Source organism: Thamnophis elegans, chromosome Z (assembly GCF_009769535.1).
Source record: "Thamnophis elegans isolate rThaEle1 chromosome Z, rThaEle1.pri, whole genome shotgun sequence".
NCBI lineage: Eukaryota > Metazoa > Chordata > Lepidosauria > Squamata > Colubridae > Thamnophis > Thamnophis elegans.
Genome location: NC_045558.1, coordinates 114,865,440 through 114,926,387, shown reverse-complemented (window position 1 = coordinate 114,926,387; position 60,948 = coordinate 114,865,440). Strand labels below are relative to the sequence as shown.

General features: G+C 39.1%; 3 protein-coding genes across 3 annotated transcripts; 2 read left to right on the top strand and 1 right to left on the bottom strand.

Annotated features, from left to right (window-relative positions):
* Window positions 1–2,820: 2,820 nt before the first annotated feature.
* LOC116521578 (vomeronasal type-2 receptor 26-like) lies at window positions 2,821–14,906 on the bottom strand. Its single transcript, XM_032236237.1, has 8 exons — window positions 14,840–14,906; window positions 14,346–14,528; window positions 11,981–12,164; window positions 10,972–11,263; window positions 7,765–8,622; window positions 6,666–6,893; window positions 6,074–6,200; window positions 2,821–3,722 (listed from the first exon to the last, which is right to left on the bottom strand). Exons 1-8 carry the CDS (start codon window positions 14,904–14,906, stop codon window positions 2,821–2,823), a joined length of 2,841 nt encoding a protein of 946 aa, XP_032092128.1.
* A 16,088-nt stretch (window positions 14,907–30,994) lies between these two features.
* Window positions 30,995–39,119, top strand: LOC116521577 (vomeronasal type-2 receptor 26-like). The gene is made up of 5 exons (XM_032236236.1): window positions 30,995–31,273; window positions 31,797–32,366; window positions 33,442–33,669; window positions 35,128–35,269; window positions 38,218–39,119. Exons 1-5 carry the CDS (start codon window positions 30,995–30,997, stop codon window positions 39,117–39,119), a joined length of 2,121 nt encoding a protein of 706 aa, XP_032092127.1.
* Window positions 39,120–48,235: 9,116 nt separating this feature from the next.
* On the top strand, window positions 48,236–55,693 carry LOC116521576 (vomeronasal type-2 receptor 26-like). Its single transcript, XM_032236235.1, has 5 exons — window positions 48,236–48,514; window positions 49,031–49,888; window positions 50,809–51,036; window positions 53,842–53,983; window positions 54,792–55,693. The coding sequence occupies exons 1-5, from the start codon at window positions 48,236–48,238 to the stop codon at window positions 55,691–55,693; spliced, it is 2,409 nt and encodes an 802-aa protein (XP_032092126.1).
* Window positions 55,694–60,948: the final 5,255 nt, after the last annotated feature.

Sequence of the window (60,948 nt, the reverse complement as noted above, 5' to 3'; positions counted from 1 at the left end):
AATCCTGGACCAATCCAATCCACTCACCAATGGAAAGTTGAATTTTTCCAATTTAATAAAATGGTGGAATATCACCAGCAGCCAGCAAATTGGCAGGAAAGTATAGTAATGATATAGAAGTAGCAAAATGAGCAGCCCCCTTTGACTTCAAAAGTAGCCCCTTTTGACTTAGCTATACAATGAAAGTCTGTATCTTTTTGCCTGTGGACTAGCAGCGCAGGTGATGCCAACAATATGGATGAGAGAGAAAGAATTACAAAATAAATTCCTTAATCCAGGGAGTAGGAAAGATGAGAAAGAGGCTGAGCCTACTTTTTTGCCCTTGCTTTTAGACAATATTCTTAATATTATGAGTGTTCATCAGAGCAAAGGAAGTATGAAATTCTCAAGAGCAACTTGCAAAAGCTACCTGTGCATGACGTGGAATATCTTGCCTCAGTTACAATGCTGGAGAGTGTTCTCTATATTTGTCAAGTTGAAATGTAATCTCTTTTATAACTGCAAGCTAGCTTTAACAAAATATAAGTGAGATTCCTTTAATCATTGAATAGGCAGCAACTAGCCTACCTCTGCCTAGAACACTGCTAGAGCTGATGCCAAACTTTTGCATTTCTTTAGATGTGAGCCAAGAGACATGAATGTCTTTCCTTCAGAGCTCCTTTTTCTTGCTGATGGTGACTTTGACCCAATATATTGCTGATTTGTGACATATATGGAGATCCTCATTTGTGGAAGAGGGAATATCGCTTTAATGCTGGTCCCTTGTTGTATTAAACAGTGTTTCCAGGCCATTTTCTTTGTTTTTTGACAATTTTCTTAGGCCTAACTTATATGCACCTGCAATGAGCTTGACTTTCTAGCCTGAAGAGAGCAATCATTGTAAGCCCCAGGATTCAGACTTCCTCATTTATTTCCCCAGTTTGGACTTGAAACAAAGAATAGCCATGAAGGACCTGGGAACCTCTAAGACTCATGAGTATGATAAGAGCTTCTCATCACACTCCAGTCCTTGCTATTCTTGTCTATATTTAATTTTCCTGTTAGGAAACTGAAACAGAGACTCTCTCATTCATTCACTCGCTTCCCTTCCACTGCAAATGTTCATTAAAAAAGGTAAAGTGATATTTCAATGGAGTGTTTCGGTGGTGGGTTACTATTTGTTTTACTACCGGTTTGCTCATGCATGTGTACATGCACGCTCACATGCAACACATGTGCAGAAGCTTACTGGTGAGTGGGTGAAGCCTCACACCACTGTCACTACCAGTTCGTCTGATCCAGGCCGAACCAGCAGCAACCTACCTCTGGAGTGTTGCCTTTTCTTATTCTATATGCCAATTTCAACAAAAACATCTTTACGTTAGGTTACATTTTGTATAGAATACATTTATTTATTGGTCCAATGTCTAAGGTTACCTACAAACAAGCAGCTTTTCAGTTATTGTAGGATAATACTCCCCTTAACCTTTCTTGCAGCTCTAGAACTACTTAGCAACTCTTGTCTGCCAATTCCCAACTTCAAGAATGAATGGACACACATATTGCAACCAAATGTATTGTGTCCATTGCCATCAACTAAGGACTTTAGAGTGACAGTACAAATAGCATCAAATGCTATGGAATTTTAAGAAGACATCCTTTTGGAGAGTCCAAAATGAAACTTTAATCAACATTCAATCAATAGAATTTATTAAATAAACACTGAGGTTGCTGATATAAATGACAACCAAATAAGCTTTTGCTGTTCAATACCTACAATGAGTTTACAAGCTAATGTGGATGTCTTAAGCAATTAACAATCTAAATGTTAACAGAGAGTTCATAGGCTACAGTGGCTAATGTTCCAGATTATGGCTACTATGCTTTCATATAAAGCTTGTTCTCCTACTGAGAGCATGGGGAGGCAGGAGTGGAACTGTGTAGGTAAATGACTCTGTTTTATTGGTACAGCTAGGTGATATGCAGTTTAAGGCAAGAAATACATCTGAATTTGTGTTTATTTCTGAAGGGTGAACTCAGATGAGAAGAAAACACAACTAGATAAACTAATTCTATTTTATTATAAGACTACATTAACAGAACTTTGCAAGTCTGAAAATGCAATTCTTCCACCATCATTTAAGGAAGGTCCCTTCCGAGCCTCTTGCTCTGCCCACTGTGCAACTATGAGCTATGCTGTCTCTTATTTGATCATCTTTAGGCAGCATGTCTTGGCCACATCTGTCTTTCCACATTCCAATAAAGCAGTAATTAAGTAACTAATAATAATTGGTAGCCTCTTTGAAACTGAGATCAAGATGTTAAGTCCTTCCAACTACTACATACAGAGGGAAGAAACTGTTGTTGCTGAGAAATTATCCAGCTGTCCGGCTGTTACTGATACAGAGAGAATCTTGAATTGATTATACTCTAGGCAATAGGCATGTTGCTGTACTTCATAGTTGATAGTTACAGAGTTAGTAAAAATGATATGTTAGACTTTTGATCAGAATTTAAACTATTTGTAACTCCTAGAAAGGTGATACATAATTCTATACTAGCAATACAATCACTGAAATTCCTTATCATCAGTAAATAATTAATAATGGGACAAAAAGTTATTGTTCTTCAGAAAAAATATTGAAAAGAAATAAAGTATCAAAAACAGATAAAAACATTGGATGCATCATTCTTCTTTAAGTAAATATTAGAATATTTAGAAAATGCAGAAAAAATATATAAATCACTATCTGATAGCCACAGTTTATGAATATTTTAATTGTATAAGAATGAAGCATTTATATTAAAATTTGAAAGAGAATAAAATTGTGATTATATTAATCAGTCCTTTTTTCTCATTAGTTGCTCCCTGTTGTTCAGGTCAGGTCGAAACACAATGATATAACATTTGGGGAAAAAGATGCAACCCAAAAGCCCAGCACTAGAAGTCAAGATGGAAAAGATCTCCACAGCTACCATGTATTTCCCTTTGGAGCTCAGGTATGCTGGGACAAAGGACAGCCAAACACTACAAAAGACCAACATGCTGAAGGTGATGAATTTGGCTTCATTGAAACTATCTGGTAACTTCCTGGCAAGAAAAGCTGTAGTGAAGCTGACAAGAGCCAAGAAACCCATATAGCCAAGGACACAATAAAACATGGTCGCAGAGCCTTCATTACACTGCAGGATAATTTCTTCAGTCATTGAGGTCCTATCAACATCTGGGAATGGGGGGTTCATTGACAACCACAGAGTACAAATGCCTGCTTGGATCAGGGAGCAGGAAACAATAATGCAATTAGTTAATTTTTTCCCCACCCATTTTCTCATCCTGGATCCTGGTTTGGTGGCCATAAAAGCCAGAACCACTGTGATGGTTTTTGCCAAAACAGAAGAAACAGCCACTGAGAAGACCATTCCAAAAGTTGTTTGTCTTAGGAGACAGGTAAACTTTCCTGGTTTGCCAATGAATAGCAGCGCTGAAAGGAAGCAGAGCAGGAGGGCGATGAGCAGAGTGTAAGTCAGGTCCCGGTTGTTGGCTACCACAATGGGAGTCTCATGGTGCCTTATAAATGCTCCAAGCACAAGAACAGTAGTCAAAGATAAAGACTGTGCAAGACACGCTAAACTGATTCCCAATGGTTCTTTGTAGGTTAAGAAACTAATACTTTTGGGAATACAATAACTGTGTTTCTTGTTTGGATAGAAGTTGTCTTCACATCTTGAACATTCATTTCTGTCTGAAAAAGAAAAAATATGTGATTTTTTTCTCATACATATTCTGTATCCAAGATTGCATAATAATAAAGTTAATTTATAACTATAATTATAATTATATAATCTTTATGTTCAGTAATCTACATAATATTAAGATGCTCAAAATATCCTTTAAATGTAATTCTCATGCTAGTTTTGTCGTATTCTCATAAAATAGTGATTCTAATCATTCTGGTTCAATGTCTGGGGAGAAGCCAGATCTTTACCACTTTCTTGAAGGCCTGTAGTATCCTGTGTCTCATATACTGTAGAAAATGATTCCAAAGTTCCATCTGAAATTTTCTTTAACTGCCCCTTGCCTTGCCAGATTTTGATCACCAGGGAGAACAGGTCACTTCATTTACTGCCATATCCTTCTTTTAAGTTGCTGTTTCAGAGTCAGGTTGAACAGTTTCTTCTCTTGCAGATTTTCAGCTGTCCTTAAGAACATACATCCACATCTCCCCTGTGTTGTGGCAATGTAGGGATCATAAAATTCATAATGGAAATAGAGACTGAGTCTAACGAGAGAAGTAGTATGGAAAAATGTCTAACAGACCTGGAGTACAAAAGGAGGAGGGGTAACAGTCCATTAAATAAAAGATTTCAGTTTATACTTAATTAGGCAAAGGAAAAGTTTCCCCTTGCACATGTGTGTTAGTTGTTCCCAACTTTAGGGGGCAATGCACATTTTTGTTTCAAAACCAAAGAGCCAGGGCTGTCTGAAGATGTCTCCATGGTCATGTGGCTGGCATGACTAAATGCCAAAGGTGCATAGAATGCTGTTACCTTCCCACCAAAGGTGGTCCCTATTTTTCTATTGCAATTTTACATGCTTTTGAACTGCTTGGTTGGCAGAAGCTGGGACAAATAATGGGAGGTCACTCCAGTACGTAGAGGTAGGATTCGAACTGCTGAACTGCTGACATTTCTGATGAACAAACTCAGCATCTTAGCCGCTGAGCCACCGCATCCCTTATACATAATTACAGTAGTTATAAATTAATATGGAGAATCATGACGTTAGGCTTTCAAGATTTTATTCCTTTAATCTATTAGTGATAAACATCAATCAGAAGTTCAAGTGGTTTTAGTCTTCTGATACTTTTAACTTCTAAGGGTTTGACAGTATGTGAACAAGAGGGTTTATCGTAACTTTGTTGATAAAAAAGAAGTACCATATTTTTCGGAGTATAAGACGCACCTTTTTCCCCTCAAAAAAGAGGCTGAAAATCTGGCTGCGTCTTATACACTGAATACAGCATTTAGTTTTGCTAAAACCCCACCCCTTTGCAAAAATGGCTGTGCAGAGCCTTTAGAAGACTTTCAGGGTGCTCCTGGGGACTGGGGAGGGCAAAAATGAGTGAGAAATGGGCCATTTCTTTGCGTGTTTTTGCCCCCACTCAGCCTCCAGGAGCACTCTACAAGCCTCCTAAAGGCTATGCATGCCCTTTTCTTTTTGAAAAAAAGGTCCGTTTTTGCAAAAAAGAGGCCTTTTTGGGAGGTCTGCAGAGTGCAATTATTTTTTTTAATTTGCCTCTTCAAAATCCTGGTGCGTATTATACACCGGTGCATCTTATACTCTGAAAAATACAGTACATAATAAAAAAGGTTGAATAATGGAACATTTATAAAAATTTGGACTTAAAGTTTGGTTGCTAAATGTGAGTACAATAGTGTATGATTGAATACCCCCCCCAAATGAGCAAAAACGGCAATTTTTTTGCAAAATAGGCCCATTTTTTGTCAAAAAAATTGCATACATAGCCTAATGGAGGTTTATAGAGCGCTGCTGGGGTCTGGATGGGTGGGGGCCAAAAAATGGCTTGTTTTCTGCTTATTTCTGCCCTACCCAGCACCCAGGAGCTCTTTGAAAGCCTCCACAAGGCTATGCACAGCCATTTTGGTGAATGGGTGGGGGTTCGGGAAGCAAAAAATGCTATATTCGATGTATAAGATGCACCCAGATTTTCAGCCTCTTTTTTGAAGAAAAAAGGTGCATCTTGTACTCTGAAAAATACGATATGTCTATAATTATAGTCCAGGAGACCAGGGCTGTAGAAGATGTGGAAAAATGATCTAAAATGGGTTCACAATTGCAGTGATGTTTCATAATGTGTAAATGAAAATCTGGTAACCTAATTTAGCCATGATTATCATCATCCTTAATGATCATTTTTTTAATTGAATATTCCTAAGAACTGAAATAATGAACCCACAGATTTAGAAAATATCTTGTGTGTACTATAGAGGCTCATGCCATGTTCAATTTTATCAAAATGTATTCCTTTCTTTCTTTAGGAAATAAAATCAGGAGATGATGAATATTTCTTACCATTCTCAATTGAAACCCTCCCATCTGGGCATGGCTGACAGTCATAACAGCAAAATGCCTCTCCTTCCTTCACCTTTTTGCTGGAACCAGGATAACAGCTCTCACTGCAAACAGAGATGGGTATTACCTGGAAATTAAAGAGGAAATGTATATGTCTTGAGGCTTTTTATTCCAATGTCCACATTTGAAATGATGAAATCATGTCATGGGCATCATGGATAGGAGTAATCATTTGGAACACATTTTTACATTGTACAAGCTCAATGATGTATACTTATTTCTAGATTAAATAAGTGCAACCGTGAGTTGGGCAAAGACAAAAAACCCTGGATTCCTACCCTATGGCAAAAATGGGCTGGGAATGAAATATTATTGTCTTATTATTACTTATTATTACATAAAGAAATAGGAAAATGAAAACTTAAACTATTAAATCTTTATTTAACAGATATTCACATATGATAATGAGACCTAGAAGTTGCTTTTCTGAAAGATTTATTTAAGAATTTCCTTTTGTGCAATAATATGAATTTACATATCAAAGTAAAAAAAGCATGTTTATTCAGAATCAAATACAATAATTAAATCCTACCTGGTTAAACCAGCTGTGCCATGTAATCATATCATCATTGATGGTTAATATTTTATCTGGAGATGCTGAATGATCGACATTTCCAACTTTCATGTGAAGAAATGAATTATTTGGGAAAGCTATCAAGTTTAGAATATTAAATCCAGTTGCTACAATCCCATTCTGATCAAAGGATATTGGTTCCCCAGCACCATTGTTAAAAGCAACATTTCTCAAAAAATAGTGGAACTAAATTAAAAGGAAAAAGGCAAATAAAAGTCTAGCTGGCACAGAGGGCAGTACTGGAGAAGGGCGGCATACAAATAAACCAAACCAAATACAATACTGCAGGGTACTTCAGCTGACTGCTAGCTGCAGTTTGGCAGTTCAAATCTCAATGGCTCAAGGTTAACTCATCCTTCCATCCTTCCAAGGTGGGTAAAATGAGGACCCAGATTGTTGGGGACAATATGCTGACTCTGTAAACTGCCTAGAGAGGGCTATAAAAGCACTATGGAGTGGTATGTAAGTCTAAGTGCTATTGCTATTTGGAAAGACTAAATTATCTTACTAGTCTCCATGTTGATACTTTTCACAATAGAATAGATTTAATAGTATTCCTTTCCCCCATTTCATTACATTGAAATTGAAGACAAAATAGAATTCAGGATATTAATTAAAAGGATCAACAGGAGAGCCCAAATTATTTTTTTATTAAAAAATGAGACAGATCTAAGGATTATGATTAATGTCTCCCTGATTTTCCCCTAATATTTTGCTTAACAGAAAAAAAATGTTTACCACATTAGAGTGATTCTTATTTCTAGATCAGAGAATTAAAAAGACACATAGAAAAACAGATATAAGAATCATGGGAGTTGGAAAATAAGCTTTCTAAAATCTGATAGAATTATGAGATATATAAAAGAAGAATAATCCCAAAATAATTCAGTCTAAAATAGTCATATAGTAATCAACACTAAAGATAGAGGAAATAAATAAAGTTCAGCATGATGAAGGAAGCATAATTTTATTTTATTTTTTAATTGTAAAACATGGGAAAAATAATCAAAAGAGAATTTCCCATCAATCATAGTATTTTTCCTAATGAGGCTATTACCTTCCAGAAGTCTTGACTATGAATCTTCCTTCCTACTTTACCAATCATTGATCTCTCAGTATTTCTAAAGGAGGACAGAGCATGTAAAGCATGAGCTATTGCATGAACAGCATTGTAGATGCTGTAGCTGTGGCCAGTCATCTCCATTTCAAAAAGAGTCCCAGGAAGGCTCTCCAAATTCTCTTTACCATTGCAAATATTCTCCTCTATATAACTCATAGTTGTATCTGGGAATACACAGTCAAAGGCTTCTTGCCAGAACTGTTTAATAAACGTATCTTTATTTGCACTGAAGGGGTTTTGTTTCTTAGCAAACGATTTGAAGTCTGGTAGAGCAGTGGAATGCATGGTAAAGGAAAGGGCACCATCAATTATTTTGAGATCCCAAGAACGTTGAAAAGGGATTAAACTGAACTCCATCTGTGCTGTCATAATCCAAACAATACCTTTTGGTTTACTTTTCACCTCTTCTATATTTGAAATATACTGAAGCCATAACAAGTTAACCATTGCAAAAGATTCTCCATTATACACCACTGCATTCGCCTTACTATCCATGATAACATCATAGATTTTGGCTGCCTTTTGAAGCAAACCATCAATTCTGAAATCAGTTAATTTGGGGATTCGGCAAATGAAAGGAACACAAACCCCATTTTTGGAAAAAAGAGGAATAATTGTTTCTATAAATTTTTCTCCCTGGTCATTCTCCATGATAAAAATCCCAATCCATGTCCAGTTAAAATGCAGCAGCAGAGAGACAATCCCGTTATATTGAAGTTCTTCTGGAGGAACCATCTGATAAAAGGAAAGGCCTGGAGTTTTATCATTCATTATTGGAGCAGAGCCATAAATGAACTAGAGAGAAACAGGACAAGGAGATAAGAGCAGCACTTACAGATCGTTTTCAATATCATTTTCAAAACAATCAACATATAATATATTGAATTAACAATCCTCATACCAACCCTTTTAAAGAACTTTGCCTGCCTCATTGAGATGAAAATTCCCTGAATTTTTATTCCTGGAATTTGTAGGTGTGGAAGGCATAACTGCATGGAAGATGTTGGAAGTCTGTTGATTGCCATTCAGTGATGCTCCAGATCTGGAGGAATTACTGATCTGAGTATATCTAAAACCAAGCAGTAGATTTGTAGGTGATGGATAATTGTTGTTCCACATTTTCAAAATGTCAAAAGAAGATATACTGTCATAATACTCGTTTATACACATGCACAGGTATTTCTGGTAGTTTTTTCTACATGCAGATGGACAAAGGGATTTGTATATTGATGTACATTTTTAAAAAGTATAAATTTCTATAGTTGATGGTGAATCAAAGCAGTTCAAGTTAGAGAAGGGTTTTTAAAATATATTTTGCTATATGAGAATTTAAAAAATCATAAGGAAATGTCTAGCCACAACCAATAAGAGTACAGTAACTACAATCCACAGGGGGGTGGGGAAAGCTCTGTCATACATTATAAACATTTAAGAAACCATCAAATATTTACTAAAACCTTCTGGCATCTCTGTAGCACACAAAATAACAGTATATTTTCAAAGCCTCCTAGGCATTCCCAAAGATTCTTTAGCTGAGAAGGCAAAACATCTTTTCACATCATGTAATGTAAGGACTAGCCTATTAATATATGTAATAAAGATTTTATCTGATTTATTTGACTTGACCATGTTTGACAAAGTATAATATTTATAGAACATATTCATGATTTGCAGCTGGCAGTCAAAAGACATGAAATTCTTTTAATTTCACAACAGAGATAGCTTCATCTGGGAAGTAGTATACATTTTATATTATGCCAAGTGTAAGAAAGCAAGAAAGCTTCTAGAAGAATGAGTGATAAACAAACATGAAAAATAAATTCTACTTAAATATCATTCAAAAACAACAATGGAAAGTTAAAGACAGAAAATCAGCTTTAAGAATATCTTCTCTTCTCTTGTTCCTATTAATCAACATCCAGATAAGCAATAAAGATGAGCAAGGACAATCTATACCAAAAACTGATATGTCAAACTGCTATATATAAATATCCACTAACTCTCCCTTCATATCAATACACTGATTGTTCTCTCTGCAAGTTAATGTATGTGCATGCTTGAATTACTGAAATGGGGATGTCGGCTCTTACTGCACATAGGAACAGGCATCATCCAGAAATTAGAGGAAAATGTTTTTTTTTTCAAAAGTGTTTTTAAAAACTCTTTGGTCCAAGAACCACATTTGAAAGGATGAGAGCATATTATAGGATTTTTCAAATTTAGGAATAAGAATAATAGTTTAGAAAAAGCTTTCACATTGTAACATCTTATCTAAATATAATAGATTGTAGATTAAACAATGCAATCATCAGTTGAGAAAATACAAAAATGTCTGAACTGAATCATGGCAGATGTGTTATCCTCCCTTAATTGTCACATAATGGATATTTCGGATTGGGAATCATATCCACCAACAAAAACTTTGACCTTTTTTTGGATATTTTGTAGTTAATTGGAGACAATAATCATTTATTAGTAGGCATTTAAATTTTACAGACAATGAAAACATTGATAGTTTTCCAAACTATCCATATTAACCATATTAATTACAAAAATATTAGTGAACATGACAAAAATATTTCTATATGCAGAGCTTGATTCAACTTGTTTGAAAGAAATTTCTCTTCAAATTATCACTGAAAACATTGCATGTTATATTAATCACTTGAATGTTGGTCCCTATGGTAACAATAGATCTTAATTTATTAGATATTAATTTCTGAGATTTATTTTGATTGAATCTTATTGAAACTTAAAGCCTTAACACTAAAACCAGGCTAAAAAGATTGTTATACTGTTTGTGAAATATAGGGCATCAAAATAAATAAGTCAACTATTTATGGTATGATTCATCCACTTTGCTAAGAAAATGAATCACAAAAAATTGCATATAATTGTAGTCTAAATATCCATGAGGTTATTTAGAAAAAGAAAAGCCAACCTTTTTTCAATAATTAGAAATAAATGAAATAATTGAACAATGTAAGCCCAAACCTAGAACAAAAACAAATCTGGTTTTAAGTCAAATTTTCCAACTCCTGAACTATTTACTTGAAAATACCTAATGCTGCAAAACAAAATTACATTGTGAAAGTAGATCACTATAAGTAGCATGACATTTGCATGCAAGGTTGTCCAGCCTACCTGTGGAATCTTATACATATCCAAGAGAGTTGCCACATAGAGAGAGATTTCAGCATCCAGTCCTCCAATAACTGCTATGACTTTATTATGGATGTTACATAGGTAGTTGGGGACCAGTCTCTCAGTTGCTGATAGAAGTAACATGGTGGCCTGATAGGCCATTTGAGCATTGTCATAGCTATCATAAATATAGAAGCCCAGGGTGAGATTGGGTAAGATTTGCGGGTTTTCATTGATCTCCTTTATTGCATAAGCCAAAGCCAGGATGTGTTGGTAATTCTTTGGAATGCCACTACAATTAGAGTAGTATTGCACATCAGAAGGATATTGTGTTCTTATATTTTCATCAGTATTTATACTATAGCAGCCAAAGCCCATCAAGTAATTTTGTCTTTTTGATATAGTATATTAATAGCAATCAGGATATAGAATTAATATATGTACAAGTGTACATTGAAAAAGGAGCCAACATTTATTGACTTCAGATAATTTATTCAGATAATTCTGCAGAAAAAATATGCAAATGATTTCAGACAAAAACACAGGGAATGTCTGGAATCCGCATATATAATGTCACTTTGTAAAAAAAAATAATACATCAAGTCCTCTTGCAGACACTTTTGTATTGTTGGCTGAAGATCTTGCAGTGTGTTTGAAGGAGTTATTTGGTACAAGACTAATTGATGTACATATTTTAAGAGGATTATATAGAAAAATGCAAAAGAGCCTCAAATCATCCTCTCACAAGCTGTCTGTCCCACAATATTGCCCAGAAGGTGTACCAATGGCTGAGGATTATATGTGTGGAAGCTCACCTATTTTGAGGTATTCATTTTTGGAAGTTTGCTTTAAACATCTGATTATATTCCATACTCTATTTTGTCTGGTTGAGGAAAGAATGCTCAACTAAATCAATTAATTATTATTTTGTGATAGCAATGCTATAGTCTATTGTTTCAGCAAATACAAATGTAGTAAAATAGAAACAAATAACAATAACTTTCCTTACATAAACTGTCCAGGCAATACTGATGAGGGATGATCTTTAAAGGTTATGTCTTCAGAGACTGGACCAACTTGAGATGAAATTCCACCTACCATAAGGTCTCCTGGATAATGGTACTTGTGATATGGACTATATGGATGAAAGATGCTGCACCTATAGGTCAGGCACACCACATGGGCACTCAACACTAGCATTAAGATAAATAAAATTTCCATCCCCATTACAAGGGCAAAGCTCAAAAAATCCCTCTTATTCCAAGAACAAAGCCATTAACATTTCTGCAACTTACACATCTTGACACCTTAAGTCTGAATCTCGATCTATCTAGGATCAAACCTGGGAGTCCAGAAGTCAGCCTTGTTTCTCTTGATCTCTAAATAGTATGACTATTTTAAGAGAAAGAAAGAGAAGCAAAATTTTACATTAGTCTTTTTTTGTTGATGTTGGGCACTGAATTTCCATGGGATTTTGATAGATAGTAATTTAGATGCACAAACAAGAAGGTAATTTTTAAGTCAGGGTTCAGTTCCTTTGGGAAGACCTGAAGAAATCATGCTTTTTTAGAGTTCAATTATTGTTTTCACTTGAATTCTTAAAAGAACTAGGACATTTAGCAAGGATGAATGATGAGGAATTTTTGAATGATTTTATAACTCAGACTTTTAGCCGTTAAAATTGTTAAAAAACAAAAGAAATTCCCACCTACTTCAATCTTTCTTGTTTTTAAAATGAGAAATGGTGCATCTATTGTTTCTTTTAAAATATCAGGTATCTGCATTAGTATAAATGCAATATACAGGTAGTCTCCAAATATAATAGTTCATCTAATGTCCATTCAAAGTTGCAAAGGTACTGAAACATGTGACATGACCATGTTTTGCACTGATGACTTTTGCAGCATTCCCATGGTCATGTGACCATAATTCTTGGCAATATACTCACAGTGTCCACGAATCATATTATCATCTTTGTCAACCTTATGACAAGCAAAATCAATGGGGAAGGCAGATTCACTTAACAACCATGTTACTAGCCCAACAACTGCAATAATTCACTTAACAAATATGGCAAGAAAGGTTGTAAAATGGAGCAAAATTCATTTAACAACTATCTTGCTTAGAAAAAGTCGAGGACTACTTATATAGAAAAAATATTTAAAAAGCTACTCAAAGTTATCTATTAGCATTTAAATACAAAATCAGGTGCTTTACATGTGAAAAATTATCATATATAAGAAGTATGCCAGATTATAATTTATTGTTATTAAAATAAATCACAAAATCCACCATGTTTGATCAAACTGTGGTTCCTGTTTCTGAAATTCTTTAACTTTTTCTGCATTTTTTTCCTGATGTGCCAATTGTGGAGGCTTTGCTAATTCCCAATTTAGCTGTTGTATTATCTAAGTTTTCCAGAGTTGCACAATTATTATTTTGGCTGCTATAATTAAATAAATAATCATTTTTTATTTTTAAGCTTAAGAAAGCCATATCTCTTTTAAGCATTCATAGATATGTGCATATATAGCATTAGTAAGCCTTATATGAATCCTGTAGTGCACATAAACAGAAACAAAAGAGCAGACTAAGACAAGCATTAGCCAGGAGTTCTGTTATGCCCCTAAATTCCTTAACCTTAAACAAGATTTGTAAGATGTTTGTTTTGCTTTACAGACAAAGCTAATTAAAATTATGTTTGAGATGTTAATAAATTTTCCATGTCTTTATTTCTACCTAAAACCTATGAGATAATGCTGCTTTGAATAGAATCTTTGAATTTAATCTGAGAAATCAGAAGTAGGAGGGAACTGAATCTCTTTTAAAATATCTTGGAGATTTGAAAGAATTGCAGATTTAGGTGGAATTTATCGCTTTGAAGGGAATGAAATGTGTTTGCAATTTTCCTGCATGCATCAGAAACCAAAAAGAAATGTGTCTCTGCTTCTTAAAGCTTGTCTTCTGAATTCTACTTAGACAGGTTTATTTCAAATAGCTGTCTGTTTCTCTCTTTCTTATCTGATAATTTCACTTCTGATATTTTCATATCACTCTCATCTTTTTTTAAACCATGTATTGTTCACAGTTGTTTTCATTTTTTGTGTTGTCCCATTACAAGTAAAACCCTAATTTGGTTGTGATATTGCGATATTGTCTCTTAATGATTTGTCTTAGCCTAGTTAAGTCTAAAGTTTACAATGCAGTACAAAATCAAGGGGAAGGAAGAAATTGAAAGTAGTGTTTTGTATGTCAATAGATAAAGGATAATCTTATCTGCAAAATCTTATAAATGTCCAAAATAGTTGCTACATGGAAAGAAATTTTAGAATCTAGTCCATCAACAACAGCTACTGTGTTATTGTGGGTATTGCATTGGTAATTAAAAATCAATTTCTCCATTGATGATAAAAGTAACATGGTGGCTTGAAAAGTCCTCTGGGCATTGTCAAAGCTGTGATAGATGTGGAAATCCAAGATAAGATTAGGTAAGGTTTTTGAGTTTTCATTTATCTCCTTTACTGCTAAAGCCAGGATGTGCTGGTATTTCTTAGATACTAGACAACAACAAAAATGACATTCTGTATTAAACAATATTCCACATTTAATGCTCTTGTTTTAATCAGGAATAATAGAAATAAGTAAATTCAGCAGGCTAGCTATAGTAGACATGCCCATATTTTTATTAAATTGACAGCCAATCTTATAGTACATTTCGCATGCATATATGTCCATGTGACAATGAGATACTGCAACCAGTTATAAATGCAAACTGGTTGCCGAATGCCTATGGTAAAATGAAATCACATAGCCTAGGGTCAACGTGGAACTTCAAGGAGAGGTTATAGCAGGGGTGAAATCTACTTACCTTCGCTACCAGCTTGTAAATGTTCGCAGGACCTTCTGTGCATGCACAGAGGGTCAAAAATGGACATCTGGGCAGGTGAGCAGAGCCTACTATTGAGTGTGCCTGCAAAGGTAAGTAGAACAGCAAGGGGAAAATCTGCTGTGCCACATAATTTAGATTAGCTAGAAAGCAGGAAATCCTGCTTTCTAGCTAATATAAATCATGCATCACAGCAGATCATCAGAAATACTAGTTCACTTGAACTGGTAGCATTTTTTTTTTGCTATGGTTTCTGGTGAACCAGTAGCTTTTTTTTTACTACCAGTTCATGCGACTGGTAGCATTTCACCCCTGGACTATAGGTAGCTTTTTTGAAGTACATGGTAAATTTGAATAGTCATTAAATGAGGTTTACCTCACTTTATACCATGTTGGACCCAGAATGGAGAAAAAAAACAAAGTTCCAGTTTACACTACAGGATATTTCTATTGGTTTTGTTGTTTTGTTGTTGTTTTAAATGTGCTTCGGAAAAAAGATTCTGGGAAAAAAAAAGGACTAGTTTCAAGAAATGATCAGAAGAGATGAGATGCATGCAGTTTCATTTCACTTTGTCAAAATTGGATAACTTTCCATAAATATTCAACATTGCATACAGAGAAAAAAGTCTAAATTAAAAACATTGAGAAAAGAGGGAAAGGGTTATTTTTGTCTTATTAATTGTCCTCTGATGTTTAGGTCAGGCCTGAATACTATGATATAACATTTGGGGGAGAAGATGCAACCCAAAAGCCCAGCACCAGAGGCTAAGATGGAAAAGATCTCCACAGCCACCATGTATTTCCCTTTGGAGCTCAGGTATGCTGGGACAAAGGACAACCAAACACTGCAAAAGACCAACATGCTGAAGGTGATGAACTTGGCTTCATTGAAACTGTCAGGTAATTTCCTGGCAAGAAAAGCTGTGATTAAGCTGACAAGAGCCAAGAAACCCATATATCCAAGGAGACAATAAAACAAGGCCACAGAACCTTCATTACATTGCAGGATAATGTCAGCCTCTGCTTTGCTGTTGCTTCGGCTGCCATGAAACGGGGAGGGAGGGCATGGTATTTGGGTGGGGTTACTTTTTGTGCTGGAGGAAGGTTCTGGAGTTCACCGGCTGATTGGACTACGCATGCATGGGAGTTTCCCGCCAGGATTAACGGCACCGACATTCCATCTTCGTGATGCCTTTTGAAGTTATCTCGCACCTGACACTTGGGAGAATTATGATTGGACTCTATCTGTGATGCCAAGGGGTGGGGAATGGGCTATTCTATATATCAATTGCTTTCGCGCCTAAATATTCAGATTTCGCTTCACTATGCCTTTAATCATTTTTAATTAGTAAAAGTACACTTGATTTCCACACATGGAGACTCGTGGTCATTCTTTCCTAATTAGTAAATGAAGAGGAGCTGACAGTAAGCGAAATCTCACTAACACCCCACCAGGAGAATACAATCTTCCGTGGGGGGTGAAACTACAAGAAGAAACGGAGAAAATGTCTTTGCACGCAAGCAATGAAGAAATTGAAAAGGAGACTGCTGATCCATTATTACCTGAGAGGATGGCTGAGCTGGAAATAGCGGGCCCTGCGATCCCCCCCCCCGTTGGTCCTTGTCCGTGGGACAAAAGGAAGACGGTGCCAGCTGGGATGCTGGAGTTACCAGAAGAAAACATCAGGAGAGGCCGCTTGAAGTGGGGGCTGAGCGGAGGCCCCGAGAAAGAATTCAGCCGGAGGACTTGGAACAAAGGTACTCTGGGCAAAGATTTGGGGAGGGTGAAGAGGCCGAGGGGGAATGGGAGCAAGCTAACCCAGAGACAGCTTCACCCCCCCAGCCAGGGGGGCTGCCAGAGCAGGGGTTCTCCCCCCAGAAGGCACAGAATGGCTAAAGTCCCTCCCTTAACTGTAAGATTTGACGGAAATCCCAAGAAGCTGGGCCTCTTCATCATGCAAGTTTATAACTTCATGGAAATTTATGGACCCAATTTAGAATCGGATGCCATGAAAGTTCGTATGGTGTTACTGGCTTTGGAGGAGGAAGCTGCGGACTGGATGATGGGTCTGCACCAAAGCAATTCCCCCCTCCTGAAGGATTTTGATGCTTTCATGACTGCGTTCAAGCGACGATTTGATGACCCCCTAACTGAGAAACAGGGAAAACTGAAATTTATGACCCTCACATAGGGAGATAGGCCTGTGACGCAGTACATTCAGGAGTTTCAACACCTTTGTAATTATATGAGAGGATGGGGTGAAGAAGCCCTTTTGGATAAGTTCGCTTTGGGCTTGAATGAGGACATTTCTCAACAATGTGTTAATCGCCACCTTCCTAAGCGCGTTACTGCTTGGTATGAAAATGCAGCAGATATTGAGCTTGATTTAATTAGACTCCAATGGGCGAAGGAGGAGAGAGAAAAAGAGAGAGAAAGAGCAGCAAGATCTCCTCCCCCACCACACAAGCCCCCTTTCCGAGTGAGGAGCGAAGGAAAAGGAGGCCCCACGGGAAAAATCAAGCCGTTCACATGCTTTCGTTGCGGAAGGGGAGGCCACCACGTGCCGGAGTGCCGTGCTAAGCTACCCGCGACCCCCCCACCCCCTGCCAAGAGGGAAGGGAAATCAAACAAGGCCCCAGACAAAAAGAAGAAGGAATCTGCTTTCGCTGCGGATGCTGCCCCCCCGCGTTTCATGCAGGACGTGGAGGGAGAAGCTGACGCCTCTACCGGCTCGTCTGATGAGTCCGATGACGACGCTTCGCCTCGCTGGGTGAGTTCAAACAAAGGCCCCATGCTAATCCCAATAGAGTTAAAGATTCCGCCCAATGGGGTGTCAGAACACCTTCCCGCCCTTCTTGACTCAGGATGTTCCTGCTGTATGATCAATCCTGCTATGGTGGAGAAATTGGGCCTCAAGTTGAAAACTTTAAAAACCCCTATTGTCTTTTGTTAGATAGATGGGTCCATAGCAGGGGGTGGCCCAGCCCATTTTTATACCGAACCTCTAGAGATGAGAATGGGCTCCCACACCGAATTGATCTCTTTTATTGTGGCTCCTGGAATGGACAGGCCCCTCATTTTAGGCCTCCCTTGGCTTCGAAAATGGAACCCTCGCATAAATTGGAGGGAGGGATGGTTACGCATTCGTACGAGCACACCTCCTGAGGGGAAAGGCGTTTCCCCAGAGCCTGCTGGCTGCAGTTCTGCTTTGGCCGCCAGAGGGCAGGAGAGGATTGAAGGAGAGGAAAAGATTCCAAAAGTGTATTGGGAGCTGAGAGGAGTTTTTAGTGAAAAATCTTCAGATAAGCTTCCGCCCCACAGGCCTACTGATTGCTCCATTGACATTTTGCCCGGGGTAAAGCTTCCAAAGCCCCAAATATATTCCATGTCTCCTAGGGAGATGGAGGAAATGAGGAAATTCATTGATAAAAATTTGGAAAGAGGTTTCATTGAGCCAGCACGCCCGAAAGTCGCTGCCCCAGTGTTATTCAGAGAGAAGAAAGATGGCTCCCTGAGATTATGTGTTAACTTCAAAAATTTGAATGGGATCGCGGCCCAAAACGTCTACCCATTGCCGTTAATGAAGGACATGCTTGCCCAGTTGGGGAAGGGCCGTATTTTCACTAAACTGGACCTCAGAGAGGTGTATTATAGAGTCCGCATAAAAGAGGGGGATGAGTGGAAGACTGCTTTCAACTGCCCCATTGGCTGTTTCCAGTTCCGGGTGATGCCTTTTGGCCTGCAGGGGGCGCCTGCAGTTTTCATGCAATTGATTAATGAGATCTTGCATGACCACCTTTACAAGGGCGTTATCGTATATTTGGACGATATCCTTATCTATACTCAGACTTATGACGAACAGGTCGCTTTGGTCCGAACTGTTTTGAAAAAACTCAGGGCCGCTGAACTTTATGCGAAGTTGTCCAAATGTGAATTTCACCAGGCAAAGATTGACTACCTAGGGTATCGTATCTCCCCCACCGGCATTGAGATGGACCCTGGGAAGGTAAAGGCGGTCACTGAGTGGGAGGTGCCCCGAACACGCAGGCAATTGCAAAAAATTTTGGGTTTTGCTAATTTCTACCGTCAGTTCATTCCTTCTTTTGCCAAAATTGCGCTTCCTATCACTAATTTGTTGAAGTCCAAAGGTGGACCTAAGCCTAAGCCTAGCAAACCACTAGATTGGACCATGGAGTGTCAAGCTGCTTTCGAGAAGTTGAAGCGCCTCTTTGCTGCGGAACCGGTTCTGAAGCATCCCGACATGGACAAGCCTTTCGTCGTCCAAGCCGATGCCAGTGACGTCACTGTTGGGGCCGTCTTGCTTCAGACCAACGACCAAGGTAATTTGCAACCTTGTGCTTACACCTCCCGCAAGCTCACAGACACTGAAAGACGTTGGGCCATTTGGGAAAAGGAAGCATTTGCAGTGCGGTGGGCCCTGGCCCCATGGCGCCATTTTCTAGAGGGTGCTAAACACCCGTTTGAGGTGTGGACTGACCACAAAAATTTGGAGGCTTTGCGGACCCCGCGCCGCCTATCACCTAAACAGGTGCGCTGGGCCCAACATTTCAACCGTTTCAACTTCACACTCAAATACATCCCTGGAGGGAAGAATTTCATGGCTGATGCTTTGTCCAGACTCCCTCAATACAACTGCTCTAAACTAAGTATTGTTCAGCCTGTCGTTCCAATGTCCAGCCTTGCGGCTCCGGTGGTCACTCGCCAGCAGGCACGCTCAAAAGTGGAGGTGCCTCAAGATTTTCTTTCTGACCTCAAACGCGCCCTTCCCCAAGATGACTGGTTTCAGCAGCATCAGGATGAGTGCACAATGAGGGACGATTTACCGTGGATCGGAGCCAAGCTTTACGTCCCCGCCTCTCTTCGTCTCGTTGTCCTCCAACGAGCTCACGATTCTAAGTTGGCGGGTCACTTTGGTTTCGTAAAGACATTGCACCTGGTGAAAAGACAATTTTGGTGGCCCTCTTTGAAAAAGGACATTGAACTTTATGTTGCCAGTTGTCCGGTCTGTGCAGCTGCTAAACGGCCACCTGGAAAGCCACAAGGACTGCTTCAATCTGTGGCCCGCCCTGTCGTCCCTTGGAAGGAAATTTCAATGGACTTCATTGTCGAACTTCCTGAGAGCCAGGGGCACACCGTCATCTGGGTCGTTACGGACTTATTTTCAAAACAAGTTCATTTTGTTCCGTGCCACAAGATTCCTTCTGCTAAGGCATTGGCTAAGCTCTTTATTTCCCACATTTACCGTTTGCATGGAGTACCTGATCGCATTATTTCCGATAGGGGTATCCAGTTCACTTCGGCCTTCTGGAAGGAATTTCTTAAACGCATTGGCTCCGCCCAGGGCCTAAGCTCCGCCCACCATCCTCAGACTAATGGGGCTTGTGAGAGGACTAATTCTGTTTTAGAACAATATTTACGTTGTTTCATCAATTATCAGCAAGATGATTGGGTGGACTTGCTACCGCACGCTGAGGTAGCCTACAATAATTCTGTCCATAGCAGCACTGGTTTCACTCCTTTCCGTGTTGTTTTTGGTCAAGATTTTGTTCCTATTCCCGAGCTACCTCGTGACCAACCGCAAGTTTCCTCCATCGCTGAGTGGAGCGAACGTCTGAGCCATGTTTGGCCCTTGACTCTTGCTACTTTAGATGCTGCACATCGTGCTCATAAGAAACAAGCTGATAAGAAACGTACGCAGTCTTATCAGTACAGGGAGGGTGACCTGGTTTACTTATCCACAAAATTCCTTCAAACTACGTAAAAGTCGAAGAAATTGGGGCCTAAGTATGTTGGTCCGTTTCCCATCATCAAACTCATCAATCCTGTTTCTGTTCGCTTGCAGCTGCCCAAGCATCTCAACCGTGTTCACCCCGTGTTCCACATTAACCTCATTAAGCCTGTTCGTGTTTCTACTTTGCGTCCACCTCTCGACCCTCCTCCTGCACCCCTATTGGTTGATGGTGAACGTCATTTTGAAGTTCGCGAGATACTGGACTCTCGACGGCGACGTAATCAGATCCAATACTTAGTGGCTTGGAAGCATTTTCCTCCTTCTCATACGGAATGGGTTGACAAGTCCCATGTTCGTGCCCCCCGACTGCTTCGACAATTTTATTCTGCTTATCCTGACAAGCCTTGATTCCCCCCCTCTTCTCTCTTCTATGTTTTGTTGTTCATCTGTTTGTTTGTGTTTTCTCGTTTTCCAGGCCTGACCGCCTTTTTCCGGGGGACGGCCGGATGTCAGCCTCTGCTTTGCTGTTGCTTCAGCTGCCATGAAACGGGGAGGGAGGGCATGGTATTTGGGTGGGGTTACTCTTTGTGCTGGAGGAAGGTTCTGGAGTTCACCGGCTGATCGGACTACGCATGCATGGGAGTTTCCCGCCAGGATTAACGGCACCGACATTCCATCTTCGTGATGCCTTTTGAAGTTATCTCGCACCTGACACTTGGGAGAATTATGATTGGACTCTATCTGTGATGCCAAGGGGTGGGGAATGGGCTATTCTATATATAAATCGCTTTCGCGCCTAAATATTCAGATTTCGCTTCGCTATGCCTTTAATCATTTTTAATTAGTAAAAGTACACTTGATTTCCACACATGGAGACTTGTAGTCATTCTTTCCTAATTAGTAAATGAAGAGGAGCTGACAAATAATTTCTTCAGTCACTGATAACATATCAACATCTGGGAATGGGGGAGCCATTGCTAGCCACAAAATACAGATGCTTCCTTGGATCAGAGAACAAGAGGCAACAACGGAATTGGTTAACCTTTTTCCCACTCACTTCCTCATTCTGGATCCTGGTTTGGTGACCATAAAAGCAAGAACAACTGTGATAGTTTTTGCCAAGACAGAAGAAACAGCAACTGAAAAGATGACGCCACAAGTTGTTTGTCAGAGAAGACAGGCCACTTTCCCTGGTTTACCAATGAATAGCAATGCTGAAATGAAGCAGAGCAGGAGGGAGATAAGGAGTGTGTAGGTCAGGCTCTCGTTGTTAGCTTTGACAATGGGAGTGTTATGGTTCCTCATAAATGTTCCTAATATAAGGATTGTAGTTAAAGAAAAGGTAAGTGCAAGAGATGCTAAACTGATCCCTAAAGGTTCTTCATAAGACAAGAAACTTATAACCTTGGGAATACAGAAATCCTTTTTCTTGTTTGGATAGTATTTGTCTTGGCACCTCAAACATTCATTTTTGTCTGAAATAGAAGAAGTTGTGTAACATTAGTATTTCATGCATATCATAAATCTGACCAGTATGTGATCATATTATTGCCTATACTATTAGGCAGCTACTTTTATTAATGGATATATAGGAAGGCCTGCAGATGTCAAGTAGTCATGCTTTGTCTGATATTCAATATAACCTTCTAACTTTTGCAGATTGTATTTAATATTAAGATTAGAACCTTGGTATATGAGAGACAAAAGGTATGATAAAGATAACTGCTTTAATCATTTTGTCACTTTAAAACAATTAACAGTATTTGGATTTTTGAAGTTACACTTATAAAGCCCTTCATGCATTTGTATGGAATTCATTCATATGCCAAGGCAACACCACTTTTAAATGAATTGAATAATCTGGCCCTGTTTTATCCTTCCACTGTTGAAGAATAAATGTTTCTAAGCAATAAGAAAAGCATGTGGAATTGATTTTCAGTGATCAGCTATAAGTTTCCATTTAATGGGTAGTTCAAAAATATGTATAATCAAAAATGTTAAATTCTATTTCATGGTCAAAACAATATGAAGAACAAATTATTACATAAGATGGGGGAAAAGTATAATTCACTGAAGCATTCGTCTCTTTACATCTGGAATTACATGGGAATTCAGTCTTTTCCAGTAAAAATACAGTTCTATATAATTACTGGTATAAAAATATAAAAGTAGTCTATGATCTATTAAAACTTGGGTGTTCTGATTGTTTTGATAATTTAGATAAAATAGGGTTCTCCAATTTTTTCTCCCATCCATTACTTAAAATACCATATGAAATTGATTTATTAATATAAAGTATTTCTACAAAATTGTAATCAGCTTAGTTTACAAATGAACAACTAAGCGTTCAACATATCATCTGTGCATAACACAGGATCTCTGATTTAATTTATGTTATGAGAATAATGTATGCCATGGCATTAAAAAAATAACCAAAACCCTAACTCTAATGCTATAATCTGTCAATTGTACAGTACTTATTTTATACTGGTAGAAACTTTGTTATATTGGAAAAATATCTCATTTTCTCTTTCTCTCTTTTTCCAGATATGGATTTCTGCGTGAAATGTACAGAAAAGGAATATCCCAACAATATTAAAAATCAATGTATTCCCAAAGTGTTGACCTATCTCTCTTATAATGAACCTTTTGGAATCATCTTTGTTACATTGGCTATTGTTTTCTCTTTGATTACGGTCTTCATACTTGGAATATTTTGGAGGCATCAAGAGATTCCAATCATCAAAGCCAACAACTTGAACCTCACTTCCTTTCCCTTCTTCTCTGCTTCCTCTATTCCTTCCTCTTTATGGGAAGACCTGAAAAGTTGACTTGTCTTCTCCAACAAACAACTTTCACCATTATCTTCTCACTGCGTCTTTCATCTGTATTGGCAAAAAACATGACTGTGATTCTGGCATTTATGGCATTTATGGCAACTAAACTAGGATCTGGATTGAGGAAATGGGTAGGAAAAGGACTGTCCAATTCTATTGTCCTTTCAGGTTCTTTGATCCAGGTGGGGATTTGCACTGTTTGGCTGAGTACCTCTCCTCCTTTTCCAGATACAGATCTGCACTCACTGAAGGGAGAAATCATAATGGAATGCAATGAAGGCTCGGTGATCATGTTTTACTGTGTCCTGGGTTACATGGGCTTCCTGGCTAGTGTCAGCTTTAATATTGCTTTCCTAGCCAGAAAGCTTCCCAGCAGTTTCAATGAGGTCAAGTTCATCACTTTCAGCATGTTGGTCTTTTGCAGCGTTTGGTTGACGTTTGTTCCAACCTACTTGAGCACCAAAGGGAAATACATAGTAGCTGTGGAGATCTTCTCTATCTTATCCTCCAGTGCTGGCTTACTGGGGTGTATATTTTTTCCTAAATGCTACATCATTTTACTGAGATGAACAAGGAGGAATATTTAATAAGGAAAGAAATGTAATTTTTTTTTTTTTTTTTTTTTTTGCATTTGGGTTCAATGAAACATCTAGATTTTTTGTAAAGTGCTTTTTGGTGGGTTTTTTTGCATTAATTTATTTTTAAGGAATCTGGGAAGATCCCTCAACCTTGATTTACCTTTATTCATATACAAAACTTGATATGGAGAAAAATAAGTCTTTAAAAAGAGATTCGTTTCAAGATCAAAGAATGGATGTGCCCTATCCAATTTGATATGAATGATGATTAAATTTTGATTAACGTATGTGCACACATTGCCCAAATCTGAAAGAGTTGTCATATACAAATGCGGAATTTTTCTAGGTTTTGGATGGCCCATTGGATATTGAAGAAAAAGTTCAATTTGAAATATATTGGAGTTTTATATGATTTTCATAGGGATTCACTATGGGATAGTTTATGGGCCAGGTTCCTTCTTGGGCTACATATTAATGGGAATATCCATGCCCTGATTGCTGTGTAATATTCAAATTTTCAAATAAATTCTCAGTACAGATACAGATATTAATTTTAATTAAATCATATGGTGCTACTTCTGTGCATGCTTTGAGGTTTAAAGCAATTATGAATTTAAAAAAAACTTATTTTACTGTTCAAAATAAACAGGTATTTTTTTCAAATGCATTTCAGTTGGAATTAAATTAGAGAAAGAAGACAGACCTTCATTGGAATATGCTTTAATACACCATTAAAACAAAAACAGAATTTTCATTCTTTGAAAAATAAATAAATAAAATGACACTTGCAACAAAGATATCAACCTGTTTATCAGACACGTTGCTTTTGTCTGATGAGCAGATCAATATGTGGTCATGGAATTCTGATTAAATCTAGTATTTTTGCTCTTGATGTGCGTACATGTTGAAAAGGGTAGGGTTTTTCCCCCCATCCATTAAATGGACCAACTTTATTCATTTTCCTATTAAAATTTGTCTATGTTGTGGTATTAGAATGATATAATAATCCCCTCAGATAGATCTTCAGACAAATAAATTAAACCTAATCAGGAAAAACTTTCAAATTTACAGATTTTTTGGGGGAAAATGCTGTGCAAGAGAATATATATTTTATGTGAAAGATATAAACTGCTTTCAATTTTCGATATTTGAGAAGACTTCCAGAGGTACGCCAAGTATTGATTAATTGCTCTTACAGTCAGGAAATTTCTCCTTCATTCTAAACTGGATCTCTCTTTAATGATCTTCTACCCATAACTTCTTTCCTGCCCTCAGGTACTTTGGAGAATAAGCTGACTCCCTCTTCTCTGTGGCAGCCTCTCAAATACTAGTCATTAGTGCATTATATGGTTTATTCCAAATCAATTATCATCTTTATTAATTTTCACTGCACTCTTTCTTAGTTCACAATATCTATTTTATACAGTGGTATCCAGAAACTGGACATAGTAATCCAAGTTATTTGTGCAAAGTACCATATTTTTTAGAGTATAAGACACATCTTTTCCCTCCCTAAAAGAGGGTGAAAATTTGGGTGCATGTTATACACTGAATGTACCCCATTCGCCCACTGGCCCCAACTCTTTGGCCTCTGCCCCCCAGCAATTTACCTCTTTGCAACAAATAGGCTATAGCAATCCCTGCAGCCTAAAACAGCTGATGATTGGCAGAAATTGAAAGTGAAACTTGCTGTTTGCTCCACAAGGCAAATTGCTGGGGGGCAGAGGCAGATTTTTTTTCTTCTGCTAATCAGGCTGTTTGCTGCAAGAATGTAAGTCAACAACTATAAATGCCTATAGAATGTTCAAATTATTAAACCTATTTTTTAAAGACTCCTTTATTATTCCAGACAAATTAACAAAATGAAGAAGCTTTTTAAAATAACTGCTTAATCTGAAGAGGCTCGGTGCTATTGTTTTAAAAAGTACTATTGTTTTAAATATTCAGAGAATAACTATACTTCCAGAAAGCACATCAATTTTAGCAGCATCTGTACAGGTGTAGTCTGAAATATAACACTACAAACAGTGCATTTTGTGGTATGGTAGTACTATCCCTGTGTTGATCAGTGACATGCGGTGAGATTTATGGTTGGTGAGGCACTGATGTCACACACACACACACACACACACACAGACAGACAGACAGAGGCAGATGTTTTCTGTAGATTTGATAAGAGTCCCATTTAGATAATTTATGAAGATGTTGAAGTGTACTGGGCCTAAGACAGAATCTTGACATATCTATGGTATGATGTTATGAGAAATATGAATTGTATGTTATTTCAAAATAACAATATTAAAATATGGAATGAAATTACAGATATGTTAAGTTGGAGGAATCTACAAGTATCTTTGATTTTCATGGGGAACCTAGGATAATTAATGTATGCATGAAAATGAATTCAGTATACTAGATTTACTTTTTAGTTTTAATCACTGTTATCAATTTATTGTATATGAAGTTTGCCTTGTGTATCTGTTTGGAAATTTGATTAAAAAGACTCATAGCACTTTAACGTAAAAAAAATCAAAGCGAATTACAGCAATACACACTTTGAACCTTTTTCTCAAGAGAGATTACAAAATATAGATAATTTGAGAGGACTTGATTATTTCCCAATGGTTCAAATTATTAAGTTCCTTATAATTTCATTTTATTGCAAGTGCTTTTACCTATCTTCAAAATATATTTTGCTGAACAGGGTATAGAAGCTATAACTTGAAGAATCTCTATTCAAATCTTTATTTAATGTTCCAAGCTATTTTATTGCTATTATATACTTAATAGTTTCTTTTTTTCCTGTTTTTTTCTTCTCCTCTCTCCTATTTTTTTGTAATACTGTGGCAACTGTCTTAGAGACCATATATGTAAATATAATGAAAAAGCAATGGCATGTGGTAAGAGATAGGATATTTTTCTGTATAGGGACATCTATCTTTTTCAGGATGGAAAATGTTAACAGTGGGATGGAGTTGATGGAAATGATGCTTCCTGTACTCCTGTTCTGTATTACATGCAAAACATATGCGATAAATTGTAGCATACCAGATGACCCTCTTCCTATAGCACATCAATTTGCTCAGCCAGGAAATGTTATCTTTGGGGCAATTGTTCCTCAAGCCTTCTTCTTTCATAACAGTCCTTCCTTCATAGAAGATCCCTCTCGGATATTGTTCAATGAAGTGATGTAAGAAATTGTACTTTTTTTCCTCTTCAAACTAGCAAGTGCAAAATAATTGAGGGGGGGGGTGTTAAGCAGCAGGATTATAGTGATAAGTCTTTGAAAAACTTTCACATCAATAATGTCATTGGGAATTTTCTATTAATTGTTTAATTGGATTTTTCTGTAAATTGGTACAAAGTTGGCTAATGAGGAGAAAACTCAATGTGCCTTCATACACTGCATCAAATTTATATATGATTCTATTTATGTTCCTTTTATGATTAATAAAACATTTGTAATAGTTTATGAAAATTTGTCAGAAAGTCAGCCTAATAATAGCAGTTCTACCTATCTTCAAAATATCCTTTGTTGAATAGTGTACAGAGAAGTGTCATTTGAAGCCTTTCTATTCTAACCCTTATATAATATTCTGTTATTATTCTTATAGGAATAAGTAATAAACAGTCATATTCTCTGTATTTGCTAATTAGATCACTTTAGATAAAGGAATTTATCTCTACCATGTGGAGAGATCACATAAAGGAAAGGAAAGTGTATAGAGTGAATAGTGTATTTCTATTCTAACCTTCATAATATTTTGGTATTACTCTAATAGGGGTATGATACGAAAAGTCATACTCTGTACATTTGTTGATTAGTTAATTTTTGGGTAAGGCAATTTATCTTTACCAAGTGGTGAGATTATGGAAGGGAAAATAAACACATGGAAGCTCTATTAACTGTTAGATATGGTAACACATGCAGAATCTTATTTTGTTTAAAGTCAGTGAGGAAAATCATCCCACTTGAAAATCACAAAGTAGCTTCTGAAATACACCCCCCCGGGCATTAGTTCAAAGGGCATTAACATTAAAGTATTGAAAGAAGATGGAAGTAAACAGAAACCACATATTCACTGCATGCAGAAAGTGAAACAAAATGAAATATGTTTGAATAAAATATTCCAGTACTGTGGTAACTTTCTTAAAGACCATATATATGAATAGTGAAAAAAATGATATCATAGAGTTTAATCTTGTAGAGATAGGAAATTGTATGTATAGGAAAATCTAACAGAAGAACAGAGTTGGAAGGGGCCTTGACAAATAGTTGTCAAATCTCTTTTAAAAAAGCTCCAACATTGGAGCATCACAACATCTGGAGTAAGTTGTTTCACTGATTAATTGTTCTAGCTATCAAGAAATTTCTCCTTTACTCCAGGTTTGTTCTTTCCTTGTTTAGTTTCAATCTATTCATTTATTCTTGTCCTGCTTTGGAGAATAGGTTGACCCCCTCTTCTTTTTTTGCAGCCTGTTGAATAGATAGCATGATGATATTATCCATTCAGTCAAAGTGGCAAGAAGGTGAAAAGCAACAGGGAGAAAGCAGAACTATTTAACTCATTCATTTTTACACAAAGTGAAAAAACAGTCCAACCTATCAAAAACAGTACCTTAAAAACAGATTAGAAACAAAAGTTCAAATAGACAAGAAAATGGTATGTGAACACCTGTCCACCCTAGACGAGTTTAAATCACCAGGACCAGATAGACACCCCCAAGTTTCTGAAGGAACTGGCAGATGTGATCTCAGAACCACTGAACTACATCTTCCAAAGATCATGGAGTACTGGGGACGTAACCCCACTGGAAAAGAACTGATGTTTCCCATCTTCAAAAAAAAGAAAAGAAAAAAGAAAGAAAGATCCAGGACACTACAGACCAATCAGCCTGACCTCAATGGGAAAATTCTGGAAAAGATTATCAAGCAACTAATCAGTGAACATGTAGAGGCAAGCAAAGTCATAATCAAAAGGCAACATGGTTTGTCAAAAACAGAGCATGCCAGAGAAATCTTATTGCATTCTTTGACAAGATGACAACATTAGTGGATAAGAGGAATGCTGTGGATATAATTTACTTGGATTTCAGAAAGGCATTTGACAAAGTAGACTCCAATCTACTACTTGATAAGATAAAAAATATGGGTTAGACAACCACCAGATGGATTCGTACCTGGCTGACCAACCAAACTCAATGAATAGTTCCTCAATGGAACTGCATCCACATGGAGAGAAGTATGCAGTCGGATACCCGCAAGGCTCTGTTTTAGGCATAGTACTTTTTGACATCTTATCACTGATTTGGATGAGGGGATAGATGTGGAACTCATTAAACTTTCAGACAACACCAAGCTGTCTGGAATAGCCAACACTCCAGAAGATAGCAGTGGTGGGTTTCAAATTTTTTTGGAACCTCTTCTGTAGGTGTAGCCTGCTTTCCGGGTCCACTCGTGGAATCTCTTCTAACTGGTTTGGTAGATTTGACAAACCGGTTCTACCAAATAGGTGCGAACTGGTAGGAACCCACCTCTGGAAGATAGGCTTAAGATTCAGAAGGATCTTGACAAACCTGTTCCTAGCTAACAACATGAAATTCAATGGTGCCTATATTTGCCTGTATTTAGGTAAGAAAAATTAAATGCACAAGTACAGTATAGGTGGTACCTTGCTCAATAATACTAACTGTGAGAGAGATCTTGGAGTCCTAGTGAACAATCATTTAAATATGAGCCTATTCTATGCTGCATTAACAGAGGGAAAGAATCAAGATCATGTGTTAATACCACTTTATAATGCCTCGGTAAGGCCACATTTGGAATACTGCATCCAGTTTTTGCCACAAAACACAAAAAGATGTTGAGACTCTGGAAAGAGTGCAGAGAAGAACAACAAGGATGATTAGGGGACTGGGAGCTAAAACATATAAAGAACAGTTGCTGGAATTGGGTATGTCTACTTTAATGAAAAGAATGACTAGGGGTTATATGATAGCAGTGTTCAGAGGTTGCCGCAAAGAAGAGAGAGTCAAGTTATTCTCCAAAACATGTGAGGCAGAACAAGAAACAATGAATCAAGGAAAGAAGCAGAATTAAGAGGAAATTTCCTGACAGTTAGAACAATTAACTAGTGGAACAACTTATCTCTAGAACTTGTGAATTCTCCAACACTGGAAGTTTTTAAGAAGGGATTGGACAACCATTTGTATCCTCCCTGAACAGAGGTTGGACTAGAAGATCTCCAAGGTTATTCTATCCTATCCCATCCCATCCCATCCCATCCCACCCTACCCTACCCTACCCTACTCCACTCTACCCTATTCTCTCTTGGTGATTCTATGGGCCAGTCTCCCTCAACTGCTGATCTTGAACCACTTCTTTGAATTTTTCTATGATTGACTGGTATTGCCAACAACAGGATGGGATGATAGCAGTGATGCTGTAAGTGTTCCTGTAGTATATTATGCACAAAACACCTGGCATTAATTGTACTATACCTGATGGTAAAGGAGATTTGTTAATAAAGCTACTTATTAGACCAGAAAGGTAACATTTAGAAAAAAAATACAAAGCTGTTCCTTTCCAAAGACAAATTATTTCAGGAGATTAAATAAAAAATGACTTTTCTTTTATTTGAAAAGGTACAAATTACTTTGTCACCCAAAGGCACCTCAATGCAGAACAAGCATTGCTTTCTCCTAGTCCCTTCAGACACACATCCGAGGTGACATTGAGTTTTTCCTTGAACACCTGAAATGAGACAAAGCATAGGAACTGCATCTCTTCCTATTATTATACTTTCAGAAACTGTAGCTTGAAGTGACTGCCTTTCAGTTAATTGTAGGACTGGTTCTATGAATGATTTTGAATTCATTGCATTCAGTTGTATAATTTTGAGTGCACAAGTGCAATGGAAGGATCAGACACTTTAAATTGATAGTTTTTGTTGCAGTTCTGTGCCAAAGATGTATCAGCATATCCTTGCTTTGGTGTTTACTATCAAAGAGATCAACAGGAACTCTGAGCTCCTACCAAACATTTCATTGGGTTTCCACATTGTGAACAATTATTTCCCGGCGAGGATAACCTATAAGGCAATGTTGAGTTTACTTTCTACACAGCAGAAGTTTGTCCCCAACTTTACCTGTGATTTAAAGAAAACATTTATTGCTGTTATTGGAGGACGTTTGACAGAGACCTCATTCAACATGGCCATAGTCCTTGCCAACTACAAGATTCCACAGGTAGATCCTTGAGATGGCTCCCTAGAAATCCCAATTTCTTTCATTCTTATAGCACATTTATGCTCCATTCCAGAGTAGACTTCAACAGGGGAAAATCTAGGAGAACACTGTATTGTACTTAGAGTTAATATAAGTATGAATAAACTATAGAGCTGATTAAATATTTAGAAACACTTCATAGTTTCACCCTGATATTGAAGATTAGCAAACACCTTTTGGCATTGAATTTCAAAGTGGTTGGGCCACTCCAGAACTTACAAATCCAGGGAGTCAAACTCGAAGACTTTTGTAGATTATAAATGCCCGGCTTTTGATATTGTGCAGTTTTAAGGGTTTTTACATTCAGTTAATATTTTCTCGGAAACAGATAGACAACGTTTTTAACTGATATAATGCTGTCTATGTACTGACTGCATAATTTCCATTTCAGTACTGATTTTTTTGCTTTAGCTGTGATGAAAATGAATCACATTTCATATTTTTATGTAATGGCCCTGATTATTTGCTATATATTGTCTTTCAGCTTGCCTATGGAACATTTTCTTCAGTACATGGAGAAAAAGTTGTATTTCCATTCTTGTACCAGATGGTCCCAAATGAAATGCATCAATACAATGGTATTATTCAATTACTTCAGCATTTTGGATGGAATTGGATTGGAATCTTGGCTATGGATGATGACTATGGGGATATGTTTTTGCAGAAAATTGAACCGTTGCTTTCCCAAAACAACATTTGTTTTGCTTTCATATTTAGAATGCCACAAAAAGCATATATAGATGAATATATACACTTGATTTCAATACAGTTAAGATATGATCAACTCTTTATGGATGATAAAGTCAAAGTGTGTTTAATCTACGCCCTAGCACCAGCCATGGAAAGCCTGAGAATTATCATCTTGGTAGCATCTTTTACTTCATTGCCATCTTTGGGTAAAGTGTGGATTATTACTTCCCATTGGAATTTTGAATCCCTGTCCATTGAGAAGCTTTGGGACATACAGAGTTTCCATGGTGCCCTATCATTCACAGTTCGCTCAAAAGAGCCCTCTGGATTCCAAGAATTTCTTCATAGTGTAAGACCATATTGGGTAAAAGAAGACAATTTCATTCAGAACTTTTGGGAGCAGGCATTTGACTGCCAATTACACACTTCTAGTTTAAATGAAAATAGCAACCTATTATGCACCGGGAATGAGAATTTAGAGAATCTGCCAAGTATATTATTTGAAATGAGCATGAGTGGTCACAGTTACAATATTTATAATGCAGTGTTTGCTATGGTACATTCTTTCCATGCATTACTCAAGTCCATGTCCAGATGCAGAAATGCAATAGGAACAGAACAATTAATAGTTCAGAATTTAAAACCTTGGCAGGTATTTTATTTTGTTTGTAACACAAATACAAAAATTGTTTGTTTAATTGCAGCGTTTAGTGATCCTACCAGTATGATGTTACATAGTACTCTTATACCAATGAATTCTGGTCCACGGTTTGAGGGTTTGGGACCCTGATATAGACGATCCATCTGTGTCAATGAAGACTGGCCACTGTGTCATATAATTTGAGATATTCTATTTAAGTGTCCTTTCTGGAATGGATTCATATTTTATGCAGCCCAAAAATTTCATGTTTTTTAATTAATTCAATAATTGTAAGTTAATTTCCCTCATGTTCCTGCATATTCTATTTATTGTAACACTTATTTTGTATAGCATAAATCTCTGCTTTAAACAAACGCTATGTTTAAAATTTTGAAAAAAATGAGGTTAATCTAACAATGGTTGAAAGGAGTTAATAGTTAACAGTTAGTCTGAAAGAGAGACACTGTTTGTCTTCATACATGTTCCATTTTGTAAAATATGTTGGAAAGCTCGGAAGACAAAATTTCTGGTCCTGGTAATTGACCCAAATTAGATCTTGCAACATTATCCTGGGACATGTAAATTCTCTTTCATTCTACTCATTTTAAGGCACAAAGCCTTCTGGTGACCTTAGGCCAGCTACTCATCTGGTCCAGACAGGAGTCAATGTTGACTTGAAGATGCCCCCAATCCTCGTTTGTGTTTTTCAAGGTAGAAGTGTTCAGCTTGAAATAATTTTATATAGTTATGATTTCAAAGACTTGTTGTTAATTTCTTTCATTTTTTTAAAAAAATGCAGCTTCATTCTTACTTGCAAAGCATCATATTCAATAACAGTATGGGAGACACTATTACATTTGATGAAAACAGAGAACTGATTACAGGTTTTGATGTTGCAAACTGGATTACCTTCCCCAATAATTCATTTTCTCGAGTCAAAGTTGGAACATTGGAACCTCGGGCTCCAGCAGGGAAAGAATTAGCCCTTAATGAAAATCAAATTGTATGGCACAGAAGCTTTAATCAGGTGAGAATTCTCAACTAATAACAAAAATAAAGCAATTGTCAAATACATGGCAGTAATTAAACAAAATGATTTTTCTAACTTTTGGAATTTATCAAGATGATGAGGTGTAACATTTTCTATTTACAAATTTCAGTATTAATATGCTCATAGGAAGTTTATGTCAAATGGCTCTGATTGTGCTTGGGGCAAAAATTGCCAATGTAACTGCTAATAATCCTAGAAATATAACTGTTCATTTAACCACCTCTTGGGGAAAAAAGCCTGTTATACTATGAGCTGTCATTGAAGCAGAGATTGCTGACTTGCTTATTGTCATGTGATTACATTTCAGGCACATGCAACGTGCTCAGATTTATGAACAGTTGCAGTGATCCATGGTTACATAACTATGATTTGCAGACTTTTAGTTAGTTTTCAGCAAAAAACCATTTGGCAGAATTGATTTCTTTATTGAATACACAATTGAATTAATCATGTGATTCACTAGAAAAAGTTGAAAAGCTCATGTACATTAGTTCAAATATGCATGAAAGCTGGGACATGACAAAATGAAAAAGGTCTTTGGTAGTCACGACATAAGCATAAGATTAAAAATCAGACTTGTCTGTCTCTCTCTATGGAGTAGAGTTGGTGTCTGACAGAAAGCCATTTGAAGAGACTAGAAGTATTTGAAATGTGGATTTAAAGATGGCTGAGTTGGCAAAATCAGAAATGAGGAGGTGATAAGCCACCTGGGAAAGTCAAGGGAAATCATCAGAACCATAAAAACGTGAAAGTTAAAATATTTTGGACATCTGATACACAACCCGGAAAAATACAGCAAATTTCACTTAATCCTCCAGGAAAAAATTGAAAGTGATGAAGTCCAGGCAGAAGAAGAACATTATGGCTTCAAAATCTAAGGAACTGGTTTCGACAAAACTCAGTAGAACTTTTTTTTGTGGCTGTTGACCATAATAGGATTGCCAAGATGATCGCCAATATCTGATGATGCATAAGGCACAACAACAAGAAGCAGATTCACTTTGCCACCAGTTTAAATATGGCTGCAAATTTGAATTTTTCACCTAGTATCCTGACTTCCAAGTGTAACATCTTATGACTGAAATCCAGCACCCCATTGTGATTGTATGCCTGTGTCTATTTGTGCTGCCATTTTCTTGTTTTAAACATTCCGGCTACAAAGACCCTTTATTGCATTTGCTCATCTTCAGAAAAAAAAAACTAATGAATCCATTAGGAGTAATCCAAACACATGTCCTATGAAAACATAATTTTCTGCCATTCCAGGTCTTCTTCTAGAACATCCAAAGAAGTCAACGCCAATTCCTTCTTTTTAACTCAAGTTTCTGCATTTCCATTTTCTTCTGCTTCTTCAGCCTGGATAGGGGTTCCTGGGGAAATTGTATTAATGCAGATATTTTAACCTCTGATTCTCTCATACCTGTTATTGTTCAGGTGCTTCCTCTGTCTGTGTGCAATGACCACTGCTATCCAGGCTCCTGCAGAAAGAAGAAGGAAGGAGAGAAATTTTGTTGCTATGATTGTGTGTCATGTTCAGAAGGGGAGATCTCTGATGAAATAGGTAGGACAAAAAGGTGTGGGGACGTTGGCTAGTTGAACAGCAAAAATCATTCTGATGTATCTATGTATGTATGTATATATGTACAGTATGTATGTATTATTTATGTATATAAGTTAGGGGAACACTTTGGGAAAAATTGACATTTGTGGGGATATTCAATTCAGCAATTACTTTCTATTTATTGGAGATGTAGTTAAAATATGTAAATATGTAATTATTTAAAAATATTAAATTCTGCCCTTTGGTCAATTAAAAAGACAAATTAATATATACAATGTCAGAAAAATATAACTTTGTGAAGCATTACTCTCTTCACATCTGCAATAACAGTAACAGCCTTTCCCAGTAAAAATACAGTTTAATCCGGTATGGTTGGAACAGCCCCGGAGTTATCCACATGTATGTGTGCATTGTGTGCATGTTTTCTAGCATCAAATGATGCTTCTGCAAGCCTCCGCGATGCTCCGGCTGCTCCGTGGAGTGTCGCCCAGATGCCATAAACGCCATGTGCATGCACAGTAATGATAACAGCATAAAGACCGGTAAGCAACGTGGGAGGGTGAGTGGCCCCTCTGGAGCACCATACTGGAATGGTGTCAGGTGCTCCAGGAAGGATCCAGTACCCCCCGTACCAGGGCATACCACCTGCAACCCACCACTGGTTTAATCTGACAAAATAGTTTATGATCCATTAAATCATTTAATTTGGTTCTTCTGATTGATTTCCATAGTTTAGACAAAATAGGGCTCTCCAACTTCTTGTTCTATCTGTTCCTTAAAATACCACATCAAACTGATCTATTATCATCAAGTATTTATAATATTTATTTATACAAACCTGTTGTGGCCCGGCAGGAGCCGTTGGAGCTGCTGCCAGACTCCAATAGCGAGGGGTCTTATGAGTCGGCCTTGGAGGAGGTGGAGGACCCTGGACAGGGTGTCGACTCTGAGCAGGGTGAGGAGAGACTGGTTGGCCACCAGGTGGCAGCAGAGCATTGGATCAAAGGGAATGTTCAGGAAAACATTTGGGAGTTATTTCAGGATGCATGCAGGTGAAGGGCTACTCGACAGAAGAAACAACTGCATAATTGAAGGAGATAATTGTGCTTAGCTGATGCTGATTAAGATCCTCTCCTGATTATAAAAGGGACAGTTTGTGCCAGCTGTGTTTTTACTGTGGGGATCCTGGCTGTGAGTTGCCCCAAGATGAACCAACATGTCGGGAAATGGGCAGAGCCCAATCTAAGGGTACCTGGTTTTAGCTGGACACATCCAGCAGGTCTGTGCGGCCCAGGTACTCCGCTCGCCCAAGGTGACGTGCATTCATGGGGCATTGAATCAAAGGGTGGATGCCCTGTCTAGGAAACCGGAGAACTCTGACCCTGCGGACTCGCTTCCACCCCGGACTGTTCTACCCATCACATTCTGCACTGCAGTTCATCATCCCGTGAGCGTACGGTCTCTGATACGGGATGCGCAGTGGGTGACGAGTGGGTGGAGCAATGAAAGGTGGAAGTAGGGTCAGCTTCCCCGTGGACCTTTGAGGGGGATCTTTTGAAGTATCAGGACTGGCTCTAAGTTCCCACAGGGCCCATCTGTAGACTGGTTCTCTCTCAATGTCATGACACTCCAGCAGCGGGACATTGTGGTTTTTCCGGACATTGTGCCTGGTCTCCAGTACAGTGGCCCCGCTTACGAAAGGACGTGCGGAAGTGCGTGGTGTTGTATGTCCAGGGTCAAAGGGCCAGGTCTGCAAGGAGGGCTTCTCCAAGATTATTGCAGCCCTTGCTGACCCTGGTCCCCGCAGCACAGGACTTCATCCAGGTCGTGTGCCGCTATCTGGGCTGAGCGAGGAAGGATCACTGAAGAGTGGCAGATGGGTCACTGTAGGTGGCTGTAGGAGATCGTGTGTGGAGGTCCCCATGGCATCTTTCATTCCACCGCTTGGCAAAACAGTTCGGCCACCGGTGTTTTGGACCGTGTCCCGTGGAGGCCGTTATTAACCCCTCCCAGCCGCATCCCAAGCATCAGACCCGGGGAAAGGGCCCTGCAATGGGGGATAGTGTTGTGGCCCGGCAGGAGCCATTGGAGCTGCCGCCAGACTCTGACAGCGAGGGGTCTTATGAGTTGGCCTTGGAGGAGGTGGAGGAACCTGGATAGGTGTTGACTCCGAGCAGGGCGAGGAGAGACTGGTTGGCCACAAGGTGGTGGCAGAGCATTGGATCAAAGGGAATGTTCAGGAAAACATTTGGGAGTTGTTTCAGGATGCATGCAGGTGAAGGGCTACTCGACGGAAGAAATAACTGCGTAATTGAAGGAGATGATTGTGCTTAGCTGATGCTGATTAAGATCCTCTCCTGATTATAAAAGGAACTGTTTGTGCCATGCCATGGTTGCAGGAGTCAACGTTCTCGTTCACATTCACGAATTAAGAGAAACCAACTTGGAGAAGTAGGTTTGCTGGAAGAAGCCTGCTTGCAGTGCTGTGTTTCTTTCTAGGCCTTTTTGCCAGAGTGATTATCTATTTGTTTATTTTGGGCTTGCAGCCAACAAGAGCTTGGACTGATTAAAACATTTTTTTTGTACGTCTGTTTGGCTTTCATTCCTGGACGGAGAAGGTGGGTCAGAACACAAACCTATTTGTCTCTGAAATTGCAAATATTGCTCATCCAAACAGGAATGGAACTTAAGGATCTATTTGTAACCCCCTCATTGTATAAATGCAGATAGCGGACAGAAAGCACTTTCATTTGCTTTTGTTTTTCAAACAACATCTCTGTGCATAACAAAGGACCGCAGGTTTAAAACTATGTTATGAGACTGATGTATGTTTTGGCCTTAAAATAATTGCTATCATCTCTTCTGAAAAAAGTTAATTAATATCAACATAAATTATCCTGTACATATTTTATACTAACAGAAACGTTATATTGGAAAAAATATTTCCTTTTTTCTTTTTCCAGATATGGATGCCTGCTGGAAATGTCCAGAAAATGAATATCCAAACAGCATCCAAAACCAATGTATTCCCAAAACATTCACCTATCTCTCTTATAATGAACCTTTGGGAATATTCTTTGTGACATTGGCTACTATTTTCTCTTTGATCACAATCCTAGTGGTTGGAATCTTTTGGAGGCATCGAGAAACTCCAATTGTCAGAGCCAATAACTGGAGCCTCACTTGTATCCTCCTCATCTCCCTTCTTCTTTGCTTCCTCTGCTCCTTCCTCTTTCTGGGAAGACCTGAAAAGATGACCTGCCTTCTCCGGCAAATTACTTTTGGCATTATCTTCTCAGTGGCCCTTTCGTCTATATTGGCAAAAACCATGACTGTGATTCTCGCATTCATGGCAACCAAACCAGGCTCTGGAATGAGGAAATGGGTAGGAAAAGGACTGTCCAATTCTATTGTCTTTTCAGGTTCTTTCATCCAGGTGGGAATTTGCACTGTTTGGCTGTGTACCTCTCCTCCTTTTCCAGGTATAGAGCTGCACTTACTGAAGGGAGAAATCATAATGGAATGCAATGAAGGTTCGGTTATCATGTTTTACTCTGTCTTGGGTTACATGGGCTTCCTGGCTAGTGTCAGCTTTAACATTGCTTTCCAAGCCAGGAAGCTTCCCAGCAGTTTCAATGAAGCCAAGTTCATCACCTTCAGCATGTTGGTCTTTTGCAGCGTTTGGTTGACGTTTGTTCCAACCTACCTGAGCACCAAAGGGAGATACATAGTAGCTGTGGAGATCTTCTCTATCTTATCCTCCAGTGCTGGTTTACTGGGGTGTATATTTTTCCCAAAATGCTACATCATTTTACTGAGACCTGAGATGAACAAGAAGGAACATTTAATAAGGAAAGAAATGTAGTTGAAAAGTAATGAAATATTTTTAGATTAATGTGGACTGTTTTATGGTTTTTTTTTTGATACATTAATTTTCCTTGATGGAATTAAGAGAAATCTGTCTGATCTTGATTTAACTTCATTTATCCATAAAATTTGATTTAGGAAAAAGAAGTATTTAAAAGGACATCTGTTTCAAGATCAAATAATGGATGTGTTCTATCCAAGTTAATGTGAACGATTGAATGTAAATTTTGATTAACATAATCAGATGTATCCATGTAGTGCCCAAACCTACAAGATTTGAAATATAGAAATATGGCTCAGCATTTAATACCTTCATTCCAGATATTGTTCTAACTAAACTAAATCAGTTAGCTGTATCTGACCACGCTTGTAAATCGATCATAAGCTTCCTAACAGATAGGAAGCAGTTGTTTTAGCTAGGCAAAATCACATCAGATGCCTGTATAATTAGTGAAGGAGCCCCCCCCCCCCCCCCCGTGATGTGTGCTAGTTCCACTTCTCTTCTCTCTATATATTGGGTGTCTGCAACCCATGGCTCTGGAGCTGCACACAGTCTTTGGTCCCTCTGTTACAGATCCCTGGCCCCACTCATCTTCCTCCACTCCCTCACCTGGCCTGAGAAGGTAAGGATATTTGCTGGGGATGGAGAAATTTCTGGGGCTGATTCTCTGGTGCCTGACTCTTGTGGAGCTTCTTCCAGCCATTGTTGGTGCTGGGCATGTCTCGGTTGCTTTAAGAAATGTGCAATCTGCTCTCTGCTTCGAGAAACTTACTTTTTCCACCAGCAACTGATGACAGTCTTGCTAACACAATGGCTGACTGTGTGGAAATGAGATCTTGGAGGAGAGATGTTGGAAAGGAAGATGGGCCAGCAGCGCCTAGCCACAGCTTTAAGAGGTTCAAGGCTGCCTCTGCTGAACCTTGCATTCCCACCCTGGGGTTGAGGCTCGGAGAAAGCCCTCCCCAAAGATGCTCACTCATCAGCCAATCTTCCCCTCTTTCTATCTTTCTCTCTGCCTCTCTCTCTTTGTATCTCTCTCTCTCTCTCTCTCTCACACACACACACACTCTCTCTCTTTTGTGCTCTCTCTCTGTCTCCGTGTATCTTCTTTCGGGGAAAGCTGTGTGTGAGCCAAGCCAGCAAGCTCTCCTTGGGGTGCTTTGCTAATTATTTTATTTCTTCTGTTTGGAAATCCTGTTGCCAGCCACAGCAGAGGCTTCACTTTGGGTGACCCTCCCCCCTGCTTCTCCACTCATGATCCCATGGCCAGGTGTCGCAGGACCAGAAGGGTCCTCCTCAACTGATTGTCAAAATGCAGCAATGGCCTGGATGGCGTAGGTGTGGTGGGCGAGCGTTCACTTAAGGAGGGTCTCTTGGCAAGTAAACAACCTCCTGGCCCCACCACAGCCAGCCAGGAAGTTGCCAGAGGAGAAGGAGGAGGATCACCTGAAAGGAAGCCTCCACTGTGGCCGGCAATTATTTCTCACCCAGCCCATATTTCCAAATAGAAGAGGGTCATGAGAGGAGAATGAGAGGGAGGAGGAGAATCATTGGAGCCTTAATGCAGGAGTGCCACAGTTGCGCATAAGGCAGCCTTTGCTTTCTGCCCCTTTTAGCTGGAGCTTGTGCCCTCTATGCTTGGCTGAAGAGCTGCGGGTGATTGGGGAATGACATGGCAAGGCAATCTCCAGAGTCTTAGTGCAGGGGAGAAGCTGTGACCTTTTGTGTCCTTAAGCAAGGAGTGGGCCACACCTCTCATACCTTTGATGTGCTTGTGGAAGATTTCTCCACAGGTGCCTACCCTCCTGGCCCTGACACAGCCAGCCAGGGAGTTGTGAGGGGAGAAGGAGGGGAGAGATAGATAGATAGATAGATAGATAGATAGATAGATATAGATATATCTCTGTCTCTATATCTATATAGATATAGATATAGAGACAGAGACAGAGACAGATATGTGTGTGTGTGTGTGTGTGTGTGTGTGTGTGTGTGTGTGTGTGTATATATATATATATATATATATATATATATATATATATATATATATATATATATATATATATATGTCTCTAGTTGTTCGGGTTTTCTCCCGCGTAGAATTGGAGATGTCTTGGCGACGTTTCGACGAAGTCACATTCGTCATCTTCAGGCTGCTGCTGACTACTTCAGGTTTGGTGTTTCCAGGAGTAGTGTGGGATCTTGGCTGGCTGTTTGTTCCTTATAACTGCTGGTAGGGGATTAAATTTTTAACTGCCAGTAGGGGATTAAGTTTTAACTGCCAGTAGGGGATTAAAACTGATTGAATGGGGGCTTGGGTGTGTCTTGATTAGGTGGAAGTGTGTCCTTATTTGGTGGAGGGGTGTTCTGTTCTGATTGTTTGGGGGGTTGTGTTTCCTGTGAGGGTGGGAGGGGTTTTGAAGAGGCTGATTGTGCTTTAGCAGTCTGGCTTCTGGTTCTGGGTCGTGCCTCCTCATCAGTTTGTGTTTTTGGTTGTTTTCTTTGTGGATGTTTTTTGGTAGTATTCTGTGTGGCTATTGTGAGTGTGGGCCTGGTCTCATTCTTCATGTTTGGGATTCGTTTGTTAATGAGGGCGGGTTTCCAAAGGGCTGGCAGGCGGGAGGTGTCGTCTCGCCTGTTCATGCTATGTGGGTGTTTTTCTATTTCGATTGCTTCCCTGATTATACGGTTGTTGAAGTGTTCGGCCTTGGCGATGGTTCTTGTCTTATTGAAGTCAATTTTATGTCCTGTGGCTTTGAGGTGTTGGACCAGGGAAGAAGTTGGTTCTTCTTTTTTGATTGCATTTTTGTGTTCTTCAATGCGTGCACTTATTCTTCTGTTGGTCTGTCCGATGTGTGTGGCGGGGCAAGTAGTGCATGGGATTTCATATACTCCTTGATTTTCTAATTCAATTTTGTCTTTGGGGTTTCTTAGGATGGTGGATATTTTCCGGTCTGTGCAGAATGCTGTCTTGATGTTGTGTTTGCGGAGGATTTTGCTGATTTTGTCTGTGGTGCCTTTTATGTATGGGAGGAGGGCTTTTCCATTTTCTTGTTCTCTGTCCTGGACTTTAGTGGGGGTTTCTTTTTGGATTAGGTTGGTGATCTTATTTCTTTGGAATCCATTGGATGTCAGTACGTTGGTGAGAGTGTGTAGTTCGGTTTTTAGGTGTTGTTCATCAGCTAGGCGTTTTGTTCTGGAGATGAGTGTCTTGGCTACGGAATTGATCTGGGCTGGGTGGTGGTGTGAGAGTGCGTGCAGATAGCGGTTGGTGTGTGTTTTCTTCTGGTAGATGGTGTGTCCTAGGGAGCCGTTAGATTTCCTGTAGACTAAGACGTCCAGGAAGGGGAGTTGGTTGTTTGCTTCTGTTTCCATGGTGAACTGAATTTTGGGGTGTAGGCTGTTGAGGTGTGTAAGGAAGATGTCCAGTTGTTCTTTCCCATGTGGCCAGATTATGAAAGTGTCGTCTACATATCTGAGCCAGAGTTTAGGTTTGTGATCAGATTTTTCTAGAGCTTGGGTTTCAAAGTTTTCCATGTAGAGGTTGGCAATGACAGGTGAGAGGGGTGATCCCATGGGTGCTCCTTCCATCTATTTGTATCTTTGTCCATTGTGAATAAAGTATGTGTTAGATAGCAGTGGGAGTATGGAAGTATGCCATACTTGGGCATACCAGGGGTTGTGACTTTAAGTATATACCTCCCACCCTGGCTGGTTGATAAGGAGTCGTTCTCTGTAGCTCAAAAGGTTAACTCCCTGCCTGGGAGGCAATGGAGCACAGGTTCGATTCCCAAACTTGGGTATGGCTAGCTGATGAGAGCTAAATAGCTTGAAATAGATCTATACTAGTCTCCCTTTATTTATTTATCAGCATAAATATAACAAATATAACAAAAAAGGCAACAGTAAAAAATATTGGGTTTCTGTCTGGATGGTCTCTTGTGACGAGCCTAATGACAGAGAGTGGAAGTGTGACCTTCCTCCCATACTTGGGCATACCAGGGGTTGTGACTTTAAGTATGTGTGTGTGTGTGTGTGTATATATATATATATATATATATATATATATATATATATATATATATATATATATATATATATATATATATATATATATATAGAGAGAGAGAGAGAGAGAGAGAGAGAGAGAGAGACAGAGAGAGAGAGACAGAGACAGAGACAGAGACAGAGAGAGAGAGAGAGAGAGAGAGAGAGAGAGAGAGAGAGAGAGAGAGAAATACTCAGAGTTATACATAGAGGAAGGGAGAGGGGAAGATAGGGAGAGTGGAGAGAGATACAGAGGGAGAAAGAGAGAGAGACAGAGAGAAAGGGAGGAGATGAGAGAGAGGGAGAGAGATACAGACAGAAGAGGAAGATGGGTAAGATTAGGAGAGGAGGAGAGAGAGACAGAGAGAGAGAGTGAGGGGCATAGAGGGAGAAAGAGAAATAGGAGAAGGAAGGTTGTGAAAGAGAAAGAGATGAGATGAAAGGAGGGTGAGGGAGAAAGAGATGAGAGAGAGGGAGAGGGAGGTTGTGAAAGAGAAAAAGATGAGATGAAGGGAGGGTGAGGGAGAAAGAGATGAGAGGGAGGGGCAGGCAGTGAAAAAGAAAGAAATGACAGGGAGGGAGAGGGAAATATAGAGCGAGGGAGAAAGAGACAGATGGGATAGGGAGAAAGAAGGAGAAAGAGTTGGGGAGATGGAGAGAGGATGGAGAGAGAGAAAGATACCTGTTTCCCATAGAAAAGAAAACATGGAGAATCATAAAACCTGTCATGTGACTCAGTGGGAGTTAGGGACATTGAGGTGGCCATGTCCACCCACTTTTGTGGCTCCCGTTGTTTTGTTTTCTGTGAGAAACAGGTACAAGTAGCTCATTGAGTGTTTAAGGTTGCAGAACCCTGATATATACCAATGACGACATCTCAAAAGATCCCTCTGTGAAAGTATTGAAGTTTGCAGATGATACAACAGTGATTGGTGTAATTCGAGATAACGACGTATCTGCATTCAAATGGGAGGTTGAATAACTAGCCTTGTGGTGTGACTGGAACAATCTTGAACTAAACACACTCAAAACTATAGAAATGGTGGTAGATTTTCCTATACTGCCAACTCTGAAAGTAATTGACATCACAGTGTCAACAGTAGAGATCTCCAGTTTCTAGGTTCTATCATATTTCAAGACCTAAAATGGACACCTCAGAAACGTCATCAAAAAAGCACAACACAGAATGTTCTTTCTGCGCCAACTCCAAAAGCTCAAACTGCCCAAGAAGTTGCTGAATCAGTTCTACAGAGGAATTATTGAGTCTGTCATCTGCACCTCTATAACTGTTTGGTTTGGTTCTGAAACCAAACAAGACAGGCACACACTTCAACTATATTTCGAACTGCAGAAAAAACAATGACTACCAACTTGCCTTCCATTGTGGATCTGTATACTGCATGAGTCAAAAAGAGTACTGTGAAAATATCTACGGACCCTTCACATCCTGGACATAAATTGTTTCAACTTCTACCCTCAAAATGATACTATAGGCAGGTGTGGGCTGCTATGGGTTTGGCTGGATTTTGAAAATCCTGTAGTTATCATTATGGCTAATTCAGAGAACCTCCAAATCCCACCTCTGGCTGGCCCTGCTCAACCCTTCCCTCCCAGGAGTCTCCATGTGGCCCATTTTGGATGAGAGGAAAGTGCAGAGCCTGTGCAGAGGCACAGGGAGAAGGAAAACTGGCTTCATGGAAGCTCTGGAAGGCCAGAAACGTGCCCGTTTCTGGCTTCCGGAGTGTCTCCTCCAGAGCCTGGGGGAAGCAGTTTTTGTCCTCCCAGAGGCTCGAGGAAAGCCTCAGGAACCTGTGGTGGAGGGACGAAAACGCTCCCACTATAGTGCAGGAAGCCAACTAGGCCACCCCCACCATGGCCATGTCCACCCAGCAACTGGGCAGAGAACCTGTTGCTGAAATTTTTGGAGCTCATCCCTGGCTATAGGACACTGAAAACCAGAACAACTAGGCACAAGGACAGTTTTTTTCCTGAAGGCCATCACTCTGCTAAACAACTAATTCCCACAACACTGTCAAACTATTTACTGGGATTGTATGATTCTTCTCATTTCTTCCTATTACCCAACGCTTCCCCCTTACAATAATTAAATACACGCTTCAAACACTTTTCTCAGGAGAGATGTGCAAAATATTGAGAATTGGTGAGGTCTTTATTATTTCCCCAATGCTCCAAACTATAGGTTCCTTATTCGACTTAATTTTTAGAAAGTCAGCCTATTGAGAGTCCTTTTGTTGAACAGTGTGTAGAGAGCTATCATTTGAAGCATTTCTATTGCAATCCTCATTTCATATTCCAAGCTATTTTGTCTCTAATTCATTCTCAATAGTTTCTGTATTTCTTCCCTCTTTTTTCTTCTGCCTCTCCCTATTTCTTTTTCAAATGTTCATAAATGGGAGGATATACTTTGTAAGACATACACTGAGAAATTTTCTTCCTTTGCACTGATTCATGGATCACTTTTAGATAAAGGAATTTATTTTTACCATGTGCAGAGATAATAGAATAAACCTGAATGAATGGGAGATTTATTGACTTTAAGACCTGGTTGTCCATGAAGAATTATATTAACCTAATGTAAACACAATGAGGAAAAATTATCCTACTTTTAGTTTTCAAAAAAAGAAATGAAGATCTAAATGTAGTTTTTCAATTATATATATAATCATTAATTCGAGAATTTTTTTTTAGTACTGAGGCAACTGTCTTAGAGACTATAAACAATATATAAGGAAAATGAAAAAAATCCACTGCAGTCTAATGGTGTAGTGATTGGATATTTTTCTGTTTTCTCTATCATCCAACTTTCTCTGAATGGAAATTGTCAACAGTAGGATGGAATGGATGGCACTGACATTTCTTGTGTTCCTGTTCTGTATCACATACAAAACATATGCTATCAATTGTAGCATACCTGATGACCCTCTTCCTATAGCCCATCAATTTGCTCAGCCAGGAAATATTATTTTGGGGGCAATTGTGTCTCAAGCCTTCTTTTGGCACAACAGCCCCTTCTTCACAGAAGATCCTTCTCATACATTGATCAATGAAGTGATGTAAGGAATTCTATTTTTTTCTTCTCTTCAGACCAGTAAGTGTAAAATAATTGGGTGAAAAAGAGTTAGGCAGCAGGATTATAAGACTTTTCATACCCACAATGTCATGAGAAATTTGCTATTAATCAGTTTTCTCTTTTTTTGAAGTGTAAGAAATTGGCCACTGAGTAGAAAACTCCATGTGCCTTCATACACTGCACAAAGTCCATATATGATTCTTCTAATGTTCACTTTGTTATTCATAAAGCATTTGTAATATTTTATGATAATTGGTCAGAGGTTCAGGTGAATAATAGCAGTGCTTCTACCTATCTTCAAAATATCATTTGTTGTATAGTTTTAGAGAAGTCGCATTTGAAGCCTTGGTATTCCAATCCTCATGTAATATTGTAGTATTACGTTGATAGGAGTAAGACAAAGCACCTATATTCTCTCTCTGTGCTGATTAGATTACTTCTGATGACCAAATGTATCTTTACCATGTGGAGATATCATGGAAGGGAAAGTAAACACATAGAAGGTTTATTAAGTCTCAGATATGGTAACCTATGCAGAATTTTAGTTCAAAGTCAATGATGAAAATAATCTCACTTTACTTTCACTGAAAACTCATGGTGAAAAAGGAATAATCTGTTTGGAGAAAACATTTCACTATTGTGTTAATTATCTTAGTTACCTTAGGAAAATATTATGTATAGGAAAATCTGTGTTTTCTTGGATGGGAATGGTCAACAATGATTTTGAGGATAACAGAATAAGAGAGAGGAAAGGGACCTTGATGTCCCTTCTATGCCATACCATTTGAGACAAATGGTCATCCAATTTCTTCTTAAAAGCCTCCAGTGTTGGAGCATCCCAACTGATGGAGAAAGCTGTGATGGAGCATCCACTGATGAACTGTTGTAGCTATCAAGATTTCCCCCCTTAATTCTAGTGTGGTTCCCTCTACGATTTGTTTCCATGCATTGGTTCTTATCCTGTTTCCTTTGGTGCTTTGGAGAATAGGTTGACCCCCTCTTTTTTGAGACAGCGCCTTGAATGGATAATAGGTGTTGCGCTACTTCTCTGACTTTTTCTATGATCTGGATGGTGTTGTCAACAATAGAATGAGAATGCTAGCAATGTTGCTCCTTGTGTTCCTGTTCTTCATTATATGCAAAACACATTGATTGTACCAGATCTGATGGGAAAGAAGATTCTTTAATAAGGCTACATGTTAGTTAGGAAGCATAGCATTTAGAAATAGATTCAAAGCACATTTCCTGTCTATAAGCTGTACACTTTTTCTTTCTTTGTTTGGAGAAATTGTTCTGTCACCTCAAGGCAGGAACAAGTGTTGCTTTCTTGCAGTTACTTCAGGCACCCTTCTGAAGTGACATTATGTTTTTCCCTGAACACTTGCAATGCATAGTAACCTTTTTTTAAAGAGTGTGCTCATTTCAGCTTTCAGGATTTCTTTCACTATTACTGCTGAGTTTCAACACCAATAGCTTGAAGAGCAACAACAATGATTAGGGGGACTAGAGGCTAAAACGTATAAAGAATGGTTGCTGGAACTGAGTTTATTTAGTCTGATGAAAAGAAGGATTAGGGAGACATGATAGCAGTGTTCCAATATATCAGAGGCTTCCCCCAAATAAGAGGGAGTCAAGCTATGCTCCAAAGCACCTGAGGGAGGACAAGAAGCAATGGATGGAAACTAATCAAGGAGAGAAGCAACCTAGAACTAAGGAGAAATTTCATGAAAGAACTATTCTGTCCTTTTCTATTCCTATTCTATTCCTATTCTATTCCTATTCTATTCCTATTCTATTCCTATTCCTATTCTATTCCTATTCCTATTCTATTCCTATTCCTATTCCTATTCCTATTCCTATTCCTATTCCTATTCCTATTCCTATTCCTATTCCTATTCCTATTCCTATTCCTATTCCTATTCCTATTCTATTCTATTCTATTCTAAATTGACAATTTTATTGCAGTTCTCTGCCAAAGATGTATCAGCATATCCTTGCTTTGGTGTTTGCTATCAAGGAGATCAACAGGAACACTGAGGTCTTACCAAACATCACATTAGGTTTCCACATTGTGAACAACTACTTCCCTGCAAGGATAACGTATAAGGCAATGTTGAGCTTACTTTCTACACAGCAGAAATTTGTCCCCAATTTTACCTGTGATTTAAAGAAAACATTTATTGCCGCTATTGGAGGACGCTTGATCGAGACCTCATTCATCATGGCCACAGTTCTCACCAACCTCAAAATTCCACAGGTAAATACTTGAGATTGATGCCTAGAAATCCCAAATTCTTTCATTCTTGTACCACATTTATGCCACATTGCAGAAGTGATTTTCACAGGGGAAAATCTAGAACACTGCATTGTACCTAGAGTTAATATAAGTATGGATGAACTATAGGGATGATTAAATATTTAGAAGCTCTTGGTAGTTTCACCCCGATATTGAAGTTTAGCAAATACCTGTTGGCATTGAATTTCAAAGTGGTTTGGCCACTCCAGAACTTACAAATCCAGGCAGTCAAACTTTTTAGATCATAAATGCTTGGCTTTTGATATTGTGCAGTTTTAAGGGTTTTCAAATTCAGTTCATACATGGTCAGAAAAAGATAGACAATGTTTAACTCATATAATGCTGCATGTATCTGAACTGACTGCTTAATTTCCACCAACATTTCAGTGCTGACTACTGTCTTAGCTATGATGAAAATGAATTCCAATTAAATTCTAATGTAATTGCCTGGATTATTTGTGCTCTATTGATTTTCAGCTTGCCTATGGAACATTTTCTGCAGTATATGGAGACAAAAATGTATTTCCATTCTTGTACCAGATGGTCCCAAATGAAATGCATGAGTACACTGGGGTTATTCGATTACTTCAGCATTTTAAATGGAATTGGATTGGGATCTTGGCTATGGATGATGATTATGGAGACATGTTTTTGCAGAAAATTGAACCGTTGCTTTCCCAAAACAACATTTGTTATGCTTTCAAATTTAGAATATCACAGAAGGCTTACATAGATGAATATATACACATGATTACCATGGAGTTAAGATATGATCAATTCTTTATGGATGATAAAGTCAAAGTGTTTTTAATCTATGCCCTAACACCAGCCATGGAAAGTCTGAGAATTATCATCTTTGTAGCATTTGTTTATTCATGGCCACCTTTGGGTAAAGTGTGGATTATTACATCCCATTGGAATTTTGAATCACTGTCCATTCAGAGAGTTTGGGACATACAGAGTTTCCATGGTGCCCTATCATTCACAGTTCGCTCAAAAGAGCCCCCTGGATTCCAAGAATTTCTTCATAGTGTAAGACCATATTGGGCAAAAGAAGACAATTTCATTCAAAATTTTTGGGAGCAGGCATTTGACTGCCAATTACACACTTCTAGTTTAAATGAAAATAGCAACACAATTTGCACTGGAGATGAGAAGTTAGATAGTTTGCCAAGCATATTATTTGAAATGAGCATGAGTGGTCACAGTTACAACATTTACAATGCATTGTTTGCTATGGTACATTCTTTCCATGCATTACTCAAGTCCAGGTCCAGATGTAGAAATGCAATAGGAACAGAACAATTAATAGTTCACAATTTAAAAGCATGGCAGGTATTTTATTTTGTTTCTAAAGCGCAAAAATTGCTTGTTTAATTGTATCATTTAGTGATGCTACCGATAATGATGTTACATAGCACTCTTATACCAATCATGTAGATGATCCATCTTTGTCAATGAAGACTGGCCACTCTGTCATGTAATTTGAGATACTCTATTTAAGTGTCCTTTCTGGAATGGATTTATATTCTATGCAGCCAAAAAAATGCATGTTTTTTTTAAATTAAGCCAATCATTGTGAGTTAATTTCTCTCATGTTCCTCCCTATTATATACCATAATATACTGTTATATTCTATAACAGTGGTTGAAAGAAGTTAACCGTGAGTCTGAAAGGGAGACGCTGCTTGTCTTCATACATGTTCCATTTTGTAAAATATGGAAGATCTATGATGATGATCATTTTGTTGTAGTGGTTAAATCATGGGACTGGAAGATGTAACTTTGGCAGGATCCAATCTGGGTCAGTCATCATGACCAAAGGTTTTGTCTTCTGAGCTATCAGACGTGTGCTGGAGCCAGAGTCCTCTGGAGAAATGTTCTCTGAAGATGATCTCTTCCATGAGTCTGAAAGCTCGGACGACAAAATTTTGGTCCTGGTAACTGATCCAAATTAGATCTTGCAACATTATCCTGGGACATGTAAATTCTCTTTCATTCTACTCATGTTTAGGCACACATCCTTCTTGTGACCTTAGGCCAGCCACTCACCCTCAATCCTAGAAAGGATGCAATGGCAAACCAATTCTGTACATCTTGCCAAGTCTGGTCCAGGCAGCAGTCAACATTGACTTGAAAATACCCTCAATCCTCGTTTGTGTTTTTTAAAGTGGGAGAGTTCAGCTTGAAATAATTTTATGTAGTTATGATTTCAAAGACTTGTTGTTAATTTCTTTCATTTTTAAAAAAATGCAGCTTAATTCTTACTTGCAAAGCATCATATTCAATAACAGTATGGGAGATAGTATTACATTTGATGAAAACAGAGAACTGATTACAGGTTTTGATGTTGCAAACTGGATTACCTTCCCCAATAATTCATTTTCTCGAGTCAAAGTTGGAACATTGGAACCTCGGGCTCCACCAGGGAAAGAATTAGCCCTTAATGACAATCAAATTGTATGGCACAGAAGCTTTAATCAGGTGAGAATTCTCAACTAATAACAAAAATAAAGCAATTGTCAAATACATGGCAGTAATAAAACCAAATGATTTTTCTAACTTTTGGAATCTATCAAGATGATGAGGTGTAACATTTTCCTATATACAAACTTGAGTATTGATATGCTCATGGGAGGTTTATGGCAAATGGCTCTGATTGTGCTTGGGACAAAAATTGCCAATGTAACTGCTAATAATCCTAGAAATACAACTGTTCATTTAACCACTTCTGGGGAAAAATCCTGTTATACTATCAGCTGTCATTGAAGCAGAGATTGCTGACTTGCTTATTGTCATGTGATTACATTTCAGGCACATGCAACTTGCTCAGATTTATGAACAGTTGCAGTGTTCCATGGTTACATAACCATGATTTGCAGAATTTTAGTTAGTTTCCAGAAAAAAAAACCCACAACCATTTGCCAGAATTGATTTCTTTAATGAGTACACAATTGAATTACTCATGTGATTCAATAGAAAAAGTTGAAAAGGTCAGGTACATTAGTTCAAGTATGCATAAAAGCTGGGACATGACAAAATGAAAAAGGTCTTTGTCAGTCATGACATAACCTAACATTGAAAATCAGGCTTGTCAGATGTTACACCTTTTCTGTCTCTCTCTACGGAGTAGAGAGTTGGTGTCTGACAGAAAGCCATTTGAAGAGACTAGAAGCATTTGAAATGTGGATTTAAAGATGGCTGGGTTGACAAAATCAGAAATGAGGAGGTGATAAGCCACCTGGGAAAGTCAAGGGAAATCATCAAAACCATTAAAAAAATGGAAATTAGAATATTTTGGACATCTCATGCACAACCTGGAGAAATTTGAATTTGAATTTGAAAGTTTATTTATAGGCCGCCCTTTTCCCTGGGGGGACTCAGGGCGGCTTACAACTCATGGGGAAGGGGATACAAACAATGACACATAAGAACAATACATAATTAAAAAGAACACAACATTCATACCATTCGGGTGGGGGTGGATTAAATCTTTAGCCCCAGGCCTGACGGGATAGCCAGATTTTAAGGGCTGTGCGGAAGGTCTGGAGGGTGGTGAGGGTACGAATCTCCATGGGGAGATCGTTCCAAAGGGTCGGAGTTACTACCGAGAAGGCTCTCCTCCGCGTAGTTGCCAGTCGACGCTGACTGGCAGATGGAATTCGGAGGAGGCCTAATCTGTGTGATCTAATTGGTCACGAGGAGGTAATTGGCAGGAGGCGGTCTCTCAAGTATCCAGATCCACTACCATGAAGGGCTTTATGGGTGGCAAGTAGCACCTTGAAGCGCACCCGGAGATCAACAGGTAGCCAGCGCAGCTCACGGAGGATAGGTGTTATGTGGGTGAACTGAGGTGCACCCACAATCGCTCGCGCAGCCGCATTCTGGACTAGCTGAAGTCGCCGGATGCTCTTCAAGGGCAGCCCCATGTAGAGCACGTTGCAGTACTCCAGCCTAGAGGTCACAAGGGCACGAGTGACTGTTGTGAGGGCCTCCCGGTTCAGGTAGGGTCGCAACTGGTGCACCAGGCGAACCTGGGCAAATGCCCCCCTGGTCACAGCTGACAAATGGTGGTCAAAGGTCAGCTGTGGGTCCAGGAGGACTCCCAAGTTGCGAACCCTGTCTGAGGGGTGTAGTGTTTGACCCCCCAGCCTGAGAGATGGAACACTTGCCAAATTAGCGGGAGGGAAACACAACAGCCACTCGGTCTTATCTGGGTTGAGCACAAGCTTGTTAGCCCTCATCCAGTCCCTAACAGCTTCAAGGCCCCGGTTCATCACATCTACCGCTTCATTGAGTTGGCACGGGGCAGACAGATACAACTGGGTATCGTCCGCATATTGATGGTATCTTATCCCGTGCCGCCGAATGATCTCGCCCAGCGGTTTCATGTAGATGTTGAATAGTAGGGGGGATAAGACCGAACCCTGCGGCACCCCATATGTTAGGGGCCTAGGGGTCAATCTCTGCCCTCCAACTAACACCGACTGCGACCTGTCCAAGAGGTAAGAGGAGAACCACTGCAAAACAGTGCCTCCCACCCCCACCTCCCGCAGTCGTCGCAGAAGGATACCATGGTCGATGGTATCGAAAGCCTCTGAGAGGTCAAGGAGAACCAGGATGGAGGTGTGGCCTCCATCCCTGGCTCTCCAGAGGTCATCGGTCAATGCGACCAAAGCGGTTTCTGTGCTGTAACCAGGCCTGAAGCCGGACTGGAATGGGTCGAGATACGGTATATTTCACTTAATCCTCTAGAGAAAAATGTTTTTGTGGGGCTATTGACCATAATATGATCGCCAAGATGATCGCCAATATCTAATGACGCATATGGCACAACAAGAAGCAGATTCACTTTGCCCCCAGTTTAAATATGGCTGCAAAATTGAATTTTTCACATAGTATCCTGATTTCCAAGTGTAACATCTCATGACTGAAATCCAGCACCCCATTGTGATTGTATGCCTGTGTCTATGTGTGCTGTCATTTTCTTGTTTTAAACATTCTGGCTGAACAGACCCTTTATTGCATTTGCTCATCTTCAGAAAAAAATTAACTAATGAATGCATTAGGAGTAATCCAAACACATGTCCTATGAAAACATAATTTTCTGCCATTCCAGGTCTTCTGCTAAAACATACAAAGAAGTCAACGCCAATTCCTTCTTATTAAATTAAGTTTCTGCATTACTCATTTTCTTCTGCTTCTTCAGCCTGCATAGGGGTTCTTGGGGAAATTTGTATTAATGCAGATATTTTAACCTCTGATTCTCTCATACCTATTATTGTTCAGGTGCTTCCTCTTTCTGTGTGCAATGACCACTGCTATCCAGGCTCCTGCAGAAAGAAGAATGAAGGAAAGAAATTTTGTTGCTATGATTGCGTGCCATGTTCAGAAGGGCAGATCTCCGATGAAATAGGTAGGACAAAAAGATGTGAGGACGTTTGGCTGAACAGCAAAAATCCATTCTGATGCATGCATGCATGCATGTATTATTTATGTATATAATTTAGGGGAACACTTTGGGAAAAATTGACATTTGTGGGGATATTCAATTCAGTGATTACTTTCTATTTATTGGATATGTAGTTAAAATATGTAAATATGTAACTATTTGTAAATATTAAATTCTGCCCTATGGTCAAATAAAAAGACAAATTAATATATACAATGTCAGAAAAATATAACTTTGTGATGCATTACTCTCTTCACATCTGCAATAACAGTAACAGTAAAAATATAGTTTAATCTAATAGTTTATGATCCATTCAATCTTTTAATTTGGTTCTTCTGATTGATTTCCATAGTTTAGACAAAATAGGGTTCTCCAATTTCTTGTTCTGTTCCTTAAAATACTACATCAATGATGATTTATTATCATCGAGTATTTATAATATTTCTTTATACAAACCTATTTGTCTCTGAAATTGCAAATATTGCTCATCCAAACAGGAATGGCACTTAAAGATCTATTTGTAACTCCCTCATTGTATAAATGCAGATAGTGGACAGAAAGCACTTTCATTTGCTTTTGTTTTTCAAACAACATCTCTGTGCATAACAAAGGACCTCAGGTTTAAAATTATGTTATGAGACTGATGTATGTTTTGGCCTTAAAATAATTGCTATCATCTCTTCTGAAAAAAGATAATAAATATCAACATAAATTGTTGATAAATACGTATTTTATACTAACAAAAAGTTGTTATATTGGAAAAAATATCTCCTTTTTCTTTTCCTAGATATGGATGCCTGCATGAAATGTCCAGAAAATGAATATCCAAACAGCATCCAAAACCAATGTATTCCCAAAGCATTCACCTATCTCTCTTATAAAGAAGCTTTGGGAATATTCTTTGTGACATTGGCTACTGTTTTTTCTTTGATTACAATCCTTGTGGTTGGAATCTTTTGGAGGCATCGAGAAACTCCAATTGTCAAAGCCAATAACTGGATCCTCACTTGTATCCTCCTCATCTCCCTTCTTCTTTGCTTCCTCTGTTCCTTCCTCTTTCTGGGAAGACCTGAAAAGATGACCTGCCTTCTCCGGCAAATGACTTTTGGCATTATCTTCTCAATGGCCCTTTCGTCTATATTAGCAAAAACCATGACTGTGATTCTCGCATTCATGGCAACCAAACCAGGCTCTGGAATGAGGAAATGGGTAGGAAAAGGACTGTCCAATTCTATTGTCCTTTCAGGTTCTTTCATCCAGGTGGCTATTTGCACTGTTTGGCTGAGTACATCACCTCCTTTCCCAGATATAGACCTGCATTCACTGAAGGGAGAAATCATAATGGAATGCAATGAAGGTTCGGTTATCATGTTTTACTGTGTCTTGGGTTACATGGGCTTCCTGGCTAGTGTCAGCTTTAACATTGCTTTCCAAGCCAGGAAGCTTCCCAGCAGTTTCAATGAGGCCAAGTTCATCACCTTCAGCATGTTGGTCTTTTGCAGCGTTTGGCTGACATTTATTCCAACCTACCTGAGCACCAAAGGGAAATACATGGTAGCTGTGGAGATCTTCTCTATCTTATCCTCCAGTGCTGGTTTACTGGGGTGTATATTTTCCCCCAAATGCTACATCATTTTATTGAGACCTGAGATGAACAAGAGGGAACATTTAATAAGGAAAGAAAAGTAGTTGAAAAGTAATGAAATATTTTTACATAATTGCGGATTGTTTTTATGGGGGTTCTTTTGTACATTAATTTTCCTTGATGGAATTAAGAGAAATCTGTCTGATCTTAATTTAACTTCATTTATCCATAAAATTTGATTTAGGAAAAAGAAGTATTTAAAAGGAGATCTGTTTCAAGATCAAATAATGGATGTGCCCTATCCAAGTTAATGTGAATGATGGAATGTAAATTTTGATTAACATAATCAGATGTATCCATGTATTGCCCAAACCTACAAGATTTGAAATATAGAAATATGAAATTTTATTAGGTTTTGTATTACCCTTTCGATATTAAAAGAAAGGACTATTCTGAACCATGTTTACATTTTATATGTTTTTCATAATGGTTCGTTAATGGAATAGTTTATTTGGCCAGATATCTTCTTTGAGTATATTTTAATTGGAAGACCATTGCCCTGTTTGCCATATAATATGCAAATTTTGAAAAATCTAAACTAAATCATATATTCCTTCAAAATAATCTTAAGTACTTCAAGATTAGGGTAAGTGCTATGTTATATGCTTCTTACCAAAAGGATGTATGATGCCGACCTGGGAAGAGTGAATAAACAAGTTGTGGGATTATGCTTTGATGTTTAAAACTGAATGACTTCCGATCCACCATTAGCCCCTTTGCAATTTGTCTACCAAGCAAATAGACTGTCACATGATACTTTTAATACAACTCTGCACTACATCCTACAATATCTTGAATCTCCAAAGTCCTATGCAAGAATCCTCTTTGTACACCAGCTCAGCATTCAATATCATCATTCCAGATATTCTTCTAAACGAAATCAGCTAGCTGTATCTGACCACACTTGTAAATGGACCATAAGCTTCCTAACAGACAGAAAGCAGCAGTCGAAGTTAGACAAAATCACATCAGATACTTGTACAATTAGCACAGGAGCCCCGCCCACCCAGGGATGTGTGCTAGTTTCACTTCTCTTCTCTCTATATACTGGGTGTCTGCAATCCATGGCTCTGGAGCTGCACAAAAGTCTTAGGTCCCACTGTTGCAGATCCCTGGCTCCACTCATCTTCCTTCCCTCCCTCACCTGTCCTGAGAACGTAAGGGTGATTGCTGGGGATTGAGAAGTGGCTGGGGCTGATTCTCTGGTGGCTGCATCTTGTGGAGCTTCTTCCAGCCATTGTTGGTGGTGGGCTTGCCTCGGTTGTTTGAGGAAACATGCAACCTGCTCTCTGCCCCGAGATACTGGCTTTTTCCACCAGCAACTGATGCCAGTCTTGCTAACACAATGGCTGACTGTGTGGAAATGGGATCTGGGAGGAGGGACATAGGAGAGGGAAATGGGCCAGTAGCGCCTAGCCACAGCTTTAAGAGGTTCAAGGCTGCCTCTTCTGAATCTTGCATTCCCATCCCGGGGGTCAGGCTCGGAGAAAGCTCTCCCCAAAGATGCTCACTCATTAGCCAATCTTCCTTCTTCCTTCCTTCCTTCCTTCCTTCCTTCCTTCCTTCCTTCCTTCCTTTCTTTCTTTCTTTCTTCCTTTCTTTCTTTCTCTCTCTCTCTTTTGTGCTCTCTGTCTGTCTCTGTGTATTGTCAAAGTGCAACAATGGCATGGACAGGGCAGGTGGGGTGGGCGAGCGCTCACTTAAGGAGGGTCTCCTGGCAAGTAAACAACCTCCTGGCCCCACAGCCAGCCAGGGAGTTGCAAAAGAAGAAAGAGGAGGGTCACCTGAAGGGAAGCCTCCACTGTGGCCGGCAATCATTTCTCACCCAGCCCATATTTCCAAAAAGAAGAGGGTTATGAGACTAGAATGAGAGGGAGGAGGAGGGTTATTGGAGGCTTAGTGCAGGAGTGCCACAGTTGCGCATAAGGCAGCCTTTGTTTTCTGCCCCTTTTAGCTAGAGCTCGTGCCCACCATGCTTGGCTGAAGAGCTGTGAGTGAGGGGGGAATGACATGGCAAGGCAATCTCCAGAGTCTTAGTGCAGGGGAGAAGCTGTGACCTTTTGTGTCCTTAAGCGATGAGCGGGTCACCCCACTCATACCTTTGATGTGCTTGAGGAAGATTTCTCCACATGTGCCTACCCTCCTGGCCCCAACACAGCCAGCCAGGGAGTTGCAAGAATTGAAGGAGGGGAGAGATATATATATAGAGAGACACCCACAGAGTAATTCACAGAGTGATAGACAGAGTGGAGGAGAGAGAGATAGAGAGAGAAAGCAAGGAGAGGATAGAGAGGGAGATAGATATAGACAGAAGGGCAAGATGGGCAAGATAAGGAGAATGAGAGTGAGAGTGAGAGTGAGAGAGAGAGAGAGAGAGAGAGAGAGAGAGAGAAAGAGAAAGAGAAAGAGAAAGAGAAAGAGAAATTGGGGAAGAGAGATTGTGAAAGAGAAAAAGATGAGATGGAAGGAGTGTGAGGGAGAAAGAGATGAGAGAGAGGGGGAGGGAGAGAAAAGGAAAGAAATGAGAGGGAGGAAGAGCCTGGGGGAAGCAGTTTTTGTCCTCCCAGTAAGGCAGCAGGCTGAACCAAAAGGTAGGCCTCAAGCCTGAACCAAACTAAGGCTCCATGATAGTAAGCTTGAACTTCTCAAAAAAAAAAAAACTGCTTAGCTTGCTTTTAGGATAAGGTGCGGTTAGACATGAGTTATAGTATCAGCCGAAGGCTGATGTCTGCATCCAAAATATGCTGAGGCAAGGAGTCTATTTTAGCCCATCCATCTGCTTATCTGTTAATTTGTGTATTAGACATATATTGTTGGTTCCTCAAAAGACCAGATGTGCTGTCCATTGGCTGACCCATGTATTATGACATTCTATAGACACTATATCTCTGTAACCCAAAGACAACTCCTGAGAGGTGTTTCCAAAACTAAGAGATGGTTGATGGCAAGATGGGGAGGATGCATCATTACCACTATATAAGGAAGTCATTGAATCCCACTTGGAGTTCAGGCCATTTACTCTTTGCTTTTAACCTGCACAAATAAACTTTTCCTTCTCTAAAGTGCTGGCTTGTGTCCCGTCATTTTCTACAACATTCTCTGGCGATTCTGCTGGGACACTAAGCAAGGCGATGTTTTGCTGAGGGCAGCCTGACCCCTTGGTCCATGCGAGGGACCACCTTTGAACATTCTCCAGATGCCACGGGGGACCGAGACTCCGGGAGATGGTTGTGGTACCTCCTTGGGGCCAATGGTGCTGAAGGCTAGTCCAAGATCCCTTGTGGGAAGAAAAGGAGGTCTGAACTAGATCCTGGCCAGGATGGGGCATTGTGAAGACATCTCAGGCAAGTATATGTAACTGAGTTTGTACTTATCTCATTTGAAGATAGAAGAGGGAGCTTGATCACTTCCTTGGACTCAGGATGGCTGTCCTAACAAAGTCCGTGTAGGTTGTGTGGGTGGTTAAACCAGCACAGTTCCTGCAGGTGGCCATTGAGTTCTGGCTTCTGGGGCCTCAGGTCGCTGGTAGTGTTATTAGGATGGGTGGAAATAGCAGTGTGGCTAGCACTCCATTGGAGTGCATGTTAAAAGGTTTTGATGATTACTTTAATCACACTGAATACAGGGTGCCCTACCCCAAAGTAACTAAGGGAGAGACTATGATTCCTGTTTCAACAGCAATGGCCCAACATGGCTGTTAACTGGCCCCCAGAGGATACATTTAAGTTTCAAACCATTGACTATGTTTTATGTTGAAATATGTTTTATTTTCATTTCATTTCGTACAGTTACATATATACTGTGCATAACCGGGGCATATAACATTGAACAATAAACACAGCCATCCCTCTTGTCAACAATACCCCCCAAAATACAAACCCAATATACCACTTCGACCCACCATACACTCTTTCTTTCGCCCCCCTCCAACTTTCGTTCTTCCCCCCAACATTCCCCTCTACCCTACTTCCCCTCCCCCTCTATCACTCCTCCCTCCCAATACACTCCCTCCCTTCCTTCTCACCCTCCCTCCAATCCTCTCTCCCACCCTCTCTACCCCTCTTTCTTCTTTCCCTCTACTCCTCCCTTCGGTGTATTTCTACTATCTATCAATATATTCAGCTTGTCCTATTTTTACACTAGAATTAAAGAGCAACAGTATACAAGTGCAATCATGTTACTTTAAAATCTAACACATACTATATTTCCCCCCTCCCCCCTAAGACCCCACCTCCCTTCCCTCCCCCCGACTTCCCAGAGCCTGTACACGGTATAGCTTTTTAACAAACGCAGTCTAAAATTTGTTGAAACAAAGGAGATTAAAGAAAAAAAAAGAGAGTCAATAAGATCTCTATGTTGAACTCAGCTTCTTGCTGTTACCCAAACTTTAAGCAATTTAACTTATTCCTAATCTTAAGCATAGGCTATCTGGAATTTCTTAGTCCCATATTTGTTTTGTGTATAGTCAATCCATTTTTTCCAGTCTCGTTTATATCTCTCATTTGAGTGGTCTTTAAGATATGCTGATATTTTAGCCATCTCGGCTATATTTGTAACTTTCAATGTCCATTCTTGAGTTGTAGGCACGTCTTCCTTCTTCCAGTACTGCGCCACCAACAGTCTTGCTGCCGTTATTAGGTGCAGAACCAAATTGGTCTCTACTGCTGTAAAGTCAGTACATATACCTAGTAAAAATAACTGCGGAGTGAATTTTATCCTTCTTTTGAAGATATTTTGCATAATCCACCACATTTTTATCCAAAATGCCTTAACCTTTCGACAGGTCCACCATATATGAAAATATGTAGCATCGAGAGAACCACATCTCCAACATTTAGGCTGTACATTCGGATACATAGAAGCCAGCCTTTTAGGATCTAAATGCCATCTATAAAACATCTTATAAAAATTTTCTCTCAGGTTTTGTGCTTGTGAAAATTTCACATTTCTTACCCATATTCTTTCCCACGTGTCCAGCATTATTGGTTCTTCAATATTCTGAGCCCACTTTATCATACAGTCTTTAACCAATTCCGTTTCTGAATCCATCTGTATTAGTACATTATATATCCTCTTTATATGCATTAAGCTTTGATCTCTTATTTGTTTAAACAAATTATCCTCAACTTTGACAAAACCAGTTTTTTGGTCTATTTTCCACCTGGCCTGTAATTGGCCATACTGGAACCATGTTTGAACTACCTTCTCCTCTTTTAGTACCTCTAAAGATTTTAATTGTAGAACCCCCCTTTCTGAAGTGAGAAGTTGTCTGTAAGTGGTTCTATCGTGTTTTTGTTCT

Excerpts from the sequence above, each read along its gene's own strand:
- LOC116521578 (XM_032236237.1), bottom strand. The coding sequence starts at position 14,906 with ATGTCCATTTTTGACCCTCTGTGCATGCACAGAAGGTCCTGCGAACAT. Across the intron at positions 14,529-14,839 it reads TTTACAAGCTGGTAGCGAAG|TATCTAAGAAATACCAGCAC; the intron begins GTAAGTAGATTT and ends GTTGTTGTCTAG. Across the intron at positions 6,201-6,665 it reads GGCACAGCTGGTTTAACCAG|GTAATACCCATCTCTGTTTG; the intron begins GTAGGATTTAAT and ends TTTAATTTCCAG.
- LOC116521576 (XM_032236235.1), top strand. The coding sequence starts at position 48,236 with ATGTATCAGCATATCCTTGCTTTGGTGTTTGCTATCAAGGAGATCAAC. Across the intron at positions 49,889-50,808 it reads ACAATTTAAAAGCATGGCAG|CTTAATTCTTACTTGCAAAG; the intron begins GTATTTTATTTT and ends AAAAAAATGCAG. Across the intron at positions 51,037-53,841 it reads GGCACAGAAGCTTTAATCAG|GTGCTTCCTCTTTCTGTGTG; the intron begins GTGAGAATTCTC and ends ATTATTGTTCAG.
- LOC116521577 (XM_032236236.1), top strand. The coding sequence starts at position 30,995 with ATGTATCAGCATATCCTTGCTTTGGTGTTTACTATCAAAGAGATCAAC. Across the intron at positions 31,274-31,796 it reads CCAACTACAAGATTCCACAG|CTTGCCTATGGAACATTTTC; the intron begins GTAGATCCTTGA and ends ATTGTCTTTCAG. Across the intron at positions 33,670-35,127 it reads GGCACAGAAGCTTTAATCAG|GTGCTTCCTCTGTCTGTGTG; the intron begins GTGAGAATTCTC and ends GTTATTGTTCAG.